At 39.7% G+C, this 72,089-nt stretch overlaps 3 protein-coding genes across 4 annotated transcripts in view; 1 reads left to right on the forward strand and 2 right to left on the reverse strand.

The window, feature by feature from the left end:
- Positions 1–2,900: 2,900 nt before the first annotated feature.
- Positions 2,901–18,294, reverse strand: LOC117827125 (nucleolar protein 9). 2 transcript variants are annotated; one of them, XM_034703618.1, is made up of 12 exons: positions 18,207–18,294; positions 16,253–16,551; positions 14,672–14,908; positions 14,363–14,569; positions 13,789–13,896; positions 8,741–8,882; positions 8,457–8,649; positions 8,230–8,370; positions 7,923–8,042; positions 7,571–7,783; positions 3,227–3,332; positions 2,901–3,126 (listed from the first exon to the last, which is right to left on the reverse strand). In XM_034703618.1, the coding sequence occupies exons 2-12, from the start codon at positions 16,470–16,472 to the stop codon at positions 2,972–2,974; spliced, it is 1,842 nt and encodes a 613-aa protein (XP_034559509.1). In that variant the 5' UTR covers positions 16,473–16,551; positions 18,207–18,294; the 3' UTR covers positions 2,901–2,971. The 2 variants fall into 2 exon arrangements, with proteins under 2 accessions (XP_034559509.1, XP_034559508.1); XM_034703617.1 differs by lacking the exon at positions 18,207–18,294 and adding an exon at positions 18,141–18,199.
- Positions 18,295–33,107: 14,813 nt separating this feature from the next.
- tgm1l1 (transglutaminase 1 like 1) lies at positions 33,108–57,965 on the forward strand. The gene is made up of 14 exons (XM_034704011.1): positions 33,108–33,275; positions 40,258–40,553; positions 40,645–40,836; positions 45,483–45,734; positions 49,330–49,448; positions 50,780–50,887; positions 51,174–51,351; positions 51,843–51,981; positions 53,621–53,813; positions 54,147–54,300; positions 54,609–54,893; positions 56,216–56,376; positions 56,490–56,626; positions 56,725–57,965. The coding sequence occupies exons 2-14, from the start codon at positions 40,259–40,261 to the stop codon at positions 56,867–56,869; spliced, it is 2,358 nt and encodes a 785-aa protein (XP_034559902.1). The 5' UTR covers positions 33,108–33,275; position 40,258; the 3' UTR covers positions 56,870–57,965.
- Positions 57,966–63,984: 6,019 nt separating this feature from the next.
- The window catches only part of abhd4 (abhydrolase domain containing 4, N-acyl phospholipase B), an 8,161-nt gene continuing 56 nt past the window's right edge, over positions 63,985–72,089 (reverse strand). The window contains exons 1-8 of the mRNA XM_034703756.1: positions 71,956–72,089; positions 70,826–70,911; positions 70,520–70,624; positions 70,099–70,387; positions 67,371–67,549; positions 67,173–67,284; positions 64,753–64,939; positions 63,985–64,586 (exon numbers count right to left, since the gene is read on the reverse strand). The exon at positions 71,956–72,089 is cut by the window's right edge and continues 56 nt beyond it. Of these exons, the coding sequence (XP_034559647.1) occupies positions 64,497–64,586; positions 64,753–64,939; positions 67,173–67,284; positions 67,371–67,549; positions 70,099–70,387; positions 70,520–70,624; positions 70,826–70,911; positions 71,956–72,005 (1,098 nt within the window). The 5' untranslated portion in view covers positions 72,006–72,089 and the 3' untranslated portion in view covers positions 63,985–64,496. The remainder of the gene's footprint in view (positions 64,587–64,752; positions 64,940–67,172; positions 67,285–67,370; positions 67,550–70,098; positions 70,388–70,519; positions 70,625–70,825; positions 70,912–71,955) is intronic.

The raw sequence follows: 72,089 nt of genomic DNA on the forward strand, positions 1-72,089 counted from the left end.
GAGGCTGTGACCAAAAAGACAAACCAAATGAGTGTCCATTTTCACAAAAAAGAAGCTAATGGATTCCAAGGCTAAGCAGTGGTTGGTCGAAGAAACAAGCTGCCGACGGTTCGGTCCTTGTAGGAGATCCAAATCAAGCTGGAGGGATCGACCAGGCCTAGCGCTGCTGGGAAAAGCGGTCACGTAGAAGTGACGTTGTGGGAAAACAAACTGGTGCCGAGTTGGTTCGCAAGTTGAACCAGTGCAAGCATCAGCCCGGAACTAGAACCAGGTTCGGGTTGGTTGAAAAGGGGTAGGGGAGAACGGGGTTGGTTGGCACACTTGTTATATCTCGCTACCAGAGGGCGCTGTCTCTCAAATTGGGGTATGGAAATTTCCAGAATTAGGATCAGAGCTCACCTACATAGTCTTCTCTGGAGTAAGACAGCTGAACTTGAGGTGAGAGGACTTTTTGTGTTTTTCATGTCAAATTGTAAATATTCAGCTCCTCAGTATTTTTCTTCTAGGCTTTTAAATGATGGGTTTATAACAAAACAAGTGTTACCCTTACAAAGTGTGAGGGGAAAGCTATAGTTTAGATTTGTATTAGCTAGCTAACTACTTCTAGATGGTTTGTTAGCCTTGATGCTAGCAAAAAAGTCCAGTTGGGGTTGGTGGTCACATTCTCTTTGGGGTTGGTCATCACATGTAACAACCAACCCCTATGTTGGTAAAATCATGCATTGTGAAATGAGTTGGAGTGCGCAGACCCTACATTTGCCATAACTGTAACTCAGACAGTGACTGCATGTAGTCTAGTTGAGTAGGCCATTATTGTACGGACTGTTTGTTTTGTTCTTTATGTTGTTATATAGGCTGGCCTAAAGATGTGTTTCCTGTTCATGTTCCTTGATCATTTTATGTTAAAATGCATTAAGTTATGTAGGCCTATCACTTGTCAGTACAATTAAACTTTCAAATTTAGTTCTGCCTTCTTGCCTTTTTCAAAAGATTTTTCCCATTAAAATACCAGTGACAACCAACCCCATAGTGTGTGACAACCAACCCCATAGTGTGTGACAACCATCCCCATAGTGTGTGACAACCAACCCCATAGTGTGTGACAACCAACCCCATAGTGTGTGACAACCATCCCCATAGTGTGTGACAACCAACCCCATAGTGTGTGACAACCAACCCCGTGATTGGGTTGGTTGTCACAATGTGTCAGAGTGTCTTTGATAGTTAATTGCCTCTTTGTTACAATGAGTTGGAAAATGAGAGGGGTACCTATTTCAAGCCAACAACATAAGCTTCAATTTAATGTAGGGATGACTATTGAAAGATGTTTTAAAGATGAGCAATCTTCAAAACGGTAAAAAGTGTGACAACCAACCCCGTTCTCCCCTATTATTAAACTTTCTCAATTTGGTATAAACATTTATCTACAACATTCAGGGACTTTAATCTAATTCATTGATGATTCATTGATCATTAAATTATCATTTAAAGCCATGGTAACTCATTTGGAAATAATGAATAACAGAAATTAATCTCACAGCCTCAAATGATTCAAGCATTTAATCATCCTGAATAATTACGACCATTAATCAAAGATGTGATCCAAGCCCTCATCATAAAGTGTTACTACATATCTCGGTCTATTGTCAATCATCCGTGGGTTATACTCAGGGAAGGCTTTAAGGACACTTTGATGTCGAGTTTTTAAACTTCCTTTTTTTCTCCTGCTGTGATCTAATCCCATCGAGCTCAAAAGTTTTGGGGTGTTTTAAGCCTCGCTTCAGAGATGTTCAACACTAGCCAGGAAAAGTATTATCTCTTCTCCTAATTTATGTAAAGTAATCCTTTAAGTATTCCTCAATGATAGATGTGGTTTCAAAAGGCGCTGTAGTCTGCCTAGCCTTTGTTGTGAGCAGACGTATCACTGTCCAGAGACAGTTAAATGATGTAATCCAGTGTAATGCAGAACCTGCATCATGTAACCACCTCACTCTGCTGAAACACCCTTCTTTCAATTGTTTATATGATGACTTTATTCCTTTGTATGTTTTATATGTGGAAGAACATTAGTGATCGAAATATTTATGAGGACAAGCTGGAGTTTCAAAACTGTACATGTTGATTTGACTTAGACTCCTGTTCCCTTTTTTCTGCAACCCTCTCAGTTTGCTTTTAGATTTAAGAATTTCAACAATGGAAGTTTTCATTTAAGATACTCCTCTTCCTCCATAATGCAGCTGTCAGTAACTTTGTGCATTCAACAGTGTATTCCAGAAGCTGTAAGTTGGCCTTTGCTGCAGTCTCATTCAATGGTGACACGTGCCGTCTTGCTTCGTGGCTTCTTGTGGCCCCTGCCTCTTCTCTACAGAGATGCATCTATCAAGATAAGAGGCTTCCTCCTTCAAATCAATATGCAATCAAAGTTCCCCTGTGTGACTAAGCTGATGTGTCCTCAACAAGCTGGCAACAAAAGAAGCTCTCTGCTGAGGCACAAAACAGCCGGAAATGTGTTCGTGCTCCAGAAATCATGACACGACATTCGAAGGGAGCATGTTAGCGTTGATTCCCAAGTGCAATCAAACTACTTCACGTATTTAACTTACATGAATGTGTAAACACAGTGTATACATCAATATCTTTGCTGTTATTGATATCATTTAGCATTACGTACATACAAGAGACAGACTCTGCGGAAAGAAGATGTAGTTTTGGTCTTGAGTGTTGATGTAATTCTCTAAGTGACTCTGATGGGACGTGAGCTCGTGTGTTTCTACTCATTTGATCAGCTGCACCACTGAGCAAACGGAACTCAACGAATAAATGTTACACTAGCACCCCCTGGTGGTCATTTAGCTCCTTACATCAAATCCAGGAGTCCAAAAATGAACAGACAACTGCAATTAACAGGAAAAACGTTCTGCTTTATTTTAAGTCTGATTACTTTGCAAAAAAACTTATAAATATGTATTTTCTACTCCAGAATGTCACTGAACAGCTTCCTCTTCTTAGACTCCCCGGTCTGGATTTCCTGCCAGTGGGCTTTTCTGTGAATGAAGTGTGTGAGGGCGAATTTGGCCCACACGTGTCGAGCAAACTGATCCGACCTCAGCTGGTTCTCGTTCTGCACTGCACGGGGACAAAGGGACAAGAAAGGAACTCATGAAATATGCTGAGCAGCCCCTCTTCCAGTCAGGGTGATGAAAAGTTGTGGGGGGATTTGAATTACCTAGCTCCTGTGCGATGCTCTGCCTGTGACTGACTGTAGCGCTGTTCCATATGGCCTCCAGCACCCGACTCCCCAACCGTGAGCACGCCATCTGAACATACTGACCCTGAGGAGAAGGAGATGAGTCATGTTGGGATATCCTCATTAATTAAGATAAACTCATGAAAAAGAGAGACTGGGACTGTTGATGTCTCCTTGTTCTAAATAATGAGCCTCTTTAAGCTAACAGTGAAAACTTGAATAAGAAGAAGAATCACACTGAAGTGACTTTTTCTATCTGATACTTTAAACGTTGACACCTGAGGTCAGGAACTTTGTGCCCAAGAGTTACAGATTGTAAAATTCCAATTATCAAAGTAGCACTTCATAAATGGATACAAACCTGATACAGATGGTAATGATGATGTGTCTTTTGATAGAAAAAATGTGGAAATTTGAAATAAGATTCTCCATCTCTTCACCATGCACAATATAACCATGTTTTCTTACATTCTACGTACAGCTATTTTTTTTTCTTTTTATATACTCAAGACATTTTTGTTATACTTGACTTATTTGCCTTCCTTGTGTTTCCCTACATCAACCTTCTGGAGTTTATCTCTGTATTTATGATCACTGCTTTGCACTTTTGAGGACTGAGAGAGGTTAATATAACTGGATTATGGCTTTGTTGACTGTTTGGTCAATCAGATAAATGTAAATGTTTGCTTATGGTGTCCAGTTTGGTGAGAAGGAGCTTTGTATTTCTGTCACAAGAGGCTTTTGCATATGGGAGAAGCCTTCCTTATGTTTGTAACTTGAATCAAGCGAATAATAATCCTTGTACAAAGTCAGAGTAGGATATGTATTGATGATGACTGAAGCAGAAGCCAACCACATAAACTTTAATCTTATACAGTGGTGGAAAAAAGTTTCCGGACACTCTTAGAATCATACACAATCTCAAATACTGTCATGAAGTATTTGTGGGAAAAACATTTTTTTGTTTCAAGCACTAGAAAAACAGAATCAAGTACAAATATTTTTTGTTGTTGATTGTTTACAAGAAAAACTAACAAAGCTAAATTCTTGACAGTTTCAATAAGTCAGTTCTCAACATAGTCGGTATCAAAGTCAACAAATAACAGAGACTGGTTCAAAACTGAACAAAAAAATAAATAAACCTGGCGTGGACTGTACTAAAATAAATTGCACTTGAAGACCTGAGAGTGATTCTCAATTCAATATTTTGGGTGTGCGAAAACTTTTTTCCACCACTGTTTATGAAGTGTAATTAAACATCTTGGTCAACCATCTGTGGGTTTGGTCTAAGGTACCAAAAAACACTTTTTAGAATTCATGTGAGTTTTATTGTTTGTTGAGTCGCTGCTGTCGACGTCCTGCTGCTGTGGACGTGCCGGACTCCAGTGGCAACAGCTGCTACTACTACAACTACTACTATCCGTCTCACCACTATCATCTCTCTCTGTCTTCATCTCCTTCTATCCCTCTTTCCAACCCCAGCTTGGTCAAGGTTTCTGCCTGTTAAAGGAAGTTTGTCCTTGCCACTGTAACTTGCTAAATGCTGCAAAGTGCTCTGCTCATGGTGGTAAGATGAGACCAGACTGAGTCCTGTAAAATGGGACTGGATCTTATCCTGTCTTGATGTTGGATCTTTGTCAATAATATAACATAGAGTACGGTCTAGACCTGCTCTGTTTCTAAAAGAGTCTTCAGATAACGTTAGCTGTGATTTGGCGCTATATATAAAGATTGATTGATTGTTAAAGTCTGCTTAAAACATGGATAATAAATTGAAGTTGAAAAAAACAGACAGTTCAAAAACCTACCACCGTTATCTTAACTTATTACCCGCCATTCTTACTGATCTTCCGGCTGTGTAAGATGCTTGATTCTGATTGGTTAAAACCCCTTGACGATGGTTATTAACTTTCACTAACATGAGCAACACCAGAGGCAAACTGATCACATGGCATGTCAAATCAATCCACAGAAAAGAGTTCTGGCATATTTTGCTTCTGCTTGTTGACACCACAGACTGTCAGGTGAGGTAAAACCGTTTCAAGACCCCTCTGCTTCACGTCGGGGTCTTGTCTCCCCCTGTGGAGATTCTATTTGCCATAACTACCTGTTAATCATACATTATCCCTTACATAGAAGTGATTCACAAACCATCAGAACTGTGAGTATGAAAAGTATTAGGAAGAATATAACACTCAAAACAAGCACATTTAAAGGTCCAGTCACTTCACTATTATCTAAAAAGGCAACATACAACCAGAGATGTCTCTCTGTTCTTCTCTGCTGAGCATGTGAAAGAAAGCAGAACCCCAGAAATACAGCCGAACAAACAGGTATGTAAGGTGAGGAGTGAAGAGATGCATGATAATGGTAATAAAATAAAATAAATAAAACAGACGCAACAAAATTCCTGAGATAAAACAAGTTCATAAGGGGACAGGGAGTTTGACCTTCGACCATCACAATCACATCAGTTCCCGTTTAAAGTCCAGGCACACATTTGTGCCAAACATTAAAGACCTTCCTCCAGGCCTTCCTGAGATGTTGTAATAAAAGCCAAAAAGTGTTCTGATAGATTAGAATGACTCTGCAGTGAAGTGGACTTTCACTTCATCATTTCTAATCCCATTATCTGATTCTGTGAAATCGTGCCATTTTTAGCTCATGAATTCTTGAGTTCAGGCCACAAATGTTTTTTGACCTTTAACAAACTAAATCGAATCAGTGCATGCCCGAGTCCAAGCGGACGTTTGTGCCAAACATGAAGATATCCCCTGCAGGTCTTCCTGAGATATTGTGTTCACCAAAGTGGGACAGACAGACAGACGACCCGAAAACATTCTGCCTTAAGCCACGCCTGTCGCCGGCACGGAGGAATAACAAGAATTACTCCCTGACAGAGCTGGTTGCTGCAGTTTGTAAAACACAACAATAAAAGGAGGGTTATTTGTTGAGGATCACTTTAAATTTGTTTATTTGGTGAACAAATGATGCAGGATAAACTCTTAGGATCAACTTTTAATAAAAAGCTGTCATGTTAAAGGCTAAAGAGCCAGGAGGGGGGCAGACCAGGGATGGGGAAATAAACAGAGTATTTAAATCTTTATGGTGGAGTTTGTTAAGAGATGTGACCTCTTTAACTGAGAGCCTGGCATAGAGATGTTGAATGATGTGTGTTACTCTGACAGTCATCATTACGGACAAAAAAGTTTCATAGTCACAGACACTGAGCATCCATCTACCATCAGAGATGAGCACAGGTCACTTTTGTAAGTCCATGTTCAAGTCTCAAGTCTCTGTGAGCTGCTGCAAGTCCTGATCAAGTTTTCTATGGTTTGAATAAGATGGAACCATCCTACTTGGATAATCTTCTCCATGTCTATGATCCAGCTCGAGCACTGAGGTCAACCAGGTGACACCTGGAACAACCTGATCACAAATGTCCAAATCAGTACCAGGGAGGAGTTACGGCCCATTTAGTGAACTGTTTTTGATTTCATCTCATGGCAAAGGTTGACCATTCACCAGCAGAGAGAAGATATGAGAAGTGAGAAAACAGCGCAGGAGAAGCTTACATGAAAAACACATTGACCAAAATGAAGACAACAGACACAAAGTAACCACACACTTCATCAAGGTATGAGCTTTGAAAGGAAAGAGATATAGGTTTGGTAGAGTGAGAAGGAAACATAAATAGAAAGGTTAAGGGGAAAAGGACCTCAGACCGGTGCTGCTGTTTATTTCTGAATCTGAAATGCTTACAGAAAAGCACTAATGATTAGACTTTACCTAAGGCTGATTTATACTTCTGCATAGACCCACGCAGACATGAGCATCACATACTTGTGCGTCAATGTGTCCCTGGCACGCAGCAGTTCTCCCCCGAAGCGCTTGAAGGCAGTCGGTCGCCTGCTTCTGGCCCCGCTATGATCTCTGTTTACTTTTCCACAGCGATTCAGAGCGTGTTATGTTAATCTACAGATGATACACGTTGCTGTTTATCATGCAGACATGATTACAGGAGAGAATAGCGAGGAAGAGATGTGCGGCCGATGAGCAGGGATCCCTGAGGTGCTGTTAATGCGGGAAACACAATGCCGCCGAGCGGACCAATCAGGGGGCTTGCGGTCTGCGTTGATTCTATGGGTAGTTACGAATTCTCCTAATCTCCCTCAATAGTGTATCATCGCCCTTTTTTAAAAACATATTCAAACAGGTATCCTAGATTAACTTTGGTCAACTCTTCTGTTTAGAAATTCACCCAAATCCCCAAATGAGTCACACCTCTGATAAAAACCCCTTACAAAGCCCCGGTGCTCTTACCTCCAGTCTCTTGAGGATCTTCCCTCTCCCCTTGTCGCTTGATGTGGTGATGAGGGCCTGCAGCACATGGCTGCCTGACGGGTCTGAGGCCAAGGTCAGGAGGTCAGCTGGGGTCAGAGTGCGCAGGCTGCTGAGGAGGTGCGAGCGCTCTTTGAACTTGGACAGTGCCTGGACGAGGCGGGAGCCGTGGTAACAGATGGAGGAGAGTGGGACCTGGAAACCATAAAAAAAGATCAGTATGGTACCTGACTGCAGCTGAAACAACTGAATTAACTGTGATGAACTCAAATGTTAAGACTATGATTAAAATCCAGCCTCAAATGATTGAATTGGACTCTTCGCAGGTGTTTACCTCTGTCTGTGTGCTGCCCTCTGCTGCGTCAGAGTGGTAGTACACCTCATAGGTGAGCAGGGACATGAAGAGAGGGAGGCAGCTGACGTGTCGAGAGCCTGGCTCAGCACAGTGAAACGCCTGGGAGGAAACATATCAGCAGGGTTTCAATTAACCACGTATCAAATGTTAAGCAGCTTTACTGTAGTGTTACACACTTCTGACTCCGGCCATAAACAAAGGCGGATAAACAGAAACCAGGGTATTGTTCTGGTGGTGATTTACGACCCTTGTGTACAGTCAATGATAAATCCTCTTTAATGCTTACACGGAGGAGGCTCTGCATCAAGTCTTCCTGTTTCTCTCCGCTCTCTGCACAGCTCTCTGCCAGCTGGACGATCACACCCATGTGACCTGAAGCCAAGATGGCCTCCACTCCTTGGATCAGCTCGTCAAACAACTTTAGGAACTGTGAAGGAAGAGGAAAGCGGAGTGAAGTCGTGGATGAAAACCTGACTGGGATCCTGCACAGTGCGACACACAGGCATTACAAACCATTTGGTATTTCGCAGAAGCCGCAGTCAGCCTCTGTATGGGGAAGTTGGCAATCGGATGGAGAGCCAAGTCCACCATCTGACCCTTCAGGTGGTTTTTGTAGATGTCACGAAGAAGGGACTTGTGGGAAAGCTGAATGATGGTCTCAATGAGGCGGCTGGAGGCGTGATCTTTGAGAAAGACCAGAAGCGGACTACAAGAGAAGCAAAAAAAATGTAGCTGGTAATTTTATTTTTTATGGAGAATGTGACTAGATGAAAAAAAAAAGCTGTGTCCTCTCTGACCTGACTCCTGGAGCGGCACTGCGACTTGTCAGGTACTGCATGATGCCTTTGAGGAGCTGTTTGCAGAGTTTGGGACGTTTTCTGTGACAAACGGTCAACATGGTCTGAAAAACTGCACTGGCAGCAGCATCTGTCACACTCACTGGAAGGAGAGAGACACAATGGGAGAGAGAAAATGTTACTTCAACTTTCAGGCTTTCTGAAGATGCCCTGTGGCGAAATAAAAGTTAGTTTTTCTTTCAGTGTTTCTCATTAAAAAGACAATGTGTGTTTCCTCCATGTCTCACTAACCGTTTGAAGTGTCTTTCTTCCAGAACAATAAACCTTTCAGGACCACATTAAAGGCACTGTGGGGAGCTTTGAACTGATTTTGAAATGGCGTCACTCTTAAACTTGGCAAAATTAGATCATCAGACACAAAATTGGTTATTTTACACTGAATTTTAGTGCCAGTGTTCAGGGCAGACTGCGAAAAAGCTGAGTCATAGATAGTTTGCTTTTACATTATGTTCTGTACTTTTAATCACTTTTAATCTCATCTCATCACATACAGACTGTTTAGAATCCAACGTATGTTTATGATCTGTTTCAGGGCACCCTTAGAGACTGTTTTAATGTCCGTCTTTTCTCTGTTATTAAACTCAGCTGATGTTAAGTTTCGGATAAGTCCGAGCTGCTGCAGAGCCCAATCAGTGAGTGATATTCGATAAGGGGGCGTGTCTGTCAGAGAAAAGACTTCCGCAAAGTCTGCTCTCGTGTTTCCTCGATTATCCCTCCTCGGATCAGTCTCCTCGCTCCTCGCTCCTCTCTCCTCCAGCAGCGTTAAGAGCTTTGGGACGCAAGTTAAAATGGCGCGTCAGTAACTACTTCCGGTTCGGCAGAGGAGCGAGGAGCGAGGAGACTGCAGTTTAGAGCTTTCAGAAGCACCCAGAGAATCATGTCCCAGGGTTAGATGTAGGCAGGCTTGAAGACGTTTGGGGGGAAATGTAAACACAACTGAAAGGAGCGACAGTGACACTGAAGAAAACAAGAAAGGCCACTAAACTTCATTAGTTAAGATATTTTGGTTATTTACTAGATGACTAAATCACAAATACAAGCTTACAAACTGTCTTGTTTCTTCAACTTTCACTCAGGAGAAAAAAATCTGCTTTTAAATGATGAATGATTTGATATTTATCGTGAAAATTATCGATAATGACTGATATGAAAAATGTTATTGTGATAACATCTTTGTCAATATCGCCCAGCTTTATTACCACATGAAAAATATCACCGTGATGATTCAACATCAAGTCTCCTGATATAACACACTGGACCTTCAGACTAACCCTGGGACATGACACCACTTGAGCTGATCCTGCATAATAAGCAGATACTTAAGCTGTCTGAATAGATAAAGAGACAGATGATTTATTTCTGATGGATATTGTTGCTGCTGATTATGAATAAGCAGAAGCAGCAAACATTTGTAGTGAAGATTTCCCCGCAGCCTTTATTTCCTCCCAAACCAACAGAGCATTTAGCCTGCTTATTGAACAGAATTGACTTCATGATGCTTGAAAACTGTTTCTTGTCATATTTAATTGCTGCTGCTTCTGCTCTGCCAGCCTCCATCATTTCGCAGACAAATTTGAAGAGCTGCATAGACTTTCATCAACTTCTTCCTCCCCAGTTATCCGGACACACAGAGGCAAATTTACTGAAGGATTGTGCAGCTTTCCCACCACTAAATCTGTGCAAACAAGATAAAAAGAAACCAACTAATTCTAAAAGGCGCTTGCAAAGGGTGAGAAATATCCCTGACTGTGCTGCCAAAACAAAGTCTGCGTGCTGATGCTCCAGTTCTTCTTAAATAAACCTAATTGAGACTTCTTCGTATTCAAATTAACCTCATTGTAAGACAAATCTAAGTCACAATCAAGCGTGAAAACAGAAGTGTCTTCAGTGGGTTTGAGGTAACAGTATATTTTGAAGATGTCCCACTCTTGGATCATGGAAGCAGTCAGGGGCGGATCTACAGGGGTGGCATAGAACACAGCCTTGCCACCCCTGTTTGAAGGATTTAATTCAAAGAAAAGTTATGCCTCATTGGATACATCTGTGAATTACCGACCGCAGTGAATGCAACACGAGATAACGCAACATGTTTTGGCATTTCTTAAAACTGAATTGTCTGTTAACTAGATTTTTAGGGAGGGGGGGTTGTCCTTATCAGGGGGTGGGGTGCCCCCTTATCAAAGCAGGAATACACCCTCATTTTATATGTGGTCAAATCAACTCAAAAAGACATCCAGAAAACAGAACAATCATTGCAAAAAATATCAAGCTATGACCAAAGTATACACATTTTTACCTGTGACCTAAAAGAGTTGCAGGTAAATACTTTCACAGATAATAATCTATCTAGAGGATAATTACACTCAGTTCAAATATGAGTAAAAGCCTCACAGCAGAGAGTGTTGACACTGACGGATCTCTTCAACAACTACAAATTGCCAAAGGATGCAAAATCTAATTGCCCCGTTTTCACAGAAATGGCATTAGCACATTCATTTTTGTAAATTAGAACCTGACACAGCGTAACCTGGCAAGACTTGCACAATTTGTGACACAAAATCCACACTTTATCAACTCTTTTGTGACTTCAGCTCTCTGTGTCTGCTGTGTTTGTACAAACTGTGGACTTAAAACCAGGTTTGCTTTTGTCCCTGTGCAGGAGAGTTCTCTTAAAAGCCACTTAGCTTTCTCTGCTGCATATGCACTTGCCCCAAGGTTATTTATTGACCGTTTCATTCATTTTCATATAAAAAAAAAACTATAAGGCTGGATTTATCATATAAATAATAACCACAATCCAGACCGCATTTTATTCAAACAATCTCCCCTTGAGCACTTCCTCTCTGACTCTTCTAGAAGTCCTCACTTGCGTTTAGCATGCTTAAATGTTTTTCTGATTTCCGGGAGAAATGTCAGAGCCGTCAGCGAGGTGGAAGAGAGAGACGGCACGGCAGACTGTGGCGGTGGATTTCTGGATGTCTGCCAGATGATTTGAAACGTTACCTTTAAACACATTTTCTGACATGACAGCAGGCCCCTGAACAGAAAGAGTGTAACAAAAGGAGGACTAAAAACACTCTGAACTCAAGACGGGAAGAGACATATCGACATTTACCTGTACATGGCCTTGACTGTCCTGACATTCCCCTGTGATCAATCTGCTGTCATTTGTGTGACTCCATGCTGACCATATGACCAGCCTGTAAAGTAGCAGTGTGGCTCTGTTCAGGTACATGGCCTGTGTGTGTCTGAGAGCATGAGGCAGAATGAGGGTGAAGGTGTGGGAAAGGTAGCAGGGACATTGAAAATCTGGCTGTGGGTTTACATTTAAAGTAGACCCAGAATGTGGAGAAAAAAGCATCAACCTATATCATAATGTGCTTTTATGTTAACGTTTAAGCCTGGTTCATACTGCTGTGAATTCTTCTTGAATCTACGCAGCAGTGGCCAGCGCGGACGTGAGCACTACATACTTGTGCGTCGACGTGTCCGTGTCTTGCAGAAACACTCTGCTTAAATGCTTGAGGGCAGCGGGGTCCCTCTGATAGTTTGGTCGCCTGTTTCAGGCCCCGCTAGGTTCTGCTTCCCTTTTCAGAGCGATGACAAATGTATTATGTTCATTATTTTTTTTAAAGTTATGTTTTTGGGAATTATTGACTTTATGATAGGACAGCTGAAGAGAGACAGGAAACGTGGGGTGTAGAGAGCGGGGGAAGACATGCAGCTAATGGTCGCGGCCGAGAATCGAACCAGCAACCTCTACGACGAGGACTATAGCCTCTGTATGTGGGGCCCTTAGACCGCTAGGCCGCCAGCACCCCATATTAATTTTTAATTTTAATTTTTAAAATATTTTTTGGGGGTTTTTGCCTTTATTTTTTTGATAGGACAGCTGAAGAGAGACAGGAAACGCGGGGAGTACAGAGTGGGGGACGACATGCAGCAAATGTTTGCGGCCGGGAGTTGAACTGGCGACCTCTGCAAAGAGGACTGTAGACTCTGTATGTGGGGCGCTTAGACCACTAGGCCACCAGCGCCCTGCCCCATGTTAATTTAAAGCGGATACATGTTGCTGTTTATTATACAGCATTGATTACAGGGAAGAAAAGAGAGGAGATGTCGGAGGAGACTAAATACACAGCCGATGGATGGCGATTCTGGAAGTGTTGTAAATGCAGGAAGACAAGGCCGTAGAGCGGACCAATCAGAGGATAGGTACGGGGTACAGGGCTACGCAGACCTACAACGTGGGCTCAAGGGAGAAGTTCTGTTGGCTGGTGGTGAGGCTTTCAGCAGTGTGTCTGCCCCCTGGTGGCTGGCTGCAGTATAGGTAAAAAAAATCTGCCTCCCCGCAGTCAAACTTTAAAAAATAAATACACGTCGTATGAATGTTTCTCACATCTGTATGCTGTGGTGATATGTAGTTAGTATTTGACTGTTTTGTGTTCAAGGCCTCTTTTTCCTGAAAAGTTTCTTTTTCGTTAGTTACTTCCTGGTTTCCTTTGATTCACAGTTGCCGTAGAGGGAAACTTCCAAAGACACACAGCGTCTTGTGATGCTCGCTGTAGGGCGGAGCTTGTTACAGTGGCTTCACAGGCTCTGGCTGCACAATGGCGGCGCCCAGGAGAGGGATATTTTGGCTTCAGAACCGTACAACGGGAAGAGGCGGAGCAACGCTGTCCATTTTTATTTACAGTCTATGCGTGGGCAACTGCGTCGATCCCATCAAGAATATAAAGCAGGCTTTAGTCCCTTCATCTCACTTTTCCTACACACTAACAAGCATTTCATTCCAAATCTGATTTTTAAAAGTAGTAAATGTCCTGAATACCCAAAATACTGATACAGTTATTTTTGTGGATACAGAGAAGTAGATCAAAATGACACATTTGCTTTGTAAGAGTTGAGTTTTCCCCATTGTAATAAAGATCATGAGTATCAGCATCATATGTGTTACATGTGTTCTGGTGTGAGTGAATATGACTCACAGTTTATGTTTTCCATCAGGGTCTCTGTGAGGCTCTTCAGCTCGTACCAAAACGACGTGGGAATCTCAAAGTCTGTCAGCTGAGGAGCAACGTTTCGTTCTTTTGAGCCTGGAGGAGTGCAAGAGGAGACGTGAGACAGAGATACTGAGTGAGGGGGGACAAAGAGACAGGTGCACACTGCTGTTCTGAAAACAAAAGGATGTTAATTATTGGCTGCTCACCAGCACAGTCAGCAGCTGCAGCAGCGGCTGTGACACATAGTTATTGAGGCCGTAGATGTGCTGAATCTCAAGTACCAAGGATGCCACAGAAATTATATTCTATGTCAGGGCCGTAACTAACTCCAAACTGACTTTACAGACAGAATGAAACAAGAACTGGCAAATGGACTGCATTAAGTAGTGCTTTTCTAGTCTTTGGACCACTAAAAGGCTTTTTACATGTCACATTGTCCCATTCAAAACACACTCATACACTGATTGCAGAGGCTGTTATGTTAAGATGCTTTTGGTTAGAATGAGTATGACAGAAGTGCTCACAATGCCACAATGACTTTGTGTACGTGTGTGTGTACCTGGTCGAGATTCAGTGCGTGGCGGTCCGATGCAGCCTGCCAGCACGTGTAGAAGTGTGCGGACCACATGTGAGCCATGAATGTGTTTGATGAACTCTGCGCTGTTTTCTCTCACCACCTGGCTGAAAGACAACACCTGAGCCTCCAACACTCCACACTCATCCTCCTCTTCTTCTGTGGTAGAAGACGATTCCTTCTGTGATGACTCTAGAAATAAATGGACACAGAGGGGACTCATGATGCTGCCCATGTTGGTTTAAACTTCCAATTCATCTACTTATGACTGACCAATAAAACATTTAATCTCACCTGACCACCTGGATATCTGTCTGACTGCACTCTCCACCACATGACCCCCACACTGGTTGCAAGCCACCGCCTTCAACTCCGACCCCGATTCTCCACCCAGTTCAGCCAGCACCTCTCCCACCTGGTCGAGACTGGAGAATGGGAGCAGTCGCTGCAGAGTGATGCTTCCTGTGCGGTCCATCGCCACCAGGGTCGCTTTACCTTTGACTTCAGTGAGGACGTTTTCCACAAACATCTCTACAGAGGACAAAGAGAGAGACAACACAGTGAGAGAGAGATAGATACTCATTGTATAGTGTCATATATAATTTCTATAATGGTTGTCTATGTGACAAATTTAGGAGATATTTAAAATTTCTAAATACAAGCAGTGGTCATGAAACTATGCCTGAAGGAAACAAGGTCGAAAATGAGATGTGAATCAAACTCATCTATTTTAAAATCATTGAGGACAATCAGAAGTATGGTGAGATATTTGATGACAAGCTTTGTCTTAGAGACACACAGCAGCCTGAACCAAGACGTGATAACCAAATGAGCATAAGGCACAACACTATTGTTTGATCAATGCACAGTGAAGTTGTGTAATAGACTGGTATGTTTTGTGTGTTGTCTATAATTACATTGAGTACTTTTCAATACTTTTTCTTTCTGTATATATGTTTATATAATATATTTTATTATTTTATAACACAGCTTTGTGAATACTTGATTCTGATTGGTCAAAACCCCATTACAATGATAGTTAATTCTCAATAGAAAGAGCAGCCCTAGGGGTAACTTGATTACACATGTTATATGGAATCTATCAGTGGAAATAGTTCTCGTTCATTTCCCCTATGCCTGTTGACAATGTGGCAAAATCGTAAGTGTTAGTCTCAGGCTAGTCTTGTTACCGCGCATGGATGTGAGATCAGCCTCAGGAGCTACTTGGCCCTGACAGTCTCTATCAGAGAGAAGGGTTTCCTCTTCTACCAGCTGCAGATCTGGCGAGTGCAGATCAATACAAAGCAGGATTGTCAGGATCCCAGTGTGCATAACCACCTGTTGTTCACTGTATGTTATCCCTCACATAATATGTAGCTCATTACATATAGATAACTTACATGCACTGTTCAGTTATGGAAAGGTCCTTTGTATGACTTAAATATTGTTATTTGTTTGTTGTTGTTATGAACAGTGTGCTTTTATATTAAATCATTTTTTTAAACTCTGAGAGACGCTACTTACATAAAGTTTATTATTATTTTTTGTCTATTAATCCAAAGAAATCAATTCAGAAATATGAAGGTGGGGGTGCCCCATATACAGAGGCTATAGTCCTAGTTGCAGTGGTTTCAGGTTCGACTCCCAGCCTCAACCATTTGCTGCATGTCTTCCCTCACTCTCCTCCCCACATTTCCTGTCTCTCTCCATCTTTCCTATCCAATAAAGGCAAAAATACCCCAAAAACATAACTTTAAAAAGAGAAATATGAAGGTGTATTGGTGTACTGTATTTTTCTGCAGCATATTTCAAAATTCTAATCAAAACCCAGTCCTCTGCTCGCTCAGATCTGCAGAGCTGTATAATCTGTCTCACCTCTCTCCTCATTATCTTCAAAGCCTTCACTGAGTCTTTCCCCGACTCGGCGGAAATATCCCACACTCAAGGCGTCCAGACGCTTGCGGCCACCATCTCCTGGACCCTTTTCTCCTTCTTCACCTCCCCACTTCTTCCTCTCTCCACCTTCTCCATCATCACCGGGGTGCCTCCTCTTCTTTCCTCCTCCTTTCTGTGGCTTCCTGTCTTCTGCCAACATAGCGCCCGATCTTATTGTCAGCGGGTTACAGGTACAATGTGTTGGTCTTGTTAGAGAGGATGCACAGGTTGATCTTGAGCTGAAGGTGAGAAGATGAGGGGAAAACATGAGGTTATCTGTAAGAAGTGATGGTCAGGTTAATGTCTTCCTGGTTTATTAGGATGTTTATCTTGTCAAAGCATTTTGCAAAGTACAAGATAGTAAAACTCAAAAATCTGAGTAGTTGCTAGTTGTTTATTTTAAATTATATGTAATATAACTGGTTTAACCAGGGATGCACAGACTGAGAAAACCAATGCTGATACAGGCTTCCAACATTTTGATAGTATTATTTAGTTGCTTATTTTGAGTTAGTGCTTTATTCATTAATTACTATTATTATTATCTACAACTACAGTATAATTACTACTATTTATTTTAACGTATCTTGGCTAAAGACCTAAATTAATGAATATTATAAAAACACTTGTGAACATTGTAAACATTCAGACCATTATTAAATGGTCTGTGAGTGAGCACAAATTAAGTCATACCTTTAATTCCACCTTCTTTCACAATTTTCTTTGTTTTGTTTTTACAAAAAAACTAATTTAAAACATCTTTAGCACTACAAACACAAAGTAAGATTTATTGCAGTTTTACTATTTGAGGAACACAAAAAATATTGTTTCAATTATCATTAATTTTAGAATTATCTGTATTATTTTTCATGCTTTCACACTGTTGAAAAGTGTTAAAACTAATTCAAATGCACGATTCATTAAAATACTTTAACATAAATTAAACTAATTAATAATCTAATGCATTTGGACAGTCTGCATCATTTTCAGTCAGAGCAGTAGGAAAATGGAACTCAATTCCTACCCACATTAGAGACTGCACAAGCCTCAGTTTTTTAAAAGTAAACTGAAATTATGGCTCAAGGAAAAACAATCATGTGATCATCTGAATGCATCAAACTAGAGACAATAATGTCATTTTAAGTGTGTTGTAATTAGTGATGGACAGTGTTGAGTAGCCTATGTATAGTTTTAAATGCCAGTATGTTTTTTTTATCATTTGTATTGTACATTCGTTTACATCTTCCTGCCTAGGGACCACAGATGAAAATTAGCTTATAGCTAATTCTGGCTTGACAGTTTTTGTTTTGCATGGCCCCTGTCAAATAAAGTAATAAATAATATAATAAAAAAAAATAAAAAAAATAATGCTGAGTACTTTAAGAGATACACAATCATCAGTCAGACAGTCTGTATTTGTTGTGACAAATAACTTGGACAAACTGGTTAATAACTCAATCTGAAATCATCAGTAGTAAGTTAATATATAAGACTTGTATGTTGAATCTGTGGATCCCTCGCAGTCATGTGGGGTCGTGGACTGAGGGGACTCAGGGCAAAATGTATGTAAACAAAAAGTATTCAACGTTGTGTGACAAATATGAACGCCGAAATAACCTCAGGTTACTAATTATCACCAACAATTCAAAGGCATGTATCACAAGTTTAACATGATTGACTGTGCACAGTAACCAGATTCAGTGATATGATTTGGAAACGACATTTGGTTTCGATATATGAGCAGGACGTGTACATGCTAACTTCCTGCATTCAAAACAGCACTTTAAACAAATGAAGGCAGAACTCATGAACTGAATGTTTTCCTTACTCCATGTGAAATACAGATAGATAGAAACAGGAATAACGGATGTCAATAAAATGTAGTTCAACTCACGTGTGAGACGTGTAAAGCAGAGCGGTGTGTTGTAGACGCGTGGTGATGACGTAGAAGGGAGGAGACTACAGACCTTTGAAAGGTCTTTTTTACAAGAGTACCCTACTGCAGGCAAGATGGCGCCGCCACAACATCCACACCGGAAGTCCATACCGGAAGTCCATACCGGAAGTTACAAAGCTAAAAACGTTGCAATAACACCCACACCGGAAGTCAATACCGAAAGTTACAAAAATAAAAGCCTTGAAAAACAGGAACGTGAACGCAAAATAAAAGCCTTCAAAAACACGTAGGTTTACGCGTAATTCTATGAACTTTTTTGCACTTACATTTTAATCGTATCAGTATTATTGACTAGTTGATTGACTCCAAAAGTGTATAGGCTGTTGAGAATTTACTGTTTTGAGAAGTTACTTAGAAGCCTGCACGAATCACTAAGTTATAGTGTTAACGTCTCAGCCATGCACAGCCTTTTGTTCCGAGTGTGTGTTGAAATACTTAAAGCTGATTATGATGCTGCCGTGATGACATCTGCATATGCCTCTCTTGTTTTGTCTGGGTCATATGCTATTTTATGTTGTGTTAGCCTGACTGTACCTCAGTACAGTTTGCTGTAGTGTTTGTTCCAAATTACCTTGCATGCTGTCTGCCTATGTGATCACATGTATAGATTAATGAATGAATGAAATACAGATCCAGAGTAGATCCACAGTCACGAGAGAAGAGCAGAATGTTATCTATGGTGCAGGGGCGAGTGGAGGAGGAAAATGTAGAGGTGTGTGGTGACTGTTTCTTTTTTAACATAATTTGTAACACGTTACAATGATACAGTGACAGGGGTGTTCATTAACCACAAGAACAAACGGAGGGAATGGTTTCTCCTTCTATTTTGAGACATTAGATGGGTGTAAACACTCTGAGCTTGTCAAACAGTTTTATTCAGATTGAATGCTTGATGCATGTACACCAATGTCTTAACAAGATCACTTTATTTGGCGTCCATGAAAACATTGAAGTTGGAACCTTCAATTAGAATGACTAGAAAAACTGCAAATGTATACATAGCTACTGTTTCTTTCCATCCAACCCCTACTTGAAATGTAGAATTATACTTTATTTTATGTTCTTTTAATGTTATATGTATGATGTCTTAACCCTTTTGTATTGATAATGTTGTACTTGAAAAAGAACAATGCACTTTTGCTATTACAAACTCCAAATCAACATAAAATATTAGGACTAAAATATTTCAACTTGAGGCACCACTGTCAGCCACTGATGATAGATGTACAGTACACATTTCTGGGGAGCCTCTGTTGTTTTTGTGGTGAATATAGATCTCTGTGTACAGCTTGAGTGTATTTTCCCTCTTACTTACAGTCTTTTCCTTCTCATCCCCTCCCCCCACACACACTAACACTCTACATTATTCTGTTCTTCATACACAGCGGGATCTCTCTCACTCACTCTCTCTATCACAATTAGCTTTCTGCTAATTGATTTAGCAGCGACAGACTAATGCAATCAATACGCTACACGAAGAAGAAACTTCCAGTTCGAAGCATCCGGCATTGGGTAGAGAGGGGGTTAAAGAATCACTTCCGGTATGGACTTCCGGTATGGACTTCCGGTGTGGATGTTGTGGCGGCGCCATCTTGCCTGCAGTAGGGTGCCTCTCCTTTTTTACGGAAGCACAAACTTCTAAAGTCTTTTTTTTTTTTTGCGTACGTTTTTACCTTTACCTATGGTTTTTACCAAATCACGGACATTAATTTATCTTTAATTCAATCATTTTTAAATTGTATTATTATTGTTCAGTTATAAATACTTTATAGTTTTAATGCTGTTATTTACGGAAGAGGATTAGGGCCACTGAAAAAAAAATCTCTTTTTTTATTATTATTATGAGAAAAGTCAGAATTTTGACTTTTTTCTCAAAATTCAAATTTTAATCGTCTGGGGAAAAAATGATGTCCAATATTATTGTTATTATTATTATTATTATTATTATTATTATTATTATTATTATTATTATTATTACTATTATTATTATTATTATTATTATCATCATTATTATTATGAGAAAAAAGTCTTTAATCTCAGAATTCTGACTTTTTTTCTCAAAACAATAATAATAAAAATCTCAATAGTGTAGCCATACCTCAGTTGAGTGTAGAGTAAACACAGATCAAACGTTTTTCAGATCAGTCCGTTCATTTAGTCATAGTAATGATTGCTATGGTCGAGAAATATGATGATTCTGTACTGAGCACCACAGTAATGTTTTAAACCCACATTTGAGGTTTTTGAAATAAACAATGATTCATATTGTTGTAAATCTCCAATCTGTTAACCACACAAACATCATCACAGCCTACAAAACATCACCATGTAACCTGAGATAGCATGTTGGGGTCTGTAGCTAACACACTAGTTTTATTCCAGATGAACATTTTAAACGTCTGTGCTTTTAGTAACTTAGTTTATATTTCATGGTATACTTTTTTTTTATATGAAATAATGTTTTCTAGATAAACATAATGAAGCAGAATGTACACCCATGCATTCTGGACTGCACTCGTGCTTTGTGAAAATAAGTTTTGAGATATTTTAGAAAGTACTTTGAAAACTTAAGTATTTTTAAAAGCAAGTACTTAAGTACTTTAATGCAATAAATAATTTGACGGAACAACTTTCACTTGTATTGGAGTAATGTTTGACCAGAAGGATCTATACTTTGACTTAAGTAATGAAGCTGTGTACTTTGTCCACCACTGGACACAATATTACAATTGCAATGAAACGCATTGATTACACGTTCAATCACATCATGAGTACATGAACACTGCTTATTTGTGCTACTTTTAGCATCACAGCAGCTGTTCAACTCTTATATTTTTATTTAAAATATTGAGGATTTAATATTTCCCACTGAAAACTGCCTTGTGTTTACAAATGTAATCAAATCTCTAACCAGGAATTTTGAAAGGGCTTATTAAAATGTGTTTAGAAGTGCCAATAATAAATCATACAATCACTTAATAACACATGACAGATTTTTGTCGGTGTCTTTGATTTTGGTTGTATGCTCCTGTTATGTTTACACATGTCAAAATCTGTTCACAGTTGTGCCTTACAGTGTGTTCATGTTCATTTAGTGCACAGGGGATTTGGTTTTACCCAGCAGAGGGCAGTGTGGTAGCTCTCTTGGTCGAATGTTTAAACAACACACTCAACAAAATCCTCTCTGTGGGTGGTAATGATCAGAGGTGTGGACTGGAGCCCAGGCATGTGACTCAAAAAAGGATCTTCCACAGACTTCAGCTTCAGTGACTCAGGATTTTATTTGAGCGTTTGACATGAAAGACTTCCCCCAAGCACAAAGAGAGAAAAAACTTTGGAAGCTTCTGGCTTCAAAAAAAAAACAGGAAAACTATGCAATAAGGTGTAGTCATGCTTTAAAGCTCAGCACATGGTTTTAATGAGCCTTTTTAATTACAAATTACTTCATTTTGACAGGATTTCATCACACAAGCTTATAAAACATGAACAAAAATACTCTTTTAACATATATCCTTCCATGGCAACCAGTTACTGTATATTACATAATATTTCAGTGAGTATAAAAAGAGTTTGGTCCATATCAACCAAGTCAAAATACCTTCATTCCAATCGGAATCTCCTTTTGGCTTTGTTTGTGTATAATGTTGTTGTTTTTCTTCCACTATCTCATAATAGCTGGGCTGTGTTCCCTCATGAGTTTTCACTTCCTGATGTTTTTTTTATTGTTGAGGTCTGAGATACATACCTTCTTTAAAATGTCAAACCAGCTATTATTTTATTTCATGAGCTTTTTTACTGAAGCATCTTTGTGAGTTTGAAAAAGTAAAAGCCAAGAAAAACATTTTAAAGTGACTTTCATGTGCTACTAAATGATAGCATGTGACTGCTCTGTGCATTTTAGTTTAAGATTGAAAACTTTATGTGACTCACCAAATAATGGCACCACTATGCTTTATGTGGCAATAATGATGACATTATACTTCTTAGTAACGAACCCTGGCAACCGTCCATGTTTGGGTATGTGCTGAAGTGAATCAGAGATAAAGTGAAATGTGACGTTGTCATTTCTGATCAGGATGGAAACACAGCATGTGCAATACTTCCCTCGGGATAACTGAGCAATCATGTAGGAAATGAATTAAAGGCTGAAAGTTCAACACTTTTGAAACTGTTTTTTTTTTCACTATCCACTAATGAGGCGTGTTGATTAATATTAGAATAAGGAAAGACTTTTTTTTTTATTATTGTCTATTTGTTAAGCCGAGCTTACCGCATCATTGCAGTGTCTATCTGTTGCTTGGTTGGTCCACCAGTTTGGTCCGGGCTAAGACTCCTGAAAAAGTCATACAAAAAATCATCCAAGATCTTCAGGTCAAGACTGTACTCTTTGATGTATTATTTAGATGGACATTACAGACCTATCAATTAAACATGACTGATAAGTCATGGCCATGATGATAAGCCTGGCTTAATCATGGTTTATCAGGTAAATCTTTTTAACAGGCAGAAACCTAAAGCAGAACCAGACTCATTGTGAACAGCCATGTGCTACAACTGTGAGGGACGAGAAAGTGGGATAGAAGGACATAATAATAATAATAATAATAATAATAATAATAATAATAATAATAATAATAATAATAATACATTTTATTGCAGAAATAGTAGGTCTTAAGTAGAACTCAACCAAAGCTTGGTTGAGATACTCTCTTCCCTCTCAACATCACTATTTAATCTGTGTTTGTCGCCTCAACAATTCATCTCATATAGTCATCAATATAAAATTAATTTGTTCAGTAGCTATTCCTACTTTAACACAAGCTTTCAGTACTTTGTATTTACAACAAAAAGCAGATGTTAACATCCTAAAATGTGGAACTAAGAGGAAACATTAGACCAGTTTAAAGTAACCCTGTTGGCACAAACATACCATACATTAGCCTGCTGATTGGGTTCTTCCTTTGTTCCAGACGCACAACCTGAAAAACACACTGTTTTATTATTGGCATTATCATGTATTCATTCATTTTGTATTTCTTAAACAAGTTTGTCCCCCCCAAAAATCCACATTGTTACTGGAAAAGTGTATGTATATTGGAGTAAAAGGTTTTCAAGAAATAAGAAGCAGTAGTGACAACCCAAAGCTCACACAGTTAATGACGAAATCACTGGATTTACAGGACTTGATGAAACAGTTTTTTCCAAGGTAAAATAAGAGGAATTTCACCATATGGAAAAAACCTTCCAATCCCATTCACACACCCCAAACACAGCCCCTGGGAGGAGTTTGAGGTTAAGTGTCTTGCCCAAGGACACTTCAGCATGTGGACAGCACATGGGTAGAACCCCCAGCTTCCAGTTAAGAGATGACCAACTCTAAAACTGAGCCACCCCTTATAGCATTTATGTGTGAAGTGTACATATCCAGTCACCTATTCCATTGAATATTTTGCAGCATCTTTTGTCAGTATTGCGCTTTGTAGATGACCCCTGTACACTCAAGTCAAGTCTCTACGTGTGTACTCAAATGAGACAATGTCACTTGGTAAGATTGGAGTTTTTTCAGTCAAGCAGCTGATGGACAGCTTATGCGCTTAAGTTCATTTTTTTCCCTCTTTAACTGATCATATGTAAAATGAGCTAAGTACAATACTTTCCACAGAAAATACTTCAAGATTCAAGATTCAAGTAAGCTTTATTGCCAAGTGAGCTCGCACACAAGGAATTTGACGTGGTGATGGAACACTGGTACTTAACAACAAGACAGTAAGGGCAATAAATATATAAACCTAAACACAAATCCAAAAGTTCTAAATAAAAATAAAAATACTATCTGTATAAAGAAAGGTATAGAAGTACTTTTAAAGACATGAAATACGTTAGATTAGCCTAAACCAGAGTGCACATGTAGTAGATGAATATAATGATTAAATATGTTATGGGATAAATTACAATATTGCACATTGTTATGAGGTATTGCACCTGAAATCAATTATTGTACATGTATGTGATATATCACAGGAGTCTTTAGTCTTTTACAGTCTGATTGTTCATGAGGGATACGGCCTGAGGGAAGAAGATGCTCCGGCAGCTGCTCCGGTGCCGGGATGTTCTGGTGCATCAACATACTTGAGTACAAGTTAAAGTACTGGTTTTAAAAAGTACTCAGAAAAGTACAATCATTCAACTGAGCAACCCAGCTACAAAATCCAACATGTGAAAATAAATATTGGGAACATTATTGGAACCTACCATCAGGGCTAGGTTACTATAGGTTGTCGTTTTTGACGGATAAAACCATATCATGTCAGTGGCCACATCTGACCTGGCTTTTACCCTCCCAACACTTTTAGACTTCAAATATGACATCACAGAAATTGCCAATCTTGTTGCTGATGGTCTCGTTTATGTTTGTAAGTCATTAAGAGGCATCACTGTTATTTTCAGTCTGTTTCATAACAAGATAAAAACTCCTAACAGGAGCTTTAACAAGAAAAATTAAGGGCTTCAGTTATTGTCTTTGAACGAGAGCAGTTGTGATCCATCAGGGCATGGAAAATCTTGCAATACTTTGTTTCCAGTCTTGGGGCTAGTAGCCATAGTTGAATCCAAACCTGAGGCAGTATACAACTGAGCAACCCAGCTACAAAACCCAACATGTGAAAATAAACATTGGGAACATTAATGGAACCTACCATCAGGGGTAGGTTACTATAGGTTGTCGTTATTGATGCATGAAACCATATTCTGCATCTCTATTTATTCCTGAAGGCTAACTCTGCTCCTCTATATGAGAGAATGAAGCATGATAGAAATTCAAAATTCAGTTTCAGTGATAAAGGTTCAGTGGAGGTATTACTTTACAATTTAAAGAAAGACGCCTTGCCTTTATATTTGAAAGCGTGGGCTTAAAGAGAATAACATCAATGGTTTTTCAGCTATGGGTGGGTGATTTCAACATAAAACCTAAATCTTAGATTGAACATTTGACCCTAAAATAAGCTTAGAATGAACTCTTTGAATCATCTATCCAAAACTCTGCTCTTCTCTTGGTAAATTATTCAATACCAGTCCGAACAGAATGTATTATGTGTTTGGAAAACACATCGCCTGCATTAATACCCTGAGGAGCAACTGACTCTTACATTCTCAGGATTTCTTTGCGAAGCCAGATCACGGGGTTTAAACATTGAGGCAGAGCAACAGATAAATCATTTGTTCAGCAGCAGAGCTCCTGTCTGTTTGTGTTCATCTCCAGAGCAACTGCAGCGCATGAATCAGACTCAGCACAGCAAACTGTGAATGAACACTGCAAATGCAATTGATTAAGGCTTTAGCAGGCACGTAGTCATACACAGACACATTTCATCACACCATTGTTAAACACACACACACGCCTGCTGATGTCATATGCTGAAGAGTGTAATGAATCACACGATGCAGAGACACAGCTGTTGATATAGGTATGAACAATTGTTTAGACATAATTAAGTTGGTATAAATTCTTCACCGCACAAAATGTTGAGTGTTATTTTTCTTTCTGTCACTGTTTTGGCTCCATGTGAAAATGGAAATATTTTCTGTGCAGAACAAAGGGTGAGAGGTTACGTTTGTGCAGTATTTCAAACAATAATGAACACTCTTTGACCTCAATCACCAACCTTTGTAGCAAACAAAGTTAATCAGACCATAGACTGCAAATCCAATTCTCAAGGACTTTGATGTTGTTAATATTAATTTATTTTTGGCCAGAGTAAGATAAAAAAAATACAAGTAATTATTCTCTATGCCCACTAGCTTAGCTCTGCTGAAAGACTGGAGGTAGAACAAAACAACTAACTTAGCTCTTTTCAATAATTAGAGAATCAGGCTTAACAAGCACCTCTGGCAAATCTAATCATAGACAGTACAAGACATGTCTTAATGACCTCAACCCATTGGTTTTTTTAAGAGTAATACTGAAGCCAATCAATGCTCATCACCGTTTTGAAAATGCTGACTCAACTAAGCTTTCAGTCGAGCTAGCAAGAGGCTAAGAGGCAGAGTTGAGGCAGGCCCAAGCAGCAACCTCCGGTATACAAAAATATGAGTCCAATGCAGAAGTGCTAATAATTGAAGTCCATTTCACACCAATTCAAAAAAGCCGATCTTTACAGCAGAAATAAACATGTTTACATCCCAGTACAAAAGATGAGTGTAGCCTGGATAGCTCATTTCTCGATCAGCACACACTGTATGGGGGTTGTTAAATCCCATGTCTCCACTCCACCTGCATGTCAACTCACCAGGCCACACCTGATCAACCAAGCCATGCTATAAAAGCCTGCACCCAAGCCTTTGTTTCCCCCTTTTCCCTCCAAACCTGGCATGTGCCAGTGACCCCTTTGTATGAATGTTTGTGCCATGTGGTTTCGGTGAATTAACTGGAGTGGATGCATTACTGATGTAAGGGACACCTTATTTCCGAATTATCTTTATTAGTATCATTATGTGACATTGTTTATTTAGATATTAAATATCTCCTTTTTTTCCCCCCTTTGTTTGTAATAGCAAAAATCATCCACATCCAAATCCACTCCTTTGTCAGCATTGAGCTGATCCTTTCTTTTGCAAATCAACCTTTGAAACCTTTCCCTGGATCCTGTGTGTTTGAATGCACACCACACATTGTTCTGTGAACCAGTATCAAGAGGAAACAAACATTTTACAGGGGGTGAATTTTTTTCTAATGCGGCAATTTCGAAGATATTTAGATTACGAGTCTTCCAATGAGAGGCACAGCTGACTTGACTGACAGGCGGGAACACTGTAGCTGTTAGCTAGGAGGCTCAAAGCCCGTCTCTTTACCTCGCAATCGCTCGACAGCAGCAATATGGCTGCCGCCGCCGACTTGCCTCAAAACAGCATTTCAGAAACAGATGGGGGACATCATGGATACTACGTCCATATTTTATACAGTCTATGGTTGAGGTAGGCCTTTAGCCTCCTTGCTATCAGCTTCATATTTCCCACCAGTTAGTCAAGTCTGCTGTGCCCCCGTGTCAGTACAATCCATAATCTCAATATCTTCAAAACTATTGAGTTATTAAAGAAATTCACTCCATTGTATGCAAAAAGAGAAATGAGCTATACAGACCAAAGGCTGTAAACATGTTTATTTCTGCTGTAGGAAATTAGCTTTTTGAGTGGCTGTGCATGTGGCTCGTAGTAGTTTTGCAGCCAATGTGCTATAAATCATTTCACCTCACAGGGGAGCCACATGAGGAAGGAAAAATTTGGACATTCCTAAGGTCACATTTCTGACGGGTTCTTAAAAAGTGAAACTATGGTGGTAGTGTTGGGTTGGAAGAGCGCATCTGATGCATTTTCACTGGGCCAAGAATCTCTGGTGGTGTCCCTCCTGCTACCTACCAGGCAGTACCTAGGCATTAAAAGAACTTTTGGAAATAACCCGTCTTGGACTCGTTTGCTCGGATATGTCGAGAAGAGGTCTAAGAGGTAAGAAAGAAACATCTCCATTAATGTCAGTCTGCTTTATAAATAGTTAAAAACTCCTCTCAGGGGCTTTAGATACAAGGATGAAAAAAGTTCAGTCTAGACCATGTTTTTATACTAACGGATCTATCAATATGATACAAGGTGCTGAAGTACATTTTAAAACCTTCCAGAATCGTATTTGTCACATGCACTGAAGCTGAGCTGCAAATGAATGAAAATGCCCATTAAGACAGAGCAAAGACATGATACATGTTGTGCATTTTTATTCATGAGTGTGACATGATAGGAAGAGGCCAAAGTGACATGAGCGCCCACATGCCTCCCTCATAGCCTGAGGAAAGAAACCCCGTCTTAGTCCCTCTGTCTCGGCTCCGTGTGTGCATTACTGAAACAGCAAGAACAGTCCATTGATGGAGTGGTGAAGTTTCTTCATGATCCCACAGGCTCTGATTATGCACCTTTTGGTGGAAAAGTCCTGGATGGAGCTCCAGTGGTGCGTTCAACTGAACCCTCCTGTCCTAAGTGGATTTTTTGCCAAACCAGTCAGTGATGCTTCCTGTCAGGATCCTGCAGCTTAGAATAGAGCTGCAGGAGCACTGAAAGCCATGTGTGTTTGGCTTCAGACGGATCCCCAGTAGTTGTTTTCCCTCGCTCCCAGTCTTTATCTTAATCTAGGCTTATTGTCCACTTGCAGTAGCCTCTTATTAGAGACATGAGAGTTATTTTTTTGTCTTTGTATCCAACAATCATCAGGAAAGTAAAGAAAGCTATTGTGCAATAAGTTAAGATATTCATTCAACACCATTAAGACTGTTGCTTTGTGCTCCTGAATACACTGAATTATTTGTGTTTTGTTGTATTTTTTTAGTTTATGTGATAGCTTTTGTTTGTTGTGACTCTGTGTGCGGTTTGTATCCTCTACAGGAGTGTCAGAGCGGCTTGGTTAAAATTTAACAGAGATGTGTCAATACAGCACATACCAAAAATATTCTCACTGACACTCCTTGGCACAAGGACAATCCTACTGTCCTGTATGTTTGCAGAAGATTGGTCCCCCTATTTCTTCCACATACAATGAATAACTGCAATTGATTTATGTTATTAAATTCTCCCCTAGCTCTCAGTGAAACTTATAAAATATAAAGGGCACATTTCTCTCCAATCCCCTCTCCCGAAAGTCAGGAAGTTTCCTTTGGCCCGCTGCTGGCTCTATGGTTTCCCACGAACAGCGAGAGAGCGCCAGGATCCAGTCCCATCTGTTATACTCAGATACTCAGCGAACCCGAGTCACCTTTGTGTTTCCTCTCACGCCCACCACTCTGCAGAAGCTGCAATCGTTGTCCGAGCCATTTATCATGCTGCTGTCAAGCCAGCAGCATCAACAATCAGATCGGTAAATGGGTAGCATTTTTCAAAATACAAATAGTCATGACAAAAATGTAATGTATGGCTCCGAGCTACAACTCTTGGAGGGAAAAAAAAATCATGTTTACAAAAAATAACCAGAGCAAGTCTGAGAATATATAATTTAAATTGCACTATTGTTTTTGTTATCTGCCTTTTTGCCCTGTGGTAAAGAATTCTCCTGAACCCTGACCCGGACTGTTAGACCCCTTTAACCTGATGTGTGATAAGAAATGGAGTCCATTTGTAAGGCATCCGATATCCCCAGAGGATGATGCCTATTGGCTTTAGTGATGCCCAGACTTTTCCGCAAGCTTTAACCTACAATGTAGGTTTGGGATGCAATATTTCAATCAAGTGGATTTAATAAATGGATGGATTGCTCTTAATTATGTTTACAGGTAAAATATTTTCATTCCAGAGATTTTGATAATCTTCTGATTTACCCTCTTGTGACATGATCAACTCAAAATGTTGGTTTGCTAAGTAGATTTATTAAAAAAATCACATTATGCAAAACAATGTGATACATCAATGTAAAGGTGATATAAATGATGCTATGCAAATTAATGAGTTTGATCATTTATTGCTTAAATGAAATTGACCTTTCAAAACAGTTTTTTCTACACGTCCTGTTATGGCTGTATGTCTTGTTCTGCGTCCCTCCCCCTTGATCACCTTCTGCAGGAGCCTCTTGATTGAGGCAACGAGGTTCACCTGGCTGTGGGCCTTAAAGTTTGCTGCTGCCTGCAGTCAGTGGGAGGCAGTTGAGCTGGGGACTGCTGTCTGGCTGCCTCTCCTTCAGGTGATTTGTGTGTGTGTTTTTGTTGTGTTGTGTCCTGTCCTGTCAGAATGTAGTTTATCTTTGTTGAATTGTTTAAACCTTTTTGTGGCTTTATATTAAATTCCCTTTTGTTAAGTGTTAAAAGGTGTTTTGTGGTTTCTATGGGTATTGTGTTGGATTATTGTTAGCCCCACAGGGCCGAGGCGTAACAGTCCTGAATGAGAATTAAGGATGCTCAGGACCAAAGCTCCAGGAGGAGCTTTCTGTTTGTGTCAAATATGACGCCTCCTGTGGACAGAGTGATACTTTTGATATCTTTGCTGATCTAGTCCTGTCTGTGTATAAGCCAAGTTTTCCCACAAAAACAATCTCCCCCTATTATTTTTTCACACTATTTTCACTAAATATGAGTATTTGCTGTGAAAAAAAAATGCATTTTCTTAATAAGGGCTCTCTCTATGGCCACATCTGACCTGGCATTTACCCTCCCAACAGTTTGAGACTTCAAAAATGACATCACAGAAATTGCCAATCTTGTTGCTGATGCTCTCATTTACATTTGTAAGTCATTAAGAGGCATCACTGTTATTTTCAGTCTGTTTCATAACAAGATAAAAACTCCTAACAGGAGCTTTAACAAGACAAATTAAGTGCAGCAGTGAGTCTTTACACATAAAGATGGTTATAGCTTCATTCACTGTCTTTGAACAAGAGGAGTTGTGATCCAGCAGGGGATGGATGAATCTTGCAATACTTTGTTTCCAGTCTTGGGGCTAGAAGCCATAGTTGAATCCACACCTGAGGCAGGGGATGCCAGGGCACTGGCAGACACCTCCACGGTCAGACCTTGGAGGTGCCAGGTGAGTTATGAGGTTAGTGGTGTACTTAAGGGCAGCAAAGCAAATTTTAGCACCAACACTTGTTGACTTTCTCTTTTTCTTTTGTTGGGAGTGTGAAAACTGCTCTCTTAACAATGTCTCTGAGCTTTATTGTGACCATCAAATAGCTCATAATGCACAGTAGTTATGATTTGTATGAAAAATAAAACATAAATTATGTGTTTAGACTGCATTCCAACAACTTACTTACTTTGGAGAAATCCAAACTATCCACCATCACCCCTAAAACATGTACATTTTCAAAATTGAAGACAAATCTAAGTTTCTGACATGTTGAAATCATAACTGATAACAAAATGCGGTCCAGTACCTAAAAGTCCTGTGTTTTCAAGTCAAATCTGAAAATAGAGATTTGGTGATATTGAGCAAATGTGGACATGCAAACACACCAGAACAAGATGGTGAAGATGGAGAATGTAAAATACGCTGAACATCAGCATGTGAAGTTCCTCAGTGTGAGCGTGGCACACTGAGAACCACCGTCAGCCACAGCAAGCATTAAACCTTCGGTGAATAATAAAACTGACTCTGTTATTCGGTTGTGTTGTTGGTGTTATTCTCAACTGGCATGATGAAACCATGTGATGCTGACTGACAGAAGACGGCAGGTTTGGTGAAGTATCAATGCTTCAGTTGGCCCTTTTCATCATCACCTCTGACTTCATTGTGAACGCTAGCCAAACCAAACAGATACTGCAGCACTTCAGTAATTCCCTCTGCTCACTCTCATTGGCTGCAGGCTCTTTGAAATACTCTGAATCAATGGGAGAAATCACCCAGTGTAAACATTTCATCACAGTGGGGTTTTCTCTTACACTGAAACAAAAGTATGCAAAAGCAAACACGTGTTCGCACAATCTTCCAAATCGGTTGCTGTGATTTTTTCAGTCAGACGTTTTGGCATGTGATAAGATGTTTTAACTTTAGACTTGGCTGTCTGTATCAGAGGAGGTCAGAAAGGGTTTACTCACTGAGGTTTTTCTGTAAATTCGACAAAAGAGAACTGAAAGTGTCAGGGGAAGTTACATTTCCTGTCAAGTTTTCTACAGTGTGACTCCAACAACAGTGACACAAAGGGGTGTTTCTTATAGAGGAGATTCAACCTCAAATCATCCCCTCATCATTCAAACTGTGGTTTTGGATTTTGGTGGTTAGAACTCTGGTGATCTCTACTCATCTCTGAGGGCTGGAATATAGGCAAGGCAAGGCAAGGCAGCTTTATTTGTATAGCGCATTTCATACACAAGGGCAACTCAATGTGCTTTACATTAAAACATTAAAAGCATTGGAGACATTCAGACAGGCATAAAAGAACATAATTAAAATGACAAATATAATAAAACAGAAAAGAAAAGGAAAATTAGAAATATATTAAAAATTACATTAAAATTTTAATTTAAAGTGAGTTAAAATGAGCTAAGATAGGAAGGCAGTGGCAAATAAAAAAGTCTTAATCTTTGATTTAAAAGAGGTGAGAGTTGGAGAAGACCTACAGCTTTCAGGGAGTGTGTTCCAGATATGTGATGCATAATGGCTAAACACTGCTTCACCATGTTTCGTTCTAAATCTAGGGACTGAAGGCAGACCAGTACCTGATGACCTCAGAGGTCGAGGTGATTCATAAAGTAGCAGCAGATCAGCAATGTATTTTAGGCCTAAACCATTCAGTGCTTTATAAACCATCAGCAGAATTTAAAAGTCTATTCTCTGACAGACAGGAAGCCAGTGTAGAGATCTAAGAACTGGAGTGATGTGGTCCACTTTCTTGGTCCTTGTTAGGACTCGAGCAGCAGCATTCTGTATGTATATACAGACACATGTACTGGGAACATCTTGGGAACAACTATGGTCCTCTTAAAGGAGTCAGTTTTGTACTGTGTGTGTGTGTTTTTAAGTTGTTATCAGTCACATGCCTCGTTAGACTTCAGATGAACTGCTTTCAGTGGATAAACACATTCTCTCATTAAAAACTTTTACTCTCCTGTCTGTCTGCTACCACTCCCTTCCTGCACTGAAAAAAACGTTTGTCTAAATTACGCAATAAACTTATCTCATAAGACTTCTGGTGTGTGTGTGCTATTTATCATGTAGTAGAATACGTGCGCTTTTTACGCAGCGCGCCTTAATTGTAGCGGAGTGGAACCTCCTTAGTGGGGAAACTTTCGCCCAAAGTGGGTTGGGCGGGGTGGGCCGAGCATCGAGGAAGAAGTGGGTGTGTTTTGTGTGTATTTGCGTGCGTGTGTGTGAGTGTGTATATCAGCTTAAAGGACCGTGCTGAAGACTGCATACCAGGACAGGCGTATAAATATTTCTGATCCAGGAGCGGAGCGGGTGAGGAGAGAGAACTTTCCAAAAGTTTCACGCTGAGGGAAACTTACTGAGGATTCATCGCTGATCCAGAGGAGAAGCCACGAAGATAAAGTAAGACTCTCACTCACTTCTTCTTCTCCAAGTTTTTGCTGTCCTGTAAGGGAGCGAGGATTCAGTGAACTTGAAGCGGTGCGCGCATGACATAACGGTTTCTCGTGGACCACGGGAAGTCTCTGTGATAATCAGTCATATGTTTATGTTGTGGTTTTCAGAGAGTGATTTTAAAGTCTCACAGAAGAGGAATTAGACTGTGTTGCGATTCAATATTCAAAGGCTTTAATGGAAGGGAAGTTTTATTCTTCTGAGCACAAACTGATCAGTAAATACAAAATGGAAACAACAACAAAAACAAGGGATTCAAACTTATAAATACCAATGTATAATTTGTTCTAAAATGTTTTCAATTGATACAAAAACAGTAGATAAAAAAATCATTTCATCAACATAAAGTTACAAAAAGAGGGAAAACAGCACAAGGTCTAACCGCTTCAAAACAAATCACAACATTGATTCTGAGAATCTCCATTCCTCTACTCCATGGTCTTTCAGAACTTAAGCTGGAACCAAGATTTAATTTATCAATTCCCCTGGTTGGTTTCTCCTGATAAGAGTGAGGCCTGTCCTTCATTCTAAACACCTAGAAGCCTGTTTTCTGTTGTGTTCTGTTTTCTGTTTAGTAAAAACACTAAGCAGTCTTCTTCTCATCCTCCCAGCCGTGTTGGTTTGTATCCAACCAGCTGCAGCTGATCTTATTTTTGCATAATGGCATTCACAGCCTCTACTGTGCTTTAACTACTAATGTTTTTTTCTAATGTAATCAGTTTATTATTTCTTCTACTACAATCAGCAGACAAACAGGCCCAGCATTGTTGTTTGGGAACATTGTCTTGAATTTGATGTGCTTATCGCAGAGGCCAGTGTGCATACCAGCCGAGCTGGCATGCCAACACAAACTGAGAGAGGAGAAGTGCAGAGAGGGCACGGCGTGATGGAAGAAGTGATACATGTGGAAGTGATAGGCAGGAGGGAGGGATGAAAGGATGAAGAAGAAGCACTTGTTTTCAAGCTCAACTGATGGCTGTATTAAAAATCCATTTCAGTTTATGCATTGAAGAGTGAGGGAAGAGTGAAGCTGCTGAAAATTAATCTTGTGGAATGGCTTTTCAAGGTTTTATATAAGGTTGAGTGGATGAGGCTAATTGGGCAATTTTGGGCCACTAAAGGTGCAGTAGAGAGATAACGTGGGTTTTTTTAAAGGCTGGAAGACACAAATTAGAAAGAAAATAGTTTTGAGAGCTTTTCTTTTGCTGTTGTAGTAGAGAAAAAAAATGTATGCAGCATTTCTATGCCAATTATAACTGCATCTTGCTCTGCATCACCCAAAATATCATGCCACCCAGAGTGTGCTGCGAGAGGAAGTAATGAACTTCAGTACTTCAAACCAAAATCTGCTGAATCCTGTGAAGCCTTTTTTATTTATTTTCCATCTTCATCTGACTGAAGTTAGAGATGAAGATAAAGCTGCAGAGAAGAGGTCCGAGAGTGACCTCAGTTTTGGGTGGAGATCATGTTGCAGCACTCACAGCTGACGTGATCCATTGTGTGCTTCACAATGATTAGCAAGGTTTTGCCAAATATTTTGATGATTTGGAAACAGTTTAAGGGAGGGGGAGTGTTATCTGACCAGCAGATGAACTCAGGAAGACAAGGAGTCGCAAAATCAGAACTTAAAATCACGTGTTATGCACACACACTCACACTTACTCACTCATTTATATTTACACACATGGATTTTGAGTGTCTGACACTGTGAGGCGCCCCTCCCTACCACCCATCCCTCAGCTGCTGTGCCCTTTGAACTATACCACATAACTTCACTATCACTGCCTTTCTCTTTAAACCAGAGACTCAGCCTGACTGATGCACTGTGGGAAAATTCAACAGTGGGATCAATAGAAGGTGTAAACAGCATCTAATCAGAGACTCTTACTGCTGCTCACCTGTATGTAGGTGCAGGGACTCTCTTTAGATGCCACCTCAGTTCAGACAGTTCACCTGCTCAGCCTCAATGCTAGCTTTATTTTGAAAAGCTGCACGCTAAACAGTAAAAAGGGACATTGGGATTAATGCATGAGTAACTAGATGTGCACTGATACTATCTGACCATGAACAGGGATTGTCCAATCACAGCTTCACTGCTTTGACTAAGAATGGGTGTGTGTTTTCCTACTCCTACATCAGCATGTCAGTGATTAATTGGATCATTTGAATTCCCACACATATGTCCAGAAAAACTTGGAAGTTTCGCACTCAGTAGGTTGGCTGTCCAAGCTCCAGCAGTACGTGTCCTTGGACAAGACACTATACCTTAATTTGCACCTGGTGGCATAGCCAGTGGTGTGTGAATGTGATAAGGTAATACTGATGGACACTTTACATAGCAGCCTCTGAAATCAGTGTGTGAATGTGACATGTTGTGTAAAATCACGAGAGCTGTGTAAGAACAGTCTCTTTAAGGCAGGGGTTCTAAAACTTTTTGGATCCAGGGACCCATACAAGTGAGAACATTTTCCAAGGACCCCCTCGTAATTGTAACATAGATTAAGCACATGCTTACTGCCATTTGCACTCTTAGTTGCCCTTGGAACTATTTGTATTGTAAAACGTATCAATGTAAATACTTCAGACCTGTACCATAGTGATAAACAGATAACACTTTAATTTGAATCATGTAAATACCACTTTTATACTTTAAAACAGAGGGTCATTGCATTCCTTGTGGACTCAACATGACAGCATTTATACTTTTCAAGTAATTGATCTAAAACGCTTTCAGAAAATTAACAGTAGCAAGACTCATATCCATTTGAGCCACCAAATGGTATCTTAACAATTGTATATATGCTGTTTTTAATGATACAGTACAATTTTATAATTTATTGGAAATGTATTTTAATTATTTCACGGACCCCCACGCTATGGTACACGGACCCCCAGGGGTCCCAGGACCCCACTTTGAGAACCACTGCTTTAAGGCACAGAAAAAGCCCTCCAAAAAAGTACATTAAAAAAAACAAGTAAATGACACATTCTCAGAGCAGGTGAAGTCATATCAATCAAAATCAATCAGGTTTCTTATGATAACATTCAGTTTGACTTTGGCAACCCAAAGAGAGGGGTGCTGGTTTTTGCCTGGCAACTTATTCTGTACCCGAAATACAGAGGCTGTAGTTCTCTTAGCGGTGGTTGCTGACTTGACTCCTGGTCATGATGACCCTATACTACATGTCTTCCCTGACTCACTGCTCCCCACATATCAGGTCTCTCTATCTCAAACTCAAACCCTCCCATTCCTCATCATCTGTCTATCATGCCTAAACCCAGAGGCTTCCTATTTTGCAATGCCACTACCTTAAGTAGACTAGCAGTGATAGAGGGATCTGATTTAGATAAGGCAACTTTCTAAGTAAGATAACAACTCTGAATCTCTTATTTTATGAAGGAATGGTCGTCTGAATATGTTACTTGTTTTATATCAGACTTTGCTTTTTAGCATGCAAAGTAAGAACAACACATTTAAATGTGTCCACGGACCATAAACTGACCAAGATGTTGACATTTATTTCAGCATTTATCATGCAAGTAATCATTAAGTACATATTAAGGACACTTTTACGTAGGCCTTGTTGCCTCCGCTCTGTATTGTGCAAGTGTTGAAAGATAGACAAAAGCCATTCAGAGAGGCGGGGCTCGGAGAAGAGAGTTGTGTTTTCTATTAGATTAACCACCTCATAAACCCAGCATCTCCTTAATGACCCTGTGATTCCCCTTACTCTGTGACTTACTCCTGCTCATTAGAGTTTATGTGTCTTTTACAAGAGCAAACATAACTCCCAAGGCTGCTTTAATGTTTTGAAGATATAGATTTATATTTTGTAGGGAGAAGCAGCTAAAAACATCTGACGTGTATAAGCCATGGTTTTAAGTAACATATGGTGAGAACAAGGAGACAAAAGAGGAGATCAAAGGGAAAATTCCTCCTCTATCTGACTTCTCATTCTTGTAAAAAAAAATCACTTTCCCAATGTTGACTTCTGGCGTGTGACATTTGACCCCGGGTTTCAAATCTGAGGATGTGCAGGAAGGACAGGATTATCTTAACTGTGACAAATGAGCTGATATCACTGTGATTATTGGTGCAATGTGGGCGGGTGGGGATGTGACGGTGAGATAAATCATAGGATTTACTGTACTGGACACCTACACATGGTAGTATATGTGCACTCAGAGTTATGTACACATAAACTACATCACTCCAACAGCTGGGGTGAGGCAGATGGAGTCCAGCTGCTTGTAGGAGGTATGTGAGATTACTCAAGGACTGGAGCCAACGAGGGCTGAAGGCTAAATACCCCAGAATGCTCTAAGAAATCCAGTAGGTTAAAGAGGGTGCTTTTCTGGAACGTGATAATTGTGGGAAAAAGTGAACTGGCTGCTTGGTGGCGAGTAGATGAAAGAGAGAAGAAGAAGAACTGGATGAGAGTTTTGTTAATCAGATTGTTTTGAATACAAAGTCATGTTGGATGAAATGTTCTGGAGCACACTGTGTGACCTCTGCAGTGTGTAAGCAATTTCATGTTCCAAGATTTCCATCTTTTTCTTTCTACTGTATTTGCACAAGATTTGAGCTGCACAACATTTTCTCACATTGGACTGATTGTTGCAAATGAGTTTGCTTTTACTTACCTTTTTTCCTGAGATTTCATCTTCCCATGCATTTCATTTCAGAACAAAAAACAACTGCAATATCTATTTCCTGAAACAGAGTACCAACTACTCTGAATAGACCACCATGAATTTAGTCAAGTCTTACACAGGGACTATGAGAGAGCAGACCCAGTAAGATATTACTGTGTGGAAAAGAAACCAAAACCAGGCATAAGGCTACCAAACTTTTTTAAATGACGATCATCACTATTGCAAGGGTTTGCAACATCCCGTGGTAATCATGAGGGTTAAAGAAGTGGTCACACTGATATACCAAAAAACTTCCCCAAATTATTTTCATATCTCATGTTGAGTGTGTTTTTTCTTTGTTCCTTCAAACACAAATGCCAAATTTAAAGCTTCTTGACTAGTATGTAATGTGAGAATTGAAAACCAGTTTTTGGTTAAACTTCAGAAAACTGTTGTCCCCTTTAAGGCCTGTGATGAGGGCAGGTTGACCATGTTTAATTTTGAAGACCTGCAAGCAGCATTAAGGGTTTGAGACCTCCTACATTTTGGTTGTATCCATTGTATGGGACAATCACATACTGCAACATTCATGAATCTAAATCAGTAGATTCCTTGGTTGTATATTTTTATTACATGACTTTCTTACTATTTAACAGGCTGTGTTAAATATGCGATTCTGATTGGTCAAAGCCCTTAACGATGGTTATTAATTCTCAATAGTAATGGCGACACCAGAGACAACCTGATCACACATGACACACATCAACCCACAGAAAGGAGTCACAGCACATCAAATGTACTGTTTATGATTTCACCTCTTCCTGTTGACTATGTGACAAAAACATTTGTTTCCAATAGCATCAGAACATGAAGGAAATTGTAATATTACTCTCAATGTATTTGGAGAGCACCAAACTTTAGATTGGTGGTTAAAGGCTGACCAGTAACCAGCTGAGACACGGAGACCAGAAGTGTTAAAACAGCGCTGAAATGAATGAACAACGTTAAAGAAGTGGTCACAATGATATACCAAAAAACTTCCCCAAATTATTTTCATATCTCTTGTTGAGTGTGGTTTTTCTTTGTTCCTTAAAACACAAATGCCAAATTTAAAGCTTCTTGACAAGTATGTTAAGTGACAACATGTTTTGGTTAAACTTCAGAAAGCTGTTGTCCACTTTAAGGCCAGAACATGAAGGACATTTCAATATTACTCTCAATGTATTTGGAGAGCACCAAACTGTAGATTGGTGGTTAAAAGCTTTACCAGTAACCAGCTGAGACAAGAAGACCAGAAGTGTTAAAACAGCTGAAATTAGTGAACAACGTGAAAGAACACAAGCAGCTGAGTGAAGGAGGAACCACAAACCCAAACACAGTATGAGCTTTGGCAGAGTTACGGGACTGGTTGAGTTAAAAGAAAAAGCCAACAAGTTAGAAGACCTTATACAGGGGCTGCTGTGATTTTCTGAATCTTTTCAAAAGGAAACAGAAAAAAAAATCACTTTAATGTTTCTTCAAAATGTATTAACTGATAAGAACACTATAGCCATAAAAAGGCTACCAACCATTGAAACTAAGGACTATTTTTGTAGCTGTATAAATAAATCCTTTTTAAATCAATAAAATCAAATTTAGATTGACACTTTGTCTTGACTTGTTTGTATATCTAGTTGGTTGCCGGGTAATAACCAGGATTATTTTTATAGCCAGTGGTCATGGGAAATATAACCCTGAAGGAATTCGACTCAGGGTCTTGCTTCACATTGGGTTCTTGTGCCGCCCTTTTGGGCTTCTATTCCATTTAATCTTTACATGACTTGTTGAAACTTTTCCGTTTCAATTTAGAGATTTCAGTTTGAAATGTATTCAAACATGTCAGGTTCAGCAAAGGCAGGAGGGTTAAGTCTTCTTATATTAATGCTCCTATGAGGAACTTTTGGTGTATGTCAATTGTGGCATTCCCTGCAGACCTCCCCTGGTAACTCTTATATCTTTGCTGACATACTGTACATGTGTAAGTATTTTTTAAACAAAAAAAAAACATCTTATTTTTCTTTAGCAGTCAAATGTATCACTCATTGAGAATATTTGACATGAAAAGACACAAAAGAACCATTGTTGTTAGTCAGCTCCCTGCAGCAGCAGTTTCAGACATCAAAGTAACCACATAGAAACAGTCAGTCTTTATGCTGGAGGTCTTGTTTGCTGTTGTAACACTTAAAGTACTACTACTATAATCACTGTTTACAGTTTTACTCCTGAATCTAAATAGCATCTCCACTATTTCTCCCAGAATGCCAGGTGAGCGGTTGACAGTACGAGGCACAGCAGATGTGGGGCGTTTCCCCGGAGCTTCACCCCCCACCAGGGTGGAGCTGAGCATCCACAAGGATGGGGATAAGGACCAGAATGAGGGGGGCTGTCGCAGCTGGTTCAGGAAGATGTGTCCATGTTGCTGTAAGCGCCAGAACAGCACCTCCTATGATGTAACTGATCTGGTCAAAGTCCCAACCCCGACTCCATCCCCAGTTGTGGCACCAGAGCCCACCAAGCCCAAGCCTGAGAATGGAGAAGCAAAGGAGATGGAAGGTAATGCCACTGATCTCTGTGCTAATTTGGAGTTAATACAGAAAATGTCAGATCCATAGAAATATCATCTTAAATTCATGTTCAACCTCAGAGATGAAGCTGCTGGTGCGTTCTGTGGACCTGCTGAGCTCCAAGAAGGGCCAGAACAGACTGGAGCACCACACCGACCTGTTCCAGGGGGACAATATGATCATCCGTAGAGGACAGACGTTCCAGATGGAGCTGGAGCTAAATAGACCCTTCAATTCGGACACTCACAAAATGCATCTGGATCTGAGAACAGGTATGGGATGGATGAACTGTGTCTGTGAGTGTCTTCACACCTCACAACAAAATCAATTATTTACATTAGTGTGAAGGTCCAGGGTTTCAGAGTTATAACCAAATCCTAGTGTGTCATATTGGGTTGCATCAAATTTCCCCAAGCAGAAAAAATGCTCTTAGATTGCCCAAACAAACAAACATTTTAAAGACAGACAGAGAAAGACAGTGCTGTGCCTAACAGGCTGATACAACTGTGAAATACAACTGCAGAAAAACACTTTGAAATGGAACAGCAAGACAAAGACAAAGACAAACTGCTGAAGAAACTTGTTGGTTGTACAGTGACTAAACTTATTTCCAAAGGCAGAAGTTTTAAAAGTTAAGGTCTTCATACTTAACTCAAAGTATTAGACAACAGTTATTAACGTTGGGTTGAACAGAAACTAACAAAAACTCCAAGACACATAATTCACATAAAATATAGTGAAGATAGTCTAAAATTTTAAAGAAGCTAAAATCCATGAATAAACTATTTAAACTGTTAGCTAAAACTAATGGGTCAACATTTGTGAAAGTTAGCAATGAAACTAACCAAGAGAGCTGGGACAAATAGCTACATAGTTCAAATAATTAGCTCATGTATATGTGCAATATGTTTAAGTGCTTGGATAGTTAGAAAAACTGTTTGTGTTAAGTTGTGAGTAGAAATCAGTCTCAGAAAAGTCACAATAGTTAGATAAAGTGGCAAAAAACAGAAAAGGAGCTACAAAGTTGAACTAATTAGCTATACAGAATGACATTTAAAAAAATGATAGTTTAGTTGAAGATTAAATAATTACATAAACAGTTTTATTTTATAGCTTAGTCAAGGACGAATGTCTGGAACAGCTAGCTAAAAAGGAACACATACTTGGAATAAAAATAGCATTTTACGAAAGGTGAAACGATTTAGCTTAAACAGATGAAGTGTTAGCTTAACAGGGATAGTTGGGTGTTTTTAAAGTAGGGCTGTGTGAGATACTTGTCAAAGGTCGGTCAGCTCTGCCCTGTTATTGTTCCCAAGAAACTGTCTTGGGAACTAGCAAACAAGCTAGGCTATCAACACCCCACCAAGACATGTAGCTAGTTTTAAGAGACTCGGACCAAAACACTAATGTTGGTGTAAGTGGACGCTCAATTTAAACAATTTTCATCACTTTGTTGTAGCACTTATTAGTGAAGGTGACACATATGTATTGGTTGTCCAGATGTTTTTCAAAAAGGGGCTGTGGGATAAACACTGACTATTGACAAGTAGCCTAACTCATACACTCTGCAAAAAACAACAGCCTGTTCCTCCAAGCAATGGACTAACAGTTGAAAAAGATCGGGGGGGGAGTAGCATTGAAGAAAACAAAAATAGCAAACAATTAGCCAAAAAAAAAGATGGTTATTAAACAGTTTAAAAAGCCGAAAATTGTTGGGGTAGATAGCTAAAACACAGAGGTACATAGTTAGAATTTGAACCGACAGTTAAAACATATAGCTAAAAGTTACTCTTGATAGATTCAACTAAAAACATAATCATTACAATAAAACATTTAAAACAAGTTGTGTTGCACTGATGTAGTGTTGCCAGACTTGTGAGGTATAGCCTGCACCAAACAAACAAAGATGCAGAAGACAATGTATGTGTTTTAACCCTCCTGTTATGTTTGTTTCTCTGGAACAGCAATAATGTTCCTGGGTCAATTTGACCACTCAATTATCCAAAAGTGTCAGAACCCCAAAAAATCCCAATACACATTTTTTTAATCTAATTTTTAACTCCCTTACTAACCATTTAAATCAAGATTTATTCCATTGGTGTTTTTTAATTCTCAGATCATGGTTCAATGAGGATTACTCGCTCTTTTTTCATTGAAATTAATGTTAAAACTATTTTAATGTACATTGGAAAGCCCTAAATATAAATACAGTAGTTTAACAGGATATTGATTTTTGTTTATTTTATTTTACATTTTGATTTTTTTGATTTTTTAAGAAGTGATGTTGATAAATTAATATGATACCTCTTCTGTCACATGCTGCCCAGATTTAAATTCTTTATTTAGCTGGTTTGGACTTTAAAAAGGGTCAATTTGACCCACAACATAATAGGAGGGTTAAAAGATTTAAAAGTAGTCATTGTGTTAAAACAACAAACTTTAATGTGTTGAACTACAGGAGTACCCATTGAACCAGAATCCGCTACAAGCTTGTGAGAATCACAGAGTGAAGAGCAACTGATTCAAAACAAAGCATGAGAAATGTGGTAAAGATGCCATGCATAGCGAGCACATTTAAATAAAGCGACGGCTCAACCAGAACCACACCACAAGTTTTGGATTCCACCCAATACCCCACAGTGTTAACAGTTTCCAGACTTCAGGACACCGGACACCTCGCCCTGGTATTTACAGGCCTCATACTACAGCGATCCACTGTGCACTTGGGAATAAAAGGCCATTACATCACCACAGGGAAGGGGTTTGCTGTCACCTGCTGCTTAAAGTACAATTACAAGAAGGAATAAGATAAATATTGACTCACAAAGACAGGCTCTCGTTACCTCTGCTTTCACTGTCACGTTTGCTGTGTTTAAGGTGTTGCTCGGTGTCACTGCTGCTTCCTAAGCTGTTATTTTTAGTCAACTAGGAAGTCAATTTTCAGTAGGGGTGACGGTTTTTTCCAGGAGAAAAAAAAAAGAGTGTTTTTTTCATCGATTTCCTTTCTAGCAGGCAGAGATGAGAGAGGAAGTCCTTGCTGTGGTCAGATAGAGAACAATGGTTTCTTGATAAACTCCATATTCGCTTGAGAAAATAGCAGCTTAAGCCCAGCTGGGTGTCACAAAGCAAATAGCTGAGAGGAAAGCATCCAATAAGTCTTAAACCAGCCGATGGGTTGTAATTAAAGTTTGGACTGACTCGTTTTAGCTTCTCAGTTCGTCAGCCTTTAGCAAAACATTGAGTAATTCAACAGGGCTAACAACATCCAAGCTAATAGTCAGAGATAAAATATTCACAAATAGATGTTTCTGCAGTGATGTGTGTGTGTGTGTGTGTGCGATGTGAGACAGCCCCGAAATGCTGTTTGCTCAGACAAACCATGCACAGCCGGATGAAGGGCTGTGATGCATGTGGTTTCCTAGTTTGATATGGCTGTGTGGGAACAAACTTACAATTACTGTGATAGAAAAAAAAGGTGTTTACTCTGTTCCAAACTAGATGTTGCAATGAATCCCTCTCCTGCCACTTCTTTGTTTGAGCCACTTTTCAAAGATAGCTCAGATAAGTAAAAGGAAGGAATCTGAAAGCACTTTGAGTTGCTGCATGACTGGAATCTTCAATCACACATAAAAAGGAAAATGTTATTCATAGATGCACACAGAGTAAATGCTTGTGTGCATACACATTTACATGCACTCTCATCAAAAGAGATTCTAGTAGAGGAACTGTTACTTGCAGACGTTTTGGTAGCTCTTGTGTTTTTTTGCTTTACTCCATTGTCAATCGTTTTGCATAACAATAATTTCAGCTAGTTATTTTGTTGACTGGGGGATTAGATTACACTTTGGGCATACGGGAAACCCTGCAGGGGTGCCAAGTGGTCTGAGCCAGCTTCGGGCTGCGACTCAACACAGAAAAGATTCAATGTGTGAGTCTTAATCCTTGGGAAGAAGTTCTGAGATGAATCGAATGATTAAAGGTTAATTTCGGTTAAGACAAGATCAGTTTTGATTCTTTGTCCGGCGGGACAGTAAGACTCTGCAAGATACAGACTTCAGAGCAGTGAAGGGGGTTGATTATTCATAATAATCCCTCCTAATTTAAAGAAATAATAAGACCCAACACTATTTACGTTAAGTTACATAAGTACAGAGAGAGAGAGAGAGAGAGTAGATCAAACATAACTGGCTGCATATAAAATTTAAATGTTTAAGTGTTTGCTGTATGTTTTTGTTGATTGTTACTGTTCTGGTTTTTGTTTTTAACTCTGTAAAGCACTTTGAATTTCTCTATGTATGAATGGTGCTTTATAAATAAACTTGCAGTTCACAAAAAATGCACTACACACTCAGTTTGGATTAAAAAAAAAAGCCAAATTCTTGCCAAGACTTTAAAGATAAGATCACCAACTCCCAAGCATCTGACTCTTACATGTGGAGCCAGAGCCAGATTGTTAGCTTAGCTTAAGGCTATAGGAGCAGGGGAAAACAGCCCCTCTAACTCTGGCAAGAAAGCCATGATGAACATACTTTATAGCTGTAAATGTCTGGCTTATAAACTAAGATATGAGGATGCTGGGCTGTTCTTATACAAAGTTTTTATACTGAGCTACGTCATAATCTAAAGGCTGTGCTTTGCTATTTAACAGACTGCTGTGAGTGGTGACAAGCTTTCTTTTTTAAACTCTGCACAAGTGATTCAGCATGTGTGACAAAGTGTCAAAACTACACCTTTTATTAGGGGGAATTTTGAGCATAGATCCAAAGACTGTTTAGTGCAATACCACCTACAAGTACAACATGCATCATACCACATCTGTCTGTAGCTCCTGTGATTTCTGTAACCGTTTTTCATTTTGTTTCTTCTTTTCTGGTTCATTCTGTTGCAACATGACTCAAATGTAACCTCTGTTGTTCAGGTCCCCTGCCCATGGTGTCCAAAGGCACCCATGTTATCATTCCCCTGGTGGATCACCTGGAGGATGAACGCTGGGAGGCCAAGATTGTCGAGCATAATGGCAACAAGATCAAGCTGTCCGTCAACTCACCGGCCACTGCTGTGACTGGCTTGTACGGGCTCACTGTGACAACCAGCTCCACAAAGGGCGAAGCAACAACTACTTACAACTCCGACAAGAACATCGTCATTCTCTTCAACCCTTGGTGTGAAGGTAAGATTGGCAGTGGGTGTGAGCAGGGCTGAGGGTTTACAAGATTGAGGGCAGGAATGTGGAGGAGAGGAAGGAAAATGAGACGAACCAAAGGTGATAAGAGGAGAGAAATGAAGGAAGAGAAGACAGCTCAGGAACATACCATCCTCATGCCTTTAAAGTAATAAGTGTTGTGTTTTTTAAAGGGGAACTGTCTGTTGCAGCCTAACTGTGAGGGAAACTGTTTGTAGAACATAGTGTCCTATGAATAGCGGCATCACTCTGTCGGTAAATACTGGAACAGAGTAGTTTCATGTCAGAATTGTGGTTAAATCTCTGACAGGAATCCTGATGTAAGGTTACACAAGGGTGAAAGAGGCCAAGTCCATCTGTAAGCATGTTGCTGTCCATCAAAGTGGTGCAGCATGACGGTGGGTGTGTTATGTAACTCTACTGGCTATGGTTCAAAAACTTCTGGAACTCTTAGTTATCTCACTTATGCACCACTGAGCTATGTGTGCAATGGAAACAGATTGGATTTAAGATGTAATAGATCTTTAATGGCACAACCAAACATCTTATGAATACATACAGACATGATTTATCACATTTGGTGATCTTAAATGAAACTTCTAAAACACTTTTTTTTACATTTTCAAAGTGCTCTTAAGGGAAACAGGTTCATCATAGTGTTTAATCAAGAGTACTTTTACTCAGTCAAACCTACATGCACTGGTTGTTTTTTTTGTTTAGGCAGCAAAATGTTCCATAAACACAATCGACATAATATCACCTCTTAGTTTACATCAACAACGTGATTTTGTTCTGGAGCCTTTTTCAAAAGATTTCAGCTGTGGGCGAGATAAACACATGGTCAGACTTAAAGATCCCTTGAGGAGTTTTTGATTGGTTATAAACAGGCTGGAATTCACATTTATGCCTCTGAAAGATCTACAAAGGCAAAAAAAAGTACATAAGCAACAAGACTGACTATCTTTGGTTTCTGTGCTGTGATTTGGGGGGTTGGAGAAGGTAGGTGTCAGACATTTACAGAACTGAAGAAGCAGCCTTTTTATTCAAAACACAAACTAAGTGCAAATGGTTTCCAGAGATGACACAAACTGAGAGTTCCTCACAGAGAACTTTTTTTTATTCATTTTGACTTTTTATTTTCAATTTCAGTTCAGTTCTCATTAGGTCTGAATGCTGTTTTTTTTTTGTCCACATTTTTTAAATGTTTAGTTTTAGCAACGTTTTTTTCATTTTAGTGTTGGTTTTAAGTATTTTGTTAAATGTGACTCTTCCAGGAGTGAGACCTTAAATAACTAGAAAAATAATTGCATAAAAATGTCCCAAAACATCACCCCTTTATAAAAAAAAAAAACATATTCAAAATCAGAAGAGAGAGAAACCATAACGCATATATCAGGCTGTGTACTTGTTTGATATGAAATACAACTACAAAGACAAAAGCTAGAGACCTTTCTATAATTTTGTTTCATTTAGTTTCTTCCTTATTCTTTATACAAACAACACAGTTTCAGTTTTTTTTTCATTGTTCTTTATTTCAACATTATAAGTATTTTTCACATTTTAGTTTCATTTTCTAACTCAAGATTAGACACTTGGTTAGCCAAGCAACTGCAACAAACAGCTCTCAGCAAATCTCTCCCATAAGCATACATATTTTTCACCCAAACAATTTTAAGAGTAAGAAGACATTTAAAAAACTCCACAAACAAATCTACTGGTTACAAAAAACTAAACTCAGTAGAGATGATAAGCAGAACTGATAAAGCTTGTTTCCTAGATGTGCAGGGCTACTGCTTACCTGTCAGTCTGGCTTCAGATAAACAGGAAACTTTCCATGACTGTTGTCTCTAAAATGTTAAACTGAAACAACAGACCAAAAGTGTGTTCAATTCTCAATATGCTGAGTGGAACTACAAGTGTCTATGATGATTGTTGGTAGTTGAAATGACACCTTACACATGTATTATTATTATTATTATTATTATTATTATTATTATTATTATTATTATTATTATTATTATTATTATTTGATCATTCTCAGTCTAAAAATATTTATTACAGTAGCTTACGACCCATATCATGTTATTTTTCCTGCAAAATCCAGAGACTAAACTGTTCTCTAACACTTCAATTTAAATTCCAAAATGTCTGCATCTAAAGAGAAAGTATGACCCAGTTTTAGAATATTTTTATTCTCATTATACAGTCGGTATAATTTCAGGAAATGAGGTCCATTGTTTATTCCTCCTACAGTAGTTTCTCCTCTCTGCAGAACACTGCAAACCATCCACACAGGATATTTCAGCAAAATAAGTTTATTTGCAACACAGCTAAATACAAATATAAAATACAGGAGGCCTGGAATTGATCAAGAGAAGCTCTGTCTTTCATTATGGCGTTGCTGCTCTTGGCAGCGAGCCCAATCTCCTCTTCCCTCCTTCAATCTCCTTTTTCCTGAGACCAATCTCTCCCTCACGCTCATAAAAGTAAAAAATCCTACAATTACTGTATGAAAACGCCACGGGGCGAGCTCACAGTAATCCTGCAGCTGGTGACAACCTGTCCTCTCCCTGGCTTTTACTGCATCCATGTGTATTTCCTGACTTTATATACGCCACTCCCATACAATCCTGCTGCTTTTCTTTTTCTTTTTTACCATCTATTGACCCAATCCTCTCTCCATTCCCGGTTCTCTGTTTTCGTGCCCCCTCCTCCTCCTCCTCCTCCTCCTCCTCCTCCTCCTCCTTGGTGTATCCTCTTGTTTGTGTGTGCCTGCCTCACCCTACATTGCAGAAATCTTGACGAAGAAGTGAAAACCACAATTATCACAGCTGCCAGATGCTATCAACCTCACCTCCCTCTACATTTTGCAGTAAAATCTCAAGACGCTCTCTGTTATTCTTCACTCTCCCTCCACCCATTACCTCCCAAGCATAACTTCCCCTCTTCCTCTCAGCCATCCCTTGTGATTTTGTTAGACCTCTTCCTTCCACTGCCATTTTCTCATGCCCATCTTGAGTACTCTAGTTCTTTTATTGCTTTTCCTTATTTTCTTTTCTTTAGTTTTTAGTTTCCTTAAGTCTATTTCTTAGTTTTACTCTCTGGTTATCAAAGAGGCAACAGCAGAAGATAAAATAGATTACAAAAAGAAAAATATTGTGAAGCTGTCAGGGGGAGTACACCCAAGTCTGCGGTGATGATGTCACTCAAAGCAGACTGTTTCCCATAAATGAACTTGGGCCCCACAGCAAGGTCCATGGACTCATTGTGTTTCTTAACTGTTTCCTGGCTTTTGGGACTCTTTCACATAATTTGTGAAAAGAGAGAACATTCTTAAGCACCATAGTCACAGCAGAGATGAATAAAGCATGGAGTCTACGTCAGTCTCACAGACAAGGAGGAAGCCAAAACCTTGACCAGAGTCAATAGAATTAAAACACATCCTACTGTCAGGGGAAGAGGGATTTCGTGTCACGACTGGTTTAGTACACTGGGTTCATGCCTGGTCAAAAGTATTCTCTCAGTGTTATACTGCCAGCACCAGGCCACAGTATGTATATGTAATGTGGTTATGTCTTTGCAGAGGACACAGTGTTCATGGATAACGAGGAGGAGAGGAAGGAGTATGTTCTGAATGACATCGGGAGGCTGTTCTACGGCACAGAGAAACAAATAGGTGCCCGCACATGGAACTATGGGCAGGTACGGACTGTCAACACAAGACGTGTGTCTAAAGAAGTGAAAGCTTCATTACATTTTGAAAAGTTCTCTTTCTTTTTTCTCAAAAAATGCTGATTGATTTTTCACAGGGGTTAGAATTGTAGTTTTTATGTAAGCGATGTTGTACAGTGAGCATGTATGATGGGAATTAGAATCCCAGGCAGGACTCTAATTCACATAATCACCTGCTCACTGTGCACTACTTATTACCCAGCTGCAATCTAATATACATATCAATATATTCCCTTATCTCAGTTTACTGATTTAGCATGCTAACAAAAATAAAGATTTATGCCACAGTGTCAACAAGCAGAAGTGAAATGTGTCTGAACTCCTTTCTGCAGATTGATTTGAAATGATATATATGATCTAGCTGTTCCTGGTATTGCTTTTGCAATTCAGAATAATAGGAATACTAGAAAAATAACCATTGCCAGGGGTTTTGACCATAGACTGTATATAAAATGGACAGCGTTGCTCCGCTTTTTCCCATTGAACGGTTTTGAAGCCAAAATATCCCGTTCCAGAACGCTGACATCTTGTAATTTTTCTGCAGCCAGAGTCTGCGCAGTAGGGAATTTGTGTGTTTCCAGGGTCCTATAGAGTTTCTCTCTACGGCAGCTGTCAATCAAAGCAAACCCAGAAGTAAAACTCAATTTTTTAACCTCTGATAACTAACGAAAAATAAACTCTTCAGAAAAAAAGAGGTCTTGAACACAAAACAGTCAAATAATAACTACATATCACCACAGCATACAAATGTAAGAAACATTGTTACGACGTGTATTTATTTTTTAAAGTTTGACCGCAGCTTCATTGAAATGAATGGGGGGAGACAGAGTTTTTGACCTATACTGCAGCCAGCCACTAGAGGGGGCAGTTTTTGTGACAGCCTCAATTCGAGCCGAGCAATCGAACGTCCTTTTCTTTTTTTTACAGTCTATGGTTTTGACCAATCAGAATCAAGTATTTAACACAGCTGTGTGACTATTAAGAAAACTGTGTCATTAGAAATGTCACCCAAGCAGGACCTGCAGATTAAAACACATTTGGTGTTTTAGTGAGTATTGTAGCATCATGGCTGTAACCTGTAGTGAAAGTAGAATAATACATTTGTATTTCTAACCACATGTGAAGAGGCTGGTAGAATTGACAAACCTTACAGTGTTTAAAATGTTTGTTCAAAGTTATTTTTAAGTTACCGTCATCATGTTTTATGACATAACTTTAAACTGCACCATCTGTTTTTACTCTGAAATATGGTCAGAATTCCCAGTTTCATTGAACTATTGGCTTTTGCTCCTGGTTTGTAGTTTCATGAGGGGATCCTGGAAGCGTGTCTGTTTATCTTGGAGAAGAGTGACATGCCTGCATCTGGCCGAGGGGATCCTGTCAATGTGGTTAGAGTCATATCTGCGATGGTGAGTTTGAATTTATATTAACATCCCTCTACCTTCTTAGCATAAGCCAGGATATTAGAAATACCCAGGTCAAGAGTCCATGTGCACATATTTCATTCATACAGCTCACTTTTCATTGGTGTTTTTGCAAAATATTTTTTTTTCAATATGAAATTCCAAAGCCTTCTCCACGCTGCCATGAATACAATACATACAAAGTACCCTCCATATGTGTTGTATCAAATACAGGCAACTTGAATTTATAGGATAAACTCATTTGTAATTTACTATGTGCATGCTTTTGCAGATAAACGCTCAGGATGACTTTGGGGTCCTGGTGGGGAACTGGTCTGGGAATTACGCTGATGGAGTCTCTCCGGCAGCGTGGAGCAGCAGCGTAGAGATCTTGAGGAAATACCACGCCACCGATGCGACGCCTGTGTCATACGGACAGTGCTGGGTCTTCTCTGGGATCACCACAACAGGTGACTATGAGAAAAAACATAAGAAAAAGCATGTGATGGTGTTTGTATGTTGCAAACGCCACAACAGAACCCCTGAGTGTTGCATTCCCTGGTGTTTATGTGAATTTGATAAACGGTCAAATGATCGTGATCATGGCTTCAGGCCCTTTCCATTAACTCTCACTGCTCTGCAACAGAATACTTCATTCATTGTACGTGCACACAGGGTCCCTCACATGATAGTTAGCTGACCTTAGCACATAGCTCTGCAGCTGATAGCTCATATACACCCTAAATACATCGCACCGGCATTCCTGTCATACCTCCTACTTTTGTCACTGATAGAGCCACATGTGTTCCTTTCATTCACCCAGGATAATAAAGTCTGCATGCAACCCTTTAAATGCCACCTTAGCAGGAATGCCTGCAGTAGTCATGTTCATATGTTAGTATGTGGGAACATAATTCAGTTTTGACCTCTATCTCTCTCTCTTTACATTTTTTCTTTCCAGTGTTGCGTTGTCTTGGTATACCTGCCCGCAGTGTGACCAACTTCCAGTCTGCTCATGATACTGATGTGTCTCTCACCACTGATGTTTATTTCGATGAGGCAATGGAGCCAATCGACTACCTCAATAGCGACTCTGTCTGGTGAGATGTGTTACTTAACATACCTGGGACACCATGCTCAGACACTGCCCGCTGTTAAATTCATACTTTAGGAATGCACAGCATCTTAAGATCAGCTCCCTCTAGCTTGAAACCAACATATGTAGACATCATGATCTTTCAATTATGTGTAATTCCTCTCAGACTGTAGAGGTTAATCTGGTATCCATCTGCTAGCATGTTCTTAAAATGTCCGTAAGAAGATTGATCTCACTTTCCTACCCTGACTAAATCACTTATATCTTCCAGGCACATGATGCTGAGTCGATCTATGTAGCAATGTTTGCTGGTTTCAACAATATCAATACATCCTGTTCGATCCAGAATAAGGACTTTTGCATAGTCTGCACGCCTGTTCATGAACTTTAGTCAAACAAATCTGAAATATATCAAGGCAAGGCAAGGCAACTCTACGTGTATAGCGCATTTCATACACAAGGGGAACTCAATGTGATTTACATTAAAATGTTAAAAGCATTGGAAACATTCAGACAAGCATAACAGAGCACAATTAAAATTACAAGTATAATGAAACATAGAAAAGAAAAGGAAAACTACAAATATATTAAAAGTGCATACAAAATTGCATTTAAAGTGAGTTAAAATAAGCTAAGATATGAAGGCAGTGTCAAATAAAAAAAGTCTTAATCTTTGATTTAAAAGAGGTGAGAGTTGGAGCAGACCTGCAGCTTTCAGGGAGTGTGTTCCAGATATGTGGTGCATAACGACTAAACGCTGCTTCACCATGTTTCGTTCAGACTCTTGGACTGAAGCATACCAGTACCTGATGACCTCAGAGGGTCCAGATGGTTCATAAAGTAGCAAATGTATTGTGGGCCTAAACCATTCAGTGCTTTATAAACCATCAGCAGGATTTTAAAGTCTTTTCTCTGACAGACAGGAAGCCAGTGTAAAGATCTAAGAAATCGAATACCTGACCTTTTTGTTAAATCTAACTACCAGCTACCACTTTTGTACTTAAAAGTGAAGCAAAGCTACAAGAGCAAATATCTAACTTAACTTCAGTGGTTGCACATCAGTTAAAAAAATCCAATAGATTTGTAGGAATGCAGAGGACTAAGTCCCACTTGAGGATCCTCCTTTTTATTGCTGTGCATAAATTTGACTGCCTGACAAAAATTGACGTACATGGACTGCTTGTTTTAGCTTAGTGATTAAATAGTGAACCTCATATACAGAGGCTATAGTCTTCAAAACAGGTGGCCCAAGCTTGATTCCAACCCCTGACCCTTTACATAACATCCCCTGCTCTTTCCCCCCAGTTTCCTACTCTATTCACCGTCCTATCACTTGATAAATGCATTAAAGCACAACAATGAATCTAAAAAATGAATAAATCCACTTATCTTGTTCCAATCCAGTCCACTTGGGGGGCAGTGATTTGTCTTAAGGCTGGTTTTAAAACAAAATTACAGTCATCAACATCACTAGCAAATAGTTCAGGCACCTATTAACATATTTTACTACAAATAAATATTTAGATTTAAAAAAGGTAGATAAAGCCAAGATAGCTTTTCTTTATTTCCAGTCTTTATGCTAAGCTATTCCCCTCAATCACACTTTGGGAGATCAGAAACTGACCTATTTTACTCATATTTAGGAATTTCCACGTATGGAATGACTGCTGGATGGCGAGACCAGACCTGCCTCCTGGCCACGGAGGCTGGCAGGCTGTCGACTCGACTCCCCAGGAAACTAGCCAGGGCACCTTCCGCTGCGGCCCTGCCTCTGTCAATGCCATCCGCTCTGGCCAGGTCTACCTCAAACACGACACGCCATTCGTCTTTGCTGAGGTGAGTGCAAGAATTATAAAGTGAGGAATCTCTGTAATTAGGTTTATTCAGATCCTTAGAAGAAGAAGGAAGATGATTAAGCAAAATTGCAGGTTTTACAAAAAAATGATAGGCCTTGATGTAATTAAGTGCTTGTTGTAGCACATACCCTCTGCTGCAGCATCATTTTCTCTAAATACAAAACTCCCATGTGTTCCTCATAGGTTAATAAAGGATAGATTTCTCCTCCATCTACAGTAACTGATTAATGGAGATCTGGATGACAATAAAGGGGAAAATATGAATGTACTGTGATGAATGAGATGATCATGTTTGTTGGTACTTCTCTTTCAGGTCAACAGTGACAAGATCTACTGGCAGAGGAACCTGGACTCTACTTTCAGTCAGATCCACAGTGAGAAGAAGGCTGTGGGCCACTGCATCAGCACTAAAGCAGTGGGCTCAGATGAGCGGGCAGATATCACACACCTGTACAAACACCATGAAGGTATTTGGAGCGTATTGGACTTGCTAATTGCATTTCTTCCCAGACGAATGTTCCATAATCAAACAGAGTTATAAGTACGCTGCATGGACCTGCCTTAAAAAGTGATGTTTGAAACATATTGCTCCATAGATTATTACACAGTACTCAGATTCCTCTCATCTCACCCCTGGAGTAACCTGTGAAATTCTAAATATGCACCTCTGTTTGTTTCTTTTGGATGACTGCGCACCATATCTCCTGTCTCTGTCAATAAATCCTGAAACACCAGACAGATGAGCCTCACTCTTCTCCTCCTCCCTCTTTACCAGGTTCAGAAGAGGAACGCATCGCTGTGGAGACTGCCAGTCGTTTTGGCAGCAAGCCAGATGTCTACTCCTCACCCATGGCAGAGGATGTGAGCGTGGAGGTGAAGATGGAGGGTGAGGGACCCAAGATGGGTGCTGACGCCAAGCTGAAGATCCTGGTGAAGAACCTGAGCTCACAGCCTCGTCGTACTACTCTGCACAGCCAAGTGGCCGTCATGTACTACACTGGCGTGCTGAAGGGCACCATCAAGAAGGAGCAGATGCCGGTGGAGCTGGCACCCCATGAAGGTTAGCTGAAGTTTACTATTAGCAAAAAAGGGATTCAATGACCACATGAATGTTACAAAGGCTGCCTTGGGAATTTATAGCACAATTTTGTTGCTAGCACTACACAGCTCAAAGGCCCACAGATCCACTGTTTGTTTTTAGACTAACAGCTCCTATTAGCATTGTCTAGGACAGGGGCTCCCAAAGTGTGGGTCAGGATCCCCAGGGGGGTCGTGAGACACAAATGAGGGGTCGTGAGATGTCTTCCAAAATGTTTTTATTTGAAAGTTATCTAAAAATAGTACATTTTACCCATTATCGTAAAAAATATCTACAAAAATAGTAGCTAAACTTAAAATAAAACCTTGAAAATAGAAAATGTGATGAGTTTACTGCCTTTCTTTTTGCCAGATGACTCCTAAGTTTAGAGTTAGTGAACACTTAATTTTCAAAAGCATCAGTAGCAGTAGGTTAATTCATAACAGTGCAGGAAACACAGCCACATGCTCACATAGGTAGGCTAATTTTCTGCAGACTAACTTAATGAAGCCACATTAAATCACTTTGAGGGACAGTGGGGGTCGCGAGTCTTTGGCACCTATAGTTTGGGGGTCACAGGGCTGAAAAGTTTGGGAACCCCTGGTCTAGGACCTAGTAAGGAACTGTTTCCAAAAAAATATATAATATAGAATATTTTTAGTAGAGCATTGAGCAGCTATATCACCAGATATACTTTTTCAGGAGTTGATGGTGACCAAAACAGAGCTAAAAAGAAACATATATGTTCTAATGTTGTATAATTTTTTTCACTGAACTACAAGTCAGTATTACAGCTTCAAAAGTAAGCTAACATTATAAGCTAACATCAGCTACTGGTTGTACAAGACAAAGGAGCAAAACCACTCATAACATTGAATGGGACAAAGGCGTGTCGTAATCTTTTGTCTATATGGCAAACATGAAGCAATAACAATTTGATTAGAAATGTAGGCTGACATATTTTAGCTTAGCAGTGGTTCAAAAACAAAGACCACACTACAATATCTACATGTTTTTTAGATTTATGGAGCTTTCGAGAAGGCTGTTTTTATTAACAGTGATTTTTTGCAAGTTATTGTCGGACACATTCAGGAATTCCCTAAAAAAAAACAAAAAACTTTAATATGTTTTTGTCTTGGATTCATCAAAGGAGATGAAATATGTTTGTGTTTTGTTAAGTGTGGACCAGCTGGGCTCACAGTAAACTTCTGTTTCCTGTCTTATGTTAATCTAAGAATCTGAAAATGCAGAACAAAGGAAAACTCTGATGCTAAGCTGTTTCTTTTTTTTTTACCTTCCCACAGAAAAGATCATTGAATGGTTGCTGCCCTACCAACAGTACCAAAACCAACTGGTGGATCAAGCTGCACTGATGCTGACCCTGTCTGGCAGAGTCTCTGAGACCCAGCAAGTATTAGCCAACCAGACCACCTTCAGGCTCCGCACACCTGACCTCAACATCACAGTACGTTTGCACTTTAGTCTTAGTTTTCCAAGTAGACTGTAAGAAAAATAAAGGAAAAGATTGTTCTTGTTTTCCTCACCCATTTTGACTCTTTTTAACTTGTTGTGTTGCAGCCTTTGGGAGACGCTGTGGTTGGTAAAGAGATGGCAGCCAAGATTACCTTCACCAACCCCCTGCCTCGTTTGCTGAAAGGGGTTATATTCAGAGTGGAGGGCCTGGGTCTGCAGAAAGGCCATGAAGTAGTTGTCGGGTAAGAACATGTGACATCTTGCTCTCTCTTGCCACCAACTCTCTGTTACCCACACATTTCCTTTCCTGACTAATATTCAACTTTTATTTTCCTTCCAGCGACGTCGGCGGTCTCTCCACCGTGACATTGACAGAGCACTTCATCCCCTCCCAGCCCGGGCCCAGGAAGCTGGTGGCGTCTCTTGACTGTAAACAGCTGACTCAAGTGCACGGAGTGGCTGATATTATTGTCCATGAGCATTGAGAGGGCGCTGGTAACTTAGCTCCCCATCCTACTTCTCTCACATCAGATTTTCTTTATGAAATATAAACTGAGAGCCTCAAATTATATGAATAGTGTGCTCTGATCCTTTATCTTAAACTTTCTTGTTTATTTTTTGACGGCGGTCATTTTTAGAATATGTTAAAGTCTCTGATTAGCTAGTCAGTGTAGCGCTATCAGTATTATTGTTTAACTTGAAATAGTAACTAAAAGAAGAATCCACGCTTCTGCCTTGCTGAATTTTAAATGTGGTAAAGTTTGAATGCGTGCACAGCGAATGAAGTGCTTGGATTAACAAGCTATCGTGCATTGAAGTAACTAAGCTGTATCTTCACACACACTGTCTGAACACTAGTATATTGCAAGACACTGAGCTGATGAAGTGAAGGGTCCTAAAGTCGGGTCATGATCATTTAGTAATAATGTAAATATTGTATTTGAGCCTTTCATTGATCTTGTCATGAGATGAAAAAGATGTGAAATGTATTTTCAGACAGAATGAACCTGGATTACATGAAGGAAGGGTACTGTGAGATGTTTTTGAAGGGAATATTCTATAATTGGCATTGACATTTTTCAAAAGGGCACATTATAATTCCCCCAGTTTCTGACAAAAAAGGAGCATATTTTCAAAGGATGTGCTGAAAAGGTTGTTTCAGTCATTGAGTGAAATGCAAATGTTTCATCCTTTTGTGGTAGAAAATCCAAAAAGCCAACATTCAACACTAAAATGTCTCATCCTGCAGAGTGCAAAGCTGTTTGTCCCCCTTGGAAGAATGTTCTGTATGCATTGTGTGTGTTTCTACATTATTTGTGTATAATACACTGATATCAGCTTTACAGTATTTTGTGACTTATCTGTAAATCTGGACTCCACTGCAGTGAATTCCAGCAAACCCACAGAGACCACAGAGGCCTTAACTCACCTTAGTTATACCAGGTTCTAGTCTGTTCAACACAGAGTACAATGTGAAATAAACTATTTCAATAGCAAACTATTTATCTACCTTATCTACTTGAATGTTCTTTTTTTGTATTGTATGTTTTGCATTGGTAATAAAACTTACACATTCATGAAGGCCTGACTCCTGAGTGATTTCCTGTTTGTACTCACAGTTAGACAAGTCTTCACTGGAGAGAGGTAACTGAGGGGAAATCATGATGTAAATCCAGGGATCAAAGTGGAGACAAGTGCTTGCCTGTCCTTCTCTGTTTCTGCGAATTAAACAATTTTTATCTGGAATATATACATGCTGCATGACGGATCTGTTACCGTACAGTGACTCATTCCAAGTGTGCTGGCGCAGACAGGTAACACACCTTTAATGCATTTCATCACTGAAGAAATTGATAGCTGACGTAGTTGCAGGTACTTGAGTACACTGAGTGGTTGTGAAGTTTTACCTTTGACCTACAGTACACTCAGAGTTTTTAAATTCCTCTCTTTTATAATCTGCAGTTCACAATGCTGTATATTCAGTACTGTAAGTGGGCCGTACACTCCGGGACACTGTACCACCACTTCTAATGTTAACCCCTTGGCCTACCAGGACATTTTTCAGCATACTGGGACTTCTTACCAGGTTGCTAGTACCCTTTCCACTCCTCTCCATATTATGGTTTCCTTCTGTGGGCCACCAGGGGCATGTCAAGACTTTGTGGACTGGGGTGGCTGAACTGGGACACTGACATAGACGGAGGAGGCTGGGTATCTGTGCTTAAAACCCCATAATCTGACTGCATACTTTCTCTCCTTGCAAACACACACACACACACACACACACACACACACACACACACACACACACACACACACACACACACACACACACACACATACACATTTACCTTCTCATTTTCAGTGCCCTTTAACAAATATAATTAAGTACAGTTGTTATAATCCTGTGTATATATTTTTGGAAATACAACAGAGCAGCAAAACCTAAATCATCTTAGCTTTAACTCCCAGTCCGTCGCCACACCACCCAAACACTTGATTGTAACGAGTCCCGCCTCTAACAAGGCAAATAGCCAATCATAGCTAAGGATTTTAGGGTGGCCCCTCGAATGGCTGATCAGATTTCAAGGAGAGGCAATGCCACCCCTCTCTGGACACGCCCTTGGTTACATGACGCTCACTTCACTGTTTTGACCAGAGAGTAACCAGTGGAGGCCTGATGACTTCTTTGCACCACACATCAAAGTTACTCTTGACAGTTTCCATGGCATGATGGAAAACTTGATAGGAGCATGCTGATTCAGAGATGCTGAGGTTCTCTGTGTGATACATTAAAGAACATAATTCAGATGATCTACTGATAATGGCAGCACTATGCACATGCCAAAATATGAACAAGGGGAGTACCTGCTCTTATTTTCCCACTTAAAGCGTTCATTAACACGTGGCTGCAATGCTTAGGAAGAGCTTCTTCTCATTAAGCTTCATCTTCTTTGTATAGCACCCCTGTGTTTTATTTGTTTTTGTATGAAGTGGTGTTCAGCCCGACTGTATATTGCTGCAGTATTTCAAGACCTGCATGAGAAGAAGGACAAAGACTGTATGTATTTAGTATTTAGTACTGTAGTACTGTGTTTTTAGGTTTATGTACTCTATGTATCAACTTCATGCATTTTAGAGGGATATTCAACCAGATAACTTCCACATTAAAACCGTACATATAAAAACCATGTTTTTTAATAAAATATCAGAATCAATAAAACTCATAAAATACTGTAACACTACACGGGTGGCGTCCAAACTGCTAGCAAGCATTACTTTAATGCTTAAAGTTTGTTTTGTTGGGAACATTTTATATAGTTACTTGATTATTATCTGGATCTTTTTGTGGAAAGACCTGAAAATAACTGTGCATCGAGGTCCCCATCCAACTTCATCAAGCTTCAGAGGATGTGCAAAGAAGAATGAGAGAAACTCTCCAAATCCAGGTGTGCTAAGCTTGTAGCATAATACCTGAGAAGACTGGAGACTGTATTCACTGCCAAAGGAGCTTCAGTATTTAGTAAAGGGTCTAAATACTTATGTACATGCAATATTTGAGTTTTATTTTTAATTAATTTACAAAGATTTCTACAAAACATTTTTCACTTTGTCAGTATAGGGTATTATGTGTAGAATGTTGAGGGAAAAATATAATTTAATCCATTTTAGAATATGGCTGTAACATAACAAAATGTTCTGAATACTTTCCTTATCCACTGTATTTCCTTATCCCAGTACTCCTTCAATAAACATCTTGATTTGTTTTCAAGAAGAACATTTGAACAGTTTATTAACTATTTTTAGATGATAAACCAGAAGCACAGCAACAATTTAATATAATAGTGCAAGTACATCACACAATTCATTGTATTTAAATTCTATTTTCAGACACTTGAGCTCAACTTCAGTATTTCTTTTTGATATCCATTGTTTTTGAAGGATGTGGTCTTATGTTCTTGTATTTGTGCAACAAGTTTAAAACAGGACAAAGCCATGCTGAGAGGACAAATAAAGACAGCAGGGAAAGAAACCCAACCAAATTTCTTAGAGGACAATGTCAATCCCCTTTATTCTAATTTTAGTCTCCCTAAATTGAGAAGGGGAAAATGGTGTTACAAAACCAGAATTGGCTTGCTAAACAAACAAGTTGCACTTCGCATTTCTCTATGTTTCCTTCACAATGACCGAGTGACTGTGGACAGGAGGCAGGATACATTTTTCCCATTTTGGTTTTGGAAAAAAATGGAATAATGATGTACCCTGAAAATGTGAGAACAAAACATCAGCAGGCCTCACAACCATTTACAGAGGGAAAATAATACCTGATAACTCCCCCCTTTCTCTGTCGCTCCCTGTTTCTCTGCAGAGCATGATTGTCAGTAAACTCTCCCCACGTCAGCAGAGGGGTGGAGTGAGGGGAGATCTTAGGTGGATAAAATACGTCAAATAAACCAGATGCTTTAAGATTCCCTCCAGGCGTTTCAGTGGTATCTTACTCCAGTTAATCCGAAAGACACAAGGTCACAGTGATGTTGACTTTTGACCTTCAAAATCACAGCAGCTCATCCTGAGTCCAGGAGGACATTTGTGCCAATTTCTTTTTCTCCCTCCAGGCCTTTCTGAGATATTACATTTACAAGAGTGACATAGTTTTAATGGCCAAAAGAGGGATTTTTCTTTTAGACTCTTTATACCAATAGAGTTGATCTTTGACGTCTTTGGTAAAATGCATTCTGTCCTTTTAACATATGTGAGAAATTGGTTCATGACAAGTAATTCTTTTGTTAGTGTGTGCTCATAATGTTATTCGAGAGATCACTAAAACCTTGGTCTTTCCCCAGCCAAATTTAAATCCACTCTACTTTCAGTCTAAGATTTTTTTTTTTACAAATTTAACAATATTTGTTCATTTCTCAGGTGTTGAATTTAAAGTAAAGGAATGAACCTAAGGCTGTATAAAAAGGTAGAGGATGTGACAGCTCCCCAAAAGTGAATACAGGGCATAAACAGCTCCCCCTATTGACTACCTGTGGTAAAGATCATAAAGCCTGTCTCCTCCATTGTTAACAGATGGGACATGGGTCAAACTTTGCACATGACATTTTTCTCACATATGGTTTCTGTCATTAAAGTGAGCTCTTATCATGCTGGATCAGTTTAGCTGTTCATTTGTATGAGTTGAGTTTCAGTCAGTTATTTGATGCACTATGATGACAGATCTCTTAACAAATATGGCTTGAGCACAATGTGGATTAGCAGAGAAGACGAGGAACAATAAGAGGGAACGAACAATAGCACAAAAGCCTTTGCCGACCTGAGGGATTTTTTCTGTCTCATCTCTAACTTACATGTGTGCTTTGATTAGTGGCAGGGGCGGAACTTGAATAATGTGGCTCCACCAGCCAATCACTGCTATGCTGCCTTCAAATGACGTCACCAGTCAAAGATGTCAGCTCCCTTCTTTGGGCGTATTTTGGCTTCACTTTCACCTCACTGGTTTGGGAGGAGATGGAAACGCCTCATCCATCCACTTTGTGACATACTGTGATTAGAAGTGACTGCAAGGCAACCTCAAAACACTCAACTCAACTCAACTCAACTTTATTTATATAGCACCTTTCATACATAAAAACATGTAGCCCAAAGTGCTTCACAGAGTAACAGACAGTAAGAAAACAACAGTAATGGTAAAATTATAGAAGGCATGATTTAAAAAAAAAGAAATACAGTAAAATTAATAAAATAATTAAGAGTGGAAATAAAAGTTTAGAAATAAGGTAGAGTTAACGAGATCAGATGAACACAATGAATAAATAAGATGAATAAATACATGTTAAAACAATGGTTTAGATAATAATGATAAAAATAATAATAAGAAATAAAATAATAAAATAATAATAATGATAATGATAATGCAGTCCAGGGCTAAAATAAATTACTCCAAATTAAAAGCTAGATTAAAAAGGTAAGTCTTAAGTTTACTTGTAAAAACACACAGAGAGCTTGCTGTTCTGGTGTCCAGAGGCAAAGAGTTCCACAGCCTAGGGGCATAAAAACAGAAAGCTCTCCGGCCGGTGCCTGTGTGAGACACACGAGGAACATTTAAAAGGGAAGCATTCGAGGACCTCAGTGATCGGGCTGGAACATAAAATGACAGTAGATCGGTAATGTATGGAGGAGCAAGGCTGTTAAGAGCTTTAAAAACAAGTAAAAGGACTTTAAAATCAATTCTAAAAGAAACAGGGAGCAGAGTTTTTAAAAGAGGAGTTATGTGGTCAGTTTTCTTTCTCCTCGTTAAGACAGCGCCTCTGGCCACTGCTGTTGCAAGTGGAAAAGACACAAAAACCGTCAAAACATTTATATTCAAGACTGCTAAAGTCGCAGCTGACTGTTTCTTGATGTATTGTCAGATTGAACCAGAACTGTTTTGTAGATATATGTTTTGAATGAGAGGGGATGACATATAGCAGAGTGAGAGTAGAACCTTGATCACTGCAGTAGATGGGGCGCATGCTCACAGCTCCCTCAGGCTGCATTTGGCACATTTCACATTATGATCATGTTGTGTTTTCTGACATGTTGTTTTTTTGTCTGGGGTCCTAAAGCATTTCTTTTTACCCTAGTTTAGGATGATTATGTTGATCTACATTATAATTTTTTATGAATGTGATTATAATTATTTGACAGCCATAGTTACATATAGCAATCTTCTATTATAGTGTATTGTTAAAGAAGACACTGATCTCCTAACACTCTACTAGGGGATTTATCTCTGGTGCCACCAGGTGTTAGCAAAGCAGGATCTGCAGTGTTAGTAACAGGCTACATTATTGCAGCTAGGCTTATTCTGCATGATTGGAAGAGCCCACACAAACTAGAGTTTAAAGAGTGGTTTAGACTCATGGTTAAAACCACTGTGTTTGACAGCATGATGATGCTAGACTAAATAATGCAGAAATCAAAACTTGCCAAATATGGAAAGTCTTTTTGACTTATATTGATGATGACACATCCTAGAGAGGGCGCAGTGTACTACGGGGGCGGGACTTATCTACTATGGGGTTTGTATACTGTCAGGGAATGTGTATATGTGTGTAAATGGAATCAGAAATGTATGAAATACTGTAGTGCCAGGATACGCATCATGTATTCCTTTATTGCAGGTCTGCCTTTTTGGATAAAGTTTGTTTTGTTTTTTTGGAGGAGTATTTTTCTCTTTTTATTTAGCTATTCCAAGAAAGGGTTCTTTGACCCAAAGATTGGCTTTAAGGTCTATCGACAGTACAACCCTTATTATGTATGTATCGTTTATATTGTTTGCTTTTCATGTGATAAAGTCAATAAAAACTTAAATAACAAGAAAAAACAAGCAAGTTACACTAAATTTCCTATATGTCCTCAAATCCATCATTTATTTGAACAATTCCTTTTCTTTGACTTCTATATTTTGAATGCAGTTCTCAAAATCAATTTTTGCATGCTGAAGCATGAAGTTCAATGAAGGCCTAATACAAATGTGTGCTTAGTACTGCCCTCTACTGGTCGGGTCATTAAGTGCATCCCATTTGGATGACGATAGCAGGAAACTGGAACAAACTTCTGTTAAATCAGCTTTTATTGTTTTAATGTATAAAATACAAAGAGCTGTTTGATACACTGGGACAGATGGAAGATAGAAACAAGGCTCAAAGAAAAACAATCTCTTACAGTACTTAATGCTTTCTGTCAGGCACGTGTATAAAGTGTCAGTCAGTCGCAGTGAGGCTGCTCTGTAACACAAAAGCTCAGTGCATCAAGAGTGATGTGCGAGTTTCACTGCAGAAATATGACAGTGGGGAGATAATCATACATATAAAATAAATCTTTTACTCAAAGACTTGACTGAATGAATCTTACTAATAAATAAAAAGATCACTTTGAATGATAATGCGATTCAGATTAACATTACAATCACACACATGATGTTTAGACTGGCCCTGACGCAGATTCAGCCAGCATGCGTCACATGCAAAGGTTACAGTGCTAAAAACAACACGAGTTGTCTGCATACTCTCCATCCTTACACACACTCATACACACACACTCACACACTCACACTCACGCACACAGTCAGTTTACAGAGTTGCATATATTTTCAACCACTCTGTTGAATGTCTCTGGTTGATCGGCATACACGTGGTGAGAGGCGTCATTTATCAGCTACGCAGAGGAAGACAAGAACAAAGGGAGAGAAGACAGACGGTCAGATTAAACGCTCCACCACATGAGGTTTCTCAACCACAGAATATATATGACAACCAAAAATAGAAGAATTTAAAGCTACTTATTTAAGGCTCTTGACTGTTATGACTTCGCCTTCACTCACCTGCACTTTGGTGTAGGACTTTTCTCTGATCTCTGCCACCATGTCCCCAGACGAGCTGTCCACCCAGGATCGAGCCCCGTACAGCATGGTGAGGGGCATGGAGGGGGGCAGCAGGTTAACCCTCTGCAGCATGGGCCTCTTTGCCCAGCCCAGAGACTCAGCCATGGCCCGGAAACCCACCTCACCACTACAAGCAGGAAAGGAAAAAGGTGTGAGGAGGTAAGTCAGATTATCACATGGCATTGTCCTCTTAGTCAAAAATGAGTCCTGTGTTTTCCAACCAAACGTACGTTTGTACATTTCTACTACATTCAAAGCTTTTGGAACTGCCCCAGAAGATTCTCTTCAGTCAGTGGTTGCAACTTGACTGTAATGCTGCGATGACCCTGATCAATAGCCCCCTTTTATAAGTCCACAACACACAAAAGAACCGCCATTATCACGCCTCTGTACTTTTACATCGATCTTGCAAAGGTGTTAAATTGCTGTCCTTGTGTGTCATTATACATCATGTTTTCACAGTGCAAAAAAGGACACAGCCTGTAAACACAGTTGGAGTTTTCACACACACATACACACACACACACACATGCATGTCTTGACCCTGTCACACCTCTGTTTGCTGCAAATAAAGCAATTTGTACTCATAACTATTAAAGTCCTTTTTTGTGGATTTTAATAGCTTGAAATAAGATTTATATCTGGACTTGTCAGGCTTATATTGCACGTAATGAGATATTCTGACCTGAAATGAGACATACACTCAGTATAAGATGTGTTTCTTTTGCAGTCTGAATTTTAACTTTTACTTCCAAAATGCAAAAAGGATTTTTTTTTTATGTCAGCCCTTAGGTTGCCTCTGATGCCTGTACAGTAGCATGAGCTTGTCCTACCACCACACCTCTGAGGCATTCATTTGAAGGAGCATAAATACTCGCCTTGAAGTATCACTGTGAATGGGGTGAGAAAGTGTCTGCACAGAGAAGTTTCAGAGCAAGACTCTCACTTCAGCAAGATCTTGTTTCTATGTTTAACACTGTAGATATCCTACATTTGATGTTGTCACTTGAGCCTGTGAGCACTGACTAGAACTGGGAAGAGAAAGCACATCTCCTGTATTAGCAGGCTCCCCATAAAATCTAGAACAGAATTTAAAATCCTTCTTCTGACCTACAAAGCTCTCCTGGTCAGACACCTTTGGATTTTAAAGAGCTCACATTGCTCTATTACCCTCTAGAACACTACGCTCCCAGCATGCAGCCCTGCTCGTCGTACCTAATGTCTCTAAAAATAGTATGGGAGGTTGAGCCTTCAGTTATCAGGCACCACTCCTTTGAAATCATCTACCAGTCAGGGTCTGGGAGGCAAACACCCTCTCTACTTTTCAGATTAGGCTTAGACAATTCCTTCTTTATAAAGCTTATAGTTAGGGTTGACTCAGGTTTGGACCAGCTCTTAGTTATGCTGCTATAGGCTTAGACTGCCACACTGGGATCCTGTCTTTTTCCCTCTCTCTGCCTATCGCTAACTTTAACTCTTCCTGTCCCATTAAAGTTACTAACCATAGACCTTTCTGGAGTCCCTGAGCTCCCTTGTCTCGTAGATTCCTCTGAGTTGCTGCCGTAGACGTCCTGCTGCTGTGGACGTGCCAGCAGCAACAACAACTACTCACCACTATCATCCCTCTCTTCATCTCCTCTATCCCTCTTTCCAACCCCAACTCGGTCAAGGCTGATGTGGGTCTAACATGAGTCTGGTTCTGCTGGAGGTTTCTGCCTGTTAAAGGAAGTTTGTCCTTGCCACTGTAACTAACTAAATACTGCAAGGTGCAATACTCATGGTGGATTAAGATTAGATCAGACTGAGTCCTGTCTGTAAGAGGGGACTGGATCTTATCCTGTCTTGATGTTGGGTCTTTGTTAATAATTTAACATAGAGTACTGTCTAGACCTGCTAAGTTTGTAATGAGTCTTGAGATAACGTTTGTTGTGATTTGGCGCTATATAAATAAAGATATGATTGAATGATTGATTGATTGATTGATTGATTGATTGATTAAGTGGCTAAAACAAGCACTTTCAGTAGCATCACAGTTAGGAGCTTTAGCTATCCCAAAGGATTACGTTGTAGCTGCCAGCTTAAGAAATTTAAAGGAGCAAAACAGTTTGAAGTGACCAGTCATTTAAACACCTAAACCTGTACATACACAGTATTTACACCTGTAGCCATGTGTGCTGTATTAACCTTGTTTCAGATGCATGTCTATTTCTGTGTCTATTTCTGAGCAGTGCAAACTGGAGTCAGATTTCTTGGACGTGCACACACACCTGGCTGATAAAGCTGATTCTAAACATTATAAATATAAAGCAAAAGATGAAAATGAAAATTATTGAAATTCCCCTCTGCATGTTCTGTGGTACCTGGGTGATTGTGCGTTACAGTGGTAAATATACTGCGTCATGGTGTCGTCATCAAACAGATCATCAAATCTTCTTTTGAAATCAGGACGGAATCTGTTCACCAAACCTGGACCTGAAACAACAGCGTACTGTATAAGAGGAGGGGACAGAGTGTTACACTGCAGCAGACAATATTATAAAAACTGTAACGTTTCTTACCCCATGGGCCGGCTGCTCTGATGACAGCCAGGGGGTTAAAGAGGGAGACTACTGCTGCGATAGCTTTAACCCAGCGTGGAAGGGGCGGCCTCTTCACCACGTCTGTGTCCTGATTCTCACCGCTAGTCTTTGGTCGATCGGGGAAACCCCAGGGGTCGACCAGAATGAGATGTGACACTCTGCAAGAAGAGAGCAGCATACATTATAATAATTTATCAACTGTCATCAGCCATCTGCTTCAGAAGGTGGATAAGTCATGCCTCTCAGCTGGATAACATAAAGGCTATTTGAAAGGGCAAACCTGAAAATATAGTGCATTTGAATCCGGTGTGCATTTTAGAAGTGTGATGTCTTTTTGGTTTTCTCAGCATGTAATCGAGAGTATGAAACATTGACGACAGTGATCTGTGGACATATTCACAAAGCTTCCTACTTCCTAGTAAAAAGTGTTGCTCTTAGTGACAACATTTTTAGAATCATGATGTTTTCTGAGAAGTTAGGTTGACATCTTTCTTAACAGAAGTTATTCCCATGCATCTTCGCCCTTAAAAGATTTCCTGAGGTGAAAAACTGTCAGGAGTAGTCAGGAGGACGTTTGAGAGGCTGAAGAGTTTCTGAAGCTGAGTAGGAAGTAGCAGAAAGATGGAGAAATAGGAGAAATGCACACCAAACAATAAATGACAGTGAGTTAAACAAATGCTATAGATAAGATTGTGTCGTGATCATGTTCGTGCTCAAATCTACAAGTCAACGCAACAACGCAAATCACCAGAAATGAAAGAGATCAGGGCGCAGGTGGCCGAGCAGTCTAAGTGCATCCCCTCTACAGAGGCTTTAGTCCTTGTCGCAGAGGTCGCTGGTTCCACTTCCCCCACTCTCTACTCCCCATGTTTACTGTCTCTCTTCAGCTGTCCTATCAATAAAAGGTAAAAATGTCCAAAAAAATAACTAAAAAAAAAAATAAAAGGAAGTGATCGCAAAATATTTAGCAACAGGGGAAATTAAAGTTTATCTCGCAGTTGTATGTTATTAATTTTATTTAATTTTATTTAATTCAATTTAATTTAATTTAAATAAAATAATCTCATGACAGCTGAGTCTCACATAGCGAGGTTGTTATTAATGACCAAACAAAACTAAGAGAGCAGAATGACATCAGCAGCAACAAGCTGCACAATATGAAGAAAACAACAGCATTAGAGGAGTCATATTCAACACCAGATTTGTATCTGATCACCTGCAGAGGGCTGCAAAGGGAGTTATATAGTTTATCCAATACGGTAAACAACATGCGTAACTGTTTGCCTGCTCAGGTATAGCAGACCTGTGAGCTGAAAACACTGCTTTAACTATCAGCATATGAAGAGACTACAGAGCAGACGGCATGTGTTTGCAAGCTTTTATACTTTTAAAGTATAACTTACAATTTACTCAATGCAATAATAATTACATAAAAAAATAATATGTGATCGGATTCTATGATCAGGCTGATTAGTTTCACCATTCTTCTATATCCGTTCTCACCATAGACTGTGTAAAATAGGGACGTAGTACCCGTGACGTTCCCATCTGTTTCTGAAGAGCTGTTTTGAGGCCATTCGTTGGCGGGAGCCATATTGCTGCTGTTGAGTGATTGTGACGTAAAGAGGCGAGCTTTGAGCCTCCTAGCCAACAGGAGAAAAAAATTCACCCTCTGTACAGTGTGTGCTGATCAAGAAATGAGCTATCCAGACTACACTCGTCTTTTGTACCAGGCTGTAAACATGTTTATTTCTGCTGTAAAGATCAGCTTTTTTGAATTGGTGTGTATGTGGTTTCCGGTACTTCCAGAGCCAGCCTATAGTGGACCTTCAATGAACTGCAGTTTCTGCATGGGACTCATATTTTTAGACCAGAGGTTGCCGCTTAGTTCTCACTGAAACCATTTTTAAAACATTTTTTCTAATTTTGTGGATCAGCCAATCACAGCGTTTGGAAGAATGTGTCATAGTTGGTAGCAACCACTCCTCCTCACTGAGATCAAATAGTGTGTCCCATCCTTACTCAGAGTTGCTCTGAGAGTGTTCCTAAGTCATTCCTGAGCTAAGACTCCTTCTGAGTGTGGAGTTCTCTGAGAGGATTCTCAGGATGTTTGTGAATACTGGCGCTGGACTTTTATTGGCAAGGCTCAGTCACATGCTGGAGTCTTGTAGGCTCCAGGAGGTTTCCAAGCAAAGGAGATCTTTCTGAGAGTGACTGCACATGGCTCAAAAGAAGAAATGCAGGACTTAAAGTAACCAGGCGAGCAAACTCACACTTTCCTTGTTTTTTGTGCAAAGCTAAGCTCACTGTCGGCTTTAACACGAGAGAGGTGTCTAATTGTAGGCAAGACAACAGAGAGGCTCATAATCCAGCTCTAATTAAAACAGTTAATCATTTTCAAGAACTCTACAATTAGAAAAACATCACCACAGAAAACTGTGTGTCTGTAATAAAGATGGGAGCCATAATAAATCATATCTGACTCCCAGGATGTGTGCATGGGTCATAAATGAATTAATTGATTCCTCTGTTCATTCTTCAGATAACAACCTGCTTAATATTCAACACATTCAATAAATGACATCCTGATGTAATCTCTGTCTTCGCTTATCTCTAAGCTGACGTTATTAATCCACACACACATTAAATCACTCCCATGTACCAGACCTTCATTACATCATGTTTGACAAAGTTTCCCCATCATTACCTTGAAGGATACTGGATGGCGTAGGAGGTAGCCAGGTAACCCCCCAGACTGTGTCCCAGCAGAATCATGTTCTCCAGGCCGACAGACTGCCTCCACTGCTCGATGGAGTCCACAAACTGCTCCTCTGCTTTGGCGGCGTCTGAGGGGAAAGAAGGTCTGGAGCTCCTTCCAAAGCCGAGGAGGTCAAAGGCGTAAACGGGCCGGGACCGACTCAGCGGCTCCAGGTTCCTAATCCACAGGCCCACACCTCCTCCAAAACCATGAACCATCACAAGGGGCGTCTTTGTGGCTAAAGGGAGAGTGACAATGATAGATGAGAGAGGGAGGAGTTATGTAACCGTAGCTATTATCTGTAAAGCACTGAGGGATTACAGCTGGTTCCTCCTAATAAACAAACAAAGACATGGAGGAAGGGCGTTACCCAGCTGTGCAGGTTTCTGCGCTGCTTTGCTGGAAACGGTCAAAGTCCATATTCGGTCCTGGTTTGGCAGGGTCACAAATCTAGCCCAGAGGTCATTCTGAATACCTGTCAGGATCAGACAAAAGAGAGGATGATGAGTATACCGTCAGTGAGGTTGTGTGTTAGTTTACAGTCACAAAATAGGTCTCATATTACACATACAGAGGCTCAATGTGGGAGGATGGATATTTTATGAAGGCCAAGCAGCATTTGCATATCATTCAAATATTTAAGGTTACATAATCTGCATGCATAGATCACTCTTACAAGCAAGAATCTTGGACTCTGTAGTCTTTAGAAGAGACATGGAGGTTGGACGCCAGGAAGGCCACCAGCTCCAGACTGAACTGGTCCTGTAAACAAAAAACAAAGATGTGAAGATAAAAGAGAACACGCAGAAGGAATGCATGACTAGAGATGCTGGTGTAGGTCCAAGGTTAAAGTCAGTGTGATCACTGTTTGCATAAAGCACACGTTACACACACCCCGCAGTGTGGCGTTTCACAGGCATAATGCCCTCAATCAAAGTCCATGCTGAGACCCACAGCAGCAACTTTACTCAACAACCATCCAAACAGCCTCTGGATTCTAAGTAGAAATCACAGTTTGCCTTTCTCGCAGTTTACTATTTTAAATTCCTCTATGCTTTATATTCAGGACAGAAACTACCAACGTTGGATAAAATGAGCCGAAGTGTGTGTATAACCCCCCGCCCCCCTCTTCTCTGATTAGAGGTAGAAAAAGAGGCCAGTCAGTCTCACATTTCTACCTCCACCATCTACACCACATACATCCCAGGCCATTTACCTATTCCCCAGTCTCTGGACAATTCAAATCTGCTGAGTCATCCTGACAAATGGCTTGGTGATGAATGTGACTCAAGAGACATTTTATTAAAACTTGATTATTTACAGTGACAGATCTTGGCAACTTTGTTAATTGAGTATTATAAATATTATTATAAATGGCACTGCTGAGGAGTCTTTGTTAATAAAATACATTATATACTTAAAAAATGTTAAGTTATTGTAAGTTGTGATTGGAAGCTTAAAGATAGACTAATTAACACTGATTTTATTAGTATTGTTTATTTTGTTTCAGGTTATTCAATAATCATAGATAATGCCTATGAGCATTTGTGTTACAGAGACATTTATTAAATATCAGATATTTTGTTTTAAAATTGTAATGTTGAATAAACAACATATATGTTAAAACACATATATTTAATATCCTACTACATCTAAGTGTTGTTGATGCACATTAACACAGTACAGTACAGTTTTAAGACAGAGACAGTCATTGCAAACAGCAGGTTTAATGAAATAAGTTCAGCTACCATGTGATATAAGCAGAGCAGCATTGTGCTGAAGGTTGTTGTCGTGTAAATTACTCACTCTGTCTCACAATCTGCCTGTAGAGGAGCTGCGGTCGTAGCAGGATCCATCTGTTAACATATTTCAGTGGCTACATTCACGTAAAGAAGGTTATGATCTTCACAAACACGCTCTTCCGTCCCTGCTTTAACACA

The sequence above is a fragment of the Notolabrus celidotus genome, chromosome 15 (assembly GCF_009762535.1).
Source record: "Notolabrus celidotus isolate fNotCel1 chromosome 15, fNotCel1.pri, whole genome shotgun sequence".
Classification (NCBI taxonomy): Eukaryota; Metazoa; Chordata; class Actinopteri; order Labriformes; family Labridae; genus Notolabrus; species Notolabrus celidotus.

What these genes read in the sequence shown, in the direction of transcription:
- LOC117827125 (XM_034703617.1), bottom strand. An exon ending in ACAGATATCCAGGTGGTCAG is followed by an intron (nt 14,570 to 14,671) that starts GTGAGATTAAAT and finishes ATTTATTTCTAG; the next exon opens with AGTCATCACAGAAGGAATCG. An exon ending in AGTGCCGCTCCAGGAGTCAG is followed by an intron (nt 8,650 to 8,740) that starts GTCAGAGAGGAC and finishes CTTCTCTTGTAG; the next exon opens with TCCGCTTCTGGTCTTTCTCA.
- tgm1l1 (XM_034704011.1), top strand. Translation starts at nt 40,259, where the DNA reads ATGCCAGGTGAGCGGTTGACAGTACGAGGCACAGCAGATGTGGGGCGT. An exon ending in TTAGAGTCATATCTGCGATG is followed by an intron (nt 50,888 to 51,173) that starts GTGAGTTTGAAT and finishes ATGCTTTTGCAG; the next exon opens with ATAAACGCTCAGGATGACTT. An exon ending in CTCTGGGATCACCACAACAG is followed by an intron (nt 51,352 to 51,842) that starts GTGACTATGAGA and finishes TTTTCTTTCCAG; the next exon opens with TGTTGCGTTGTCTTGGTATA.